General features: G+C 39.9%; 1 protein-coding gene and 1 long non-coding RNA gene across 4 annotated transcripts; one reads left to right on the forward strand and one right to left on the reverse strand.

Annotated features, from left to right (window-relative positions):
* Positions 1–5,716: 5,716 nt before the first annotated feature.
* Positions 5,717–50,164, forward strand: tek (TEK tyrosine kinase, endothelial). 3 transcript variants are annotated; one of them, XM_082171563.1, is made up of 23 exons: positions 5,718–5,979; positions 14,368–14,670; positions 14,789–14,899; positions 15,919–16,074; positions 16,492–16,623; positions 17,769–17,906; positions 18,216–18,338; positions 18,434–18,579; positions 18,680–18,824; positions 22,153–22,311; positions 23,211–23,345; positions 23,423–23,698; positions 25,346–25,657; positions 32,967–33,127; positions 33,317–33,527; positions 33,612–33,722; positions 33,805–33,995; positions 48,300–48,413; positions 48,482–48,552; positions 49,117–49,157; positions 49,538–49,634; positions 49,711–49,810; positions 49,901–50,164. In XM_082171563.1, exons 1-23 carry the CDS (start codon positions 5,928–5,930, stop codon positions 49,973–49,975), a joined length of 3,360 nt encoding a protein of 1,119 aa, XP_082027689.1. In that variant the 5' UTR covers positions 5,718–5,927; the 3' UTR covers positions 49,976–50,164. The 3 variants fall into 3 exon arrangements, with proteins under 3 accessions (XP_082027690.1, XP_082027691.1, XP_082027689.1); XM_082171564.1 differs by lacking the exon at positions 22,153–22,311 and having other exon boundaries at positions 5,717–5,979; XM_082171565.1 differs by lacking the exons at positions 22,153–22,311; positions 23,211–23,345 and having other exon boundaries at positions 5,717–5,979.
* On the reverse strand, positions 28,764–32,960 carry LOC309500044. The gene is made up of 2 exons (XR_014206454.1): positions 32,514–32,960; positions 28,764–31,627 (listed from the first exon to the last, which is right to left on the reverse strand). It is a non-coding gene; the product is annotated as an uncharacterized lncRNA (long non-coding RNA).
* Positions 50,165–61,915: the final 11,751 nt, after the last annotated feature.

Below are 61,915 nucleotides of genomic sequence, written 5' to 3' on the forward strand. Positions count from 1 at the left end.
TTGGAAAATGGCTAAAATTGTACCTTTACCAAAAAGCAGCACTGTACCATTCTGCGGTTCTAACAGTAGACCAATCAGTCTGTTGCCTGCTCTGAGCAAAATTTTGGAAAGGATTGTTTTTGAACAAATTCAAGAATATTTTTCTGATAATGACTTAAATACAGATTTCCAACATGCATACAGAGCAGGACACTCAACCACTACTGCTATGGCTCAGATGACAACTGATTGGTTGACAGCAATAGATAACAGAAGGTTTGCAGCAGCTGTTCTGTTAGATTTCAGCTCAGCTTTTGATCTTAATAGCCGCGTTTCCACTGTCGGGCCAGGGCCGGGCCGTGCTAGTGCGTGCCAGGGCCAGTCGGGTTTCCACTGTCACTTCCGGGGCTTGATCGGGGCTTACTCAGGGCCAACGGCCAGGATTTCTGGCCCGTCGAATACCTTGGGCCAGAGCGGGCCAGCTCGGGCTAGAGGAGTGGTTACGAACAGAGGCGGAGTATACCTGAGTCGAGAGACGGCAGCGCCGGATGATTCTGTCAGCATTAAAGACTTTTAAAATAATTTAACTCGCGTTCATGTTTGAATGCCTTGTGTTTGTGATGCAAAAGACTATGCGCGCTAACCGTTACCATAGTAAACATAGTAAACGCTTGAAGATACGCATAGTAAAAAAACATACGCTTGAAGAAATCCGACCAATCATAAAGGCTATCACAGTCATGTTTTTATTTTATCTGTCAGTAGCCCACGTCTCGTCTCTTTATACCGGACTATCATAAAATAAAGCAACTTTTTTTTCGGGAGCTTCCTCTGTGCAGAAACGAGGACGTTATAAAATACATCGTTGCTGAACTTGCTAAGCTAAGCATTCAGTGAAAAACGCTTCAAGTTCGGGAAAAAATTAAAAAGTTGTGGGCGCAGTACAAGGCGATTAAAACGCACAATGGACAAAGCGGTGCCCAGAGAAGGAACTTTCCATGGTTCGACTTGATGGACGGTGTGCTGGGTCACCGTCCATCTGTTAGTGGAGAGACAAGTCGGGACACTATGGCAGCCGCGGACGGTGAGTTAATACATGCTATCTTCTTAAAATCTAAGTTTTCTAACTTCCTGCCTGAATGAACATCATAATTCCCGCTGAAATGGATGGGGTTGTATGACGTTTGATCCAGGAAGGCGTGCTAAGGGCGGGGTTTAGGGCAGCGCTGCAGGGCTAATGGCCCGGCAGTGGAAACGCAAGCCCGGTGCTTGAGGCCCGAGGCCACTGGCCCGGCTCGGCTCGCTGTTAGCCCTAGCCCGGCCCTGGCCCGACAGTGGAAACGCGGCTATTGATCACAACCTTCTGTTAAGAAAGATGCAATGTTATGGGTTTAGTTCGGCAGCATCAATTTGCCTTCAGAATTATTTAATAAACAGGAGACAAACAGTTTTTTTTAATGGAAGTTTATCGGAGGAAAAAACTGTTTGCTGTGGCATACCACAGGGAAGTTGTCTAGGACCACTTCTCTTTTCTATATATATAAATGACTTGCCATTGGTTTTAAGAAAGGCAAAGATCGCAATGTATGCTGATGACTCAACTATTTATTCTTCACAAAGTACAGTGCAAGAACTGGAAATTGTTTTAATGGAGGAATTAAAATCTGTAATTGAGTGGGTCACAAATAACAAGTTAGTTCTAAATATTAGTAAAACAAAAAGTATAATTTTTGGAACCAGATACATGCTGTTGAATGAACCCAGACTGAATATTGTGGTCAAGGATATAAATGTTGCACAAGTACGAAAGACCAAACTACTTGGTATAGAAGTGGACAATAAATTATTATGGTCTGGTCACATAAAAGCAGTAGAACGCAGGATGGGTAGAGGTCTCTCGATGGTTAGAAGGTGTTCCAACATGTTGCCTTTTAACATGACTGCAGATGTTATAAAAACTGTTGTACTGTCACAATTAGATTACTGTTCCGAGATTTGGTCCTGTGCTGCAGCAGCACATATAAAGGCCATACAAACAGTTCAAAACAGAGCAGCTCGGTGTGCACTTTGATGCCCACTAAGAACTAATGTGAACATGATGCATAATGTCTTGTCATGGTTAAAAGTAAAGGAGAGATTATTAGCCTCATTGCTAAATTTGACAAGAAACATTGTCATTACCAAAATTCCAAATGTGCTTCAGCAAAAGCTATGCTTTAGCTCTGATGAACACAGCTATGAAACCAGGCATGCCACGGAGGGTAGATTCAAACTACCCAAAGTGAAAACCAACTGTGGAAAAAGTACAGTAATGTATAGAGCAATGTATAACTGGAACACTTTGCCAAGTGATATTATTACAGCAAATAGCAAATACCAATTTAAAGTCCTTGTGAAAAAGCATCTTTCGTGTTAGTTGAATGTAAACTTAAGGTTGCAGTCAGTCACAATGATGTCTAATGTTTAAGTCTAAATGATGAATTTTTGCTACTGTAAGAGCTATGATATGATAGTACTAATTAACTATGAGTCAAGTAATCTCTCTTTTACTGCTGAAATAATTGTAGAAATCAGGTCCTATGTATATGTATTGTATATACTGTGAGTATATGTGTGTGGGAGTGCATGAGTGAGTGTGTGTGTGTGTGTGTGTGTGTGTGTGTGTGTGTGTGTGTGTGTGTGGGTGGGTGGGTGGGTGGGGGGTTTGTGGTGTTTAGACATGCCAATGTTTTTAAACATTGTTAAGGTGTGTGGTGTTGTGAAAAACTGGTGTAAAACTGTCTGAAGAGAAGCATGTTAGTTTGACTCCAGGAAGAATAGCTGTACTTGTTACAGCTAATGGAGATCAAAATAAATACAATACAATAAAACACTGAAAGAGTTGTTACCTGTAGCAGAAGAGCCTCTTCTAAATATTATTACCCTCTTTATCTCTAGGTCATGTTCCAAAATTGTTCAAGCTGGCAGTTATTAATCCTCTCATTAAGAAATCACAATCAGATCCAAATAAATTATCAAATTACAGACCCATTTCAAATCTTCCATTTGTATCTAAGACACTAGAAAAAGACGCGTCCGCTCAATTCTGCTCTTTATTGCAAAATAATGATATTTATGAAAAATGCCAGTCTGGATTCAGGCTCCATCATAGCACAGTAACTGTACTTGTTAAAATGATAAATTACTTACTTCTAGCTTCTGACCAAGGCTGTATCTCAATAGTAGTTTTACTTGCTGCGTTCGTCACAATAGATCATAAAATACTCTTAAATCGACTACAAAATGACACTGGTATTCAGGAACAGGCATTAATGTGGTTTAGATCGTACCTATCTGACATTTGCCATTTTGTCTAAATGGGGGAAAATCTGTGTTTGGCCCGCTGCTATTCTCAGTTTATATGCTGCCACTTGGTAATATTATAAGAAAACATGAAATTAGTTTCCACTGTTTTGCCGATGATACTCTTATTATTTTATACTTAATTATATATTTCATCAGGACCAGATGAAATCTCTAAATTATCCAAGTGTGTTTAGGATATAAAATATTGGATGACCTGTAATTTTCTTCTGTTAAATTCAGGCAGCTAAGACTGAGGTATTACTTATTGGACCATAACTAGCTGTTGTCCTTCATCCTCAATAAACAAGCTACAATTAGTCCAAAATGCAGCCGCTAGAGTTCTTACTGGGTCAAGAATTATGTAAGGAATAATGTACATCCAGCCAGTTGTTCTCTGTCAGACTGTCTTTATCAGCCTGACGGGAGTTATTTTGAGAGAACAACTGGCTGGATGTACTTTATCCCGCTTATTACACGGCTTTTTGCCACATAAGTAAATAATTAGACATCAAATATTGATCTGAGTTGAAATATTTTATTAGGTCTTTAAACACAAAGCTTCCGTGGATAGAGCAGTTGCTATCATAGCAAGTTCAAATTAGATTAGACATTTAAGAGATACGGTATACAGTCATACCATTTATTATACAACATTTCGCCACATAAATAATTATGGAGATAAGAGATACTGATTTGAGATTAAACTGTTTTAAAATCGTACCTGTTTGTATCTTATAATCCAACAGTAAAACAATAGTCACAAATGGCCGCCGCCGCGTTTGTATGAAACGAGAGAGAGCGAGTCCAGGATACTGGATGGCATAATTAAATAACTGTACACGAAATATTGCTTTGACTGAGTTTTAATAATTTATTAGCTCACCAAATGCAAAACTTCCACGAAGAATAAATGTTCCTAGCAATGTATAGTGCTGCTGACTTCAGTGACCCGGATGAGCCTGTGTTATCTGCTTTGAGTGGTTGTTATCTGGGAATAACATAACGCTGGATGGCACGATTGACCAATCAGAATCAAGTATTCCACAGATCCGTGTAATAAGATTATATAACACCAATTTTATCATCTCTACACTGGTTACCTATTAAGTTCCGTATCAGTTACAGAAGTGTTGCTACTGACCTATTGGGCCCTGAATGGTTTAGCTCATGTGTGTTTAACTGATCTTCTATCGCCTTACAATCCATCATGCTCTTTAAGCTCACACAACTGTCACACAACTCTGGGCTTCTGGTAATACCTAGAATATCTAAGTCCTCTAAAGGAGGGAGAGCGTTTCCACATTTGGCTCCTAAACTTTGGAATAGCCTTCCTGATAATATCCGGGACTCAGACTCACTCTCCCAGTTTAAATCTAGATTACAGACGCATCTTAAAGGTGCATTAAGCAACTTTTCATGTTAAAAAATACCCGTTTTCTAACCCATACATGCTTAAACAATTGCCTGATGGGCTGAATGAGCCCTTCTCTGATCACTGAGATTGTCTCTATAATCCTGTAAAGTAAAATAAATAAGAGGGATTCGGGCCGGAATTTTAGACTGGGCGTGACGTCATGCGCGTTCACGGCACGCTCACCTGGCTGTCTGGCAGGTTTGTGTATTCGCCGCCATTCTCCGTAGAAGATGGATTCTAAGAGACCGGCTTGTAGTTCATTTCAAACACCAACGCAAACTCCACGTAAGATAAAAAAAAGAAAACTTTTGTCCGTGAGCGTGCACACTTCTGGCTGCAGTTTCGCTTGCCGCCAGAGGGGGCATAGTTCTGCAAAAACTCAGAGACTTGCGCAATGCACCTTTAAGCATTCACATAATTCATCTTATTACCTCATACTCAAGCTATATCAGATCAAACGCACATGATTATCTTTGCTTAATGTGAGTGAGGGAGTGCAAGCAGTGAGCGAGGACCGGTGCTCTTGTGACAACTTCTCACCAGCAAAATGTAAATTTGAACTGAGATTTGGCTGAGATTTTCTTCTACAGCATATGAGTGGAAACCCAAGCACAACATCGACACAATTCATGCAGTTCATATATAATAAAAAAATAAGGCATTGCTGCTATTCTGATGTCAGCAATTTTTATTATGGCGATAGTGGAGGAGAATAGAAGCTCTTTCAATGGAAGTAAATTTCATCAAACGTTCAAATAAAACACACATGTGCTCAACAGCGAGACTTGGACGTTTAGTTGGTCGTGAACAAAATCAGCACAATGAAAAAGTGTATGAAATGCCAGATTAGGAGGTTTGATTTATTCTCTCAGGAAGGGCTGCTGGCGGAATATCTCTCTTGTCTCAAAGTGGGAGCCTCCCTTCAGGAGCCGCAATTAATGACACGCGATTGTTTAAGCTGTGGCCTTTCCCATCCTCAGCACACAGAGAGGAAACAGGAAAAGGAACTCCAACTCCCTGTGCCTGAACAGAGAGAGGGGTGGAGACGCTGGAGGAAAAGAAAGGGAGAGTTCATTTGAGTCAGTATCGAGAGATGTGTGCGGACGGGAGTTTCTGACAGACGTCTCTGGGACTGAACGTTCTTCTCTGTGGATGTGCACGAACTGGTTGGCTGTGTCTCGCGGGGACCATGAGTCACATGTCCTCCGTCACGCTGTGTCTGATTGGCTGCTTGCTCACAGGTAACACTGGGCTTCATTCACTATGTCTCTCTGGTTTCGGCTCTATGGGACTCCAGGGGTTTGTGGTTTGTCTGTATTTGTTGGATTGGTGGCTCTGATCATTAAGATGAAAGAAAGATCCCATGTAACAATAGCCAAAACTTCTAATCTCATGTTTTCAAAAGATGAAAAATTATTTTGCAGGAATATTGCAGTACACTTTGCCTTAATTAAACATGTAAATAACAGAAGGTTAGACAGGTAATATTTTGTTTAAATGTAGATCATTGATGTATTGTTTTGGTTGATTGAGTTTCTGTATCATGATACTATGGAAGTGGAAAGGGGACAGTACAATGATTTAATACTCTGCTGGCTCCAGCTTAAATAAATAAATAAGAATAATGTAAGTTTCATTCAGTGATCCCCACCAGATCTTCCTCCTTTCTCCACAACCCACCATTACACTGACAAATCTTCACTGTCTTGGGCAAAAATATTCCCATCAACAGTAATATGAACACATGAAGTAGTGCAAGAGAGTGAGCCTGACCGACACATGAGACATTTATGATGAACATGCTTTGAAAATGAACATGAAAAGAGCTGAAAATTGCCAGATTTATGAAGATTGTTTCAGCTGATGGTGGCAGAGAAAGAAGTAATACGAAAATGATCAAACAGAATTTGAGCTAAACGCCATCGCTGCTCAATCCTTAAATATCACACAGTGATGTAAAGTGCAAGGCATATATATAATAAAGTTGTCACCTTTATTTATTTAGCTCTTTATACAATAACGATTGTTTCAAAGCAGCTTTACAGTGATAAACAGGGACATTTTGGATTTCATCTGTTGTTCAGCTGAAGGCAGTTCAGTGTTGATTCAGTTCTGTTGTAAAGATCATCAATTATTAAATTAGTTAATTTCATCTATAAAGCAGGTCTGGAGAAAACAGTGATGTCATCATCAGCTCAGTTCAGTTCTCGTACAGCAGCGTCAGTGCAGTCAGATCAATTATACTGTTGAATATTAAATGTCCACAATAGGGGTGGAACGGTACACAGAAGTCACGGTTCGGTACGAGTTCGGTACAATGGAGGGAAAAGCAAAACAAAAATGCAGAAGGTTTGTGCATGTCTCAGGCTGGACCACCAAAGGGAAATAAATGACTTAAGCCTTGTATTTGTTTCAATTTATTTGTGGTGCATTGACAGTAGTTTTATATAATTAGTTTATTAATTAAATTACTAAAAAGACAAAAAGACCTTGAGATATGTTTGGTAATTGTGCCTGAATGAATTGAAAATGAATTTGCTATATTTCAGATCAATATGTTTGTTTTCCTTAAAGGTGCCCTAGAATGGATTATTTTATTATTTTATAATGTTTCCTAGTGTGCCCTTATAATGTTAGTATGTTTTTTAGATCAAAATTTGTTATAATTTAGAAATAAAAGGCATATTTCCTAGCCTGATTTTATCCTTTGATTTGAACACTCAGTTTGAAGGGGCGTGTCTGCTGTGAGACTTCAGTGTAAACGCCCTCTGCTGTGATTGGCTGACATGCTTGCATATGAAATATCTGGCATTAAATGTAGAGCTATCAGGAAAACTTTTACTATTACAGCTTTTATACGTTTTTACTATTACAGCTATCGGGATTAATAAATCGTGAGAAGTTTTTTAAGTATTTAGATCTATTCCCATCACATAAAAGGTTGCAGTGAGCATTGAGCAGATGACAGTCTGTTGATCGCGTGAATGAAGATCTTATCACTGCAACGCGATTTACTGATGCATAAATAGTGTTGAACGACTTTGAGAGAAAGATTATCGGTCTGAATTTGAACAATTACACATCAGAAATTCACATAACCCACTGGTTCTCCAGAGGCTCGGATGAAGGAGCTAAAAAATATATGTTTGTGTTCATTTGTACATCCAAACACTGAGCAACTGCCATGCTTCGCTCGTTTGCAAGCCACAATGTCTCTCGAGTAAAAAAACAATATCGCGCTGGATCTAAATAACACAGTGTAAATTACCGTTAGTAAAATCACTACTTACCGCTTGCGGGAATATAACGTTAGTTGAAATCGCCCCCTTCGTCAGTATGAGACGCCGAGAGAAGCCTGGCTGCTTGATATTGTTCCAGGTTAGAAAAAAAGTCCGCGGTGAAATGGGCAGAGCAACTTCGAATTAAACTGTAGCGGTATCCGATTATAGATAGATAGATTATAGATAGATCTGCCATTTTCCCTATGATCCTCCTCCTGCTTGTTTCTTCACCTGCAGAACTTCTGATGATTCGGCTGTGCAGTTTCGCCTGGCCTTGAACATGGGCTAACATATGCACATTTTTGGAGGCGTACATATTAATGATCCCGACTGTTGCGTCACAGTTGGTGTTATGTGGAGATTCGCCTGTTTTTCAGGGGTGTTTTTCAAAAACGAGATTTAAATAAGAAAGAGAAAACTATGGTGTTTGAGACTCACTGTATGTCATGTCCATGTACTGAACTCTTGTTATTTAACTATGCCAAGATAAATTCAATTCCACATTCTAGGGCACCTTTAAAATTTAAATGAACAGTAACTTAAACACTTTGCAGTTTGAATGATGTCCTGCATAAACAAAATGACGGAGTATGTTTTTATGTTTACACTGTTCGATCGCGCGCCACACACACACACACACACACACACACACACACACACACACACACACACACACAAATATAAGTAAGCACTTTGTGACTTTTCGATAACGACCGCGCCTCTCTCTCTCTATCTCTCTCTCTCACACACACACACAAACAACATATTCCAGCATTGCAAATTGCAATCTTTACATCGCAGTCTGCTTCAGAGCTAAGGCGGGGCTACAGATTAGGTGTCCCTAAAGGACCTGCGTATCTAACAATAGTTCCCCATTACATTAATTAATTTGCATGCGAGTTTTATTTATTTTTATACCGTGTATTCTCCGTGTAAATTTATGCACCGAATCGTGATGCCCGTACCGTTTCGGTTCAATACGAATACATGTACCGTTCCACCCCTAGTCCACAACTAATGAAGCCAGAGGCGACAGCGGCACGAACACAGACATCAGTGACAGAATAGAGGAAAACCCTTGAAACCAGATTCAGTCGCTCAGTTCTCCTCTGGACTGAAGAACCAACATGATGTGGTTTCATTCCTGGCTGTATCACTAGTCAAATTGTAGATTGATGACATTCAGAATATTTTACTCAGTTCTTTCTGCGTGAAGATTGGGATACAGTACGCCAGCATGTGGTGGGGGAGTTGAGGCTGGCCATCGGGTCTGTGTAGAGGATAAAGTGATATCAGACGTGAAGAGAGATGCGTATGTTCATGTTCCCTCACTAATCAGAAAAGCAGAACAATAATATCAAGCTAGTGTTGTACTACTACACTCAAAGATAAGAAAAGTCATTATTCATCTTGACAGCCTTGTTTGGCTGCCTGTTTAAAGAGTTGGTTTAAAAGCTCAACACCCTTTACACTCACACACTCACACAGATTCTTTTCCCGCCCTAATTAGTTTCAGTCTTATTTATTGCCCATCAATCCAGATACAATATCTCAACTGCACACACAGTGATTTAAGGTGTACAGTAACAATCGCAGGGTGAAGTTTTCAAAACCCATCGATTTCCAACACCATGAGTAACACCGTCACCAGTGAGTTTAGCTGACCTTGACTTCTGTATGTCTGTAATGTTTTCAACTGTGAAGATGAGTGTGAGAGAAGTGAGAAGGTTTCTCGAGAAGCTTCAGTGAGCCCTGATCGAGCCCTGGACGAGAAAGTGGAAACGCGTTGGGCCCTGGCAGCATTAGCACTCGCTTCTGCCCGACAGTGCAAACACGGCTAGTGATTAAAACACACCTTATGTGTGTTTCTGAGCCTTAAGTCGGTTGTGTCTCTGTCATGGACCAGTAGTTGTATGGCTGTATTTCAGAGTGTTGTAACATACAATGTTTTATGTGGTCAGAGCTGAATTGCTGAAGTGTTTGAGTCGTGGAGTGTTACACACAGAGAGTTTATGCAACAGGAAGTTAGAGTCGGTTTGAGTCTCATAATGTTCATGCCACACCTAACCCTAACCCTAACCCTAACCCAAACAGGCACACAACCCTGTACGCACTGAATGACCGTGATATGAATGATGTAAACTGTGAGTGAGTGAGTGAGTGATAGATTCCTGAAGTGGAGAGTGTTTTTATGATGTGAGTGAAGTAATGCTTCCATGTATTATTCTATATTTTATGAACTTTTGTAAGTATGATATCAACCTGTCCAGAGACTGCGGGTGGAAATTAGCATTTTTTGCTATAACCTGGCACATGACATCTCTTCTTTCTTAGACTAATGTTTTTTGTGCATTGTCCCTGATTAAATAAAAAATTAAATTCAAAATTCAAATTCACAATCTCCTCGTTTTAATGGGATAATGAATTGTTTGCACATTACCTGAAAAAATTATTGAGAACTGTTGTTGATGTTGATTTGTTTGATTCAGAATCGCATCAGCTGTGTTACTAAATTAGAAAGAGTTTTATTGACGAAGGAAGATGGCGTTGTGGAGTATACACATCTTTTGACAAGCTCCCGTAACATTAGTTCAAATATTCGCATAATTTATATTTTCACTCAGTGAAATCATTCTACTTGGTTAGATGGTTATTGTGCCATGTCTTTAGATCAATATTTTTTAAAAGGATCTGACAGAATTCCCAAAGGAAAGAAGATTGTGCAGAAAAGTTCTACAATCAGCGGCGACGAGCACAATGTTATGGACGACATGAGCATGAAGAGTCGTGAGGAGGAAAGTTCCAAATCCAACTTTGCTCAAGCTTTAGACAAACTAACTGATAACATTACGAAGGTAATAGAGGAGAAAGTGAATACTGTGCTAGCCGCGATAAACGATCAAACAGTTCAGTTCCAGGCCTTAGTGGAGTGGGTGGGCCAGGCGGAGGAGCGAACTGCTGGAGATTCAGCGGGATCCCTGCCGGCTACGGTGGCTGATCTTCACAAAAAAGTGGACGAAATTTCAGCACACACCGCCGATCTGGAGAATCGCGGGCACAGGTGTAATTTGCATCTAGTCGGTTTGCCTGAGGGAACGGAAGGGAGTGATCCGGTCCAGTTCTTTGAGAAGTAGCTGCCTGATTTTTTTAAAGATGGCAACGAAAGCAGGACGGATCAAGCTTGATTGTGCTCATCACTCTTTGGCACCATCACCAGGTCCTAAGCAATGACCCAGGCCTGTCATCATAAACTTCCATAACTTTACAGACAAGCAGCGTGTGTTGAACGCAGCTCGCCGTGTTGGCACGGATCCCGAAAGGAGCGCTGACGCAGGTCCGAGGATTTCATTCTTCAATGATTATTCTGAGATGGTGATTAAGAAACATACAGTAAGGCGTTCAGAGTCTGACGAAGAGCCTACATGCTCGAAACGTTACCACCTGTGTGTGAGCCTGTTATTACATTTTTCACATTTTTGGAGCCATGGTGTGCCGACTTTTTTTCCTTTTTTATTAAAATAGTTACAAGCAATTAGGTCGGCTCTAGCCTGTCCCCTTACTGTGGATGCAGAGAACAATATAAGATACACAAAACAAAGATTTTATGAGCATGGAGATAAACCTTGGAAATTTCTAGAATATATTGCAAAACAATGTGCAGCATCTCAGTTTATTGCTACTATTGATGACTCAGATGATAATATTTTCTATGATAATAAGAACATTAATAACTGTTTTAGCGATTTTTATATGTATATTCTTCTGAGAAGAACCATCTCAAACAAACGGTTGACTTTTTTTCTGAGATTAATCTTCCAACAATTTCAGTTACACAAAAATAATCTCTCAATGGCCCTATTACTAGACAGGAGGTTATTAATGCTATTAATGCTCTGAAGAACAGTAAATCACATGGGCCAGATGGGTTTTGCGGAGAGTTCTTTAAGGAGTTTCAAGAGTTGCTTGTAGACCCATTACTTAATATGTTTAACTATTCGTTTGTGGTTAAAGAATTACCAAAGACCCTTAGAAAAGCTAATATCTCTCTTATTTTAAAGAAAGATAAAAGCCCGGATTTATGTTGTTCTTACAGGCCAATTGCATTACTGAATGTAGACCGGAAATTGCTTTCTAAAGTTTTAGCAATGCACCTTGAAATAAAAAAAAAAATTCTGCCTACGATAATTTGGATTGATCAAACAGGATTTATAAAGGGTAGGAATTCTTCTGATAATATTAGACGCCTTTTAAATGTTATGTAGGCCTTTTAAAGGGAAATCCATAGATGGGCTAGTGCTGTCTTTTGATGCACACAGCTTTTATTTGCGATGGCTATAGAACCTCTGGCTGAAGCAATCAGATCGGCAACATCTATTTCAGGTTTACTGATGGGACATATACATCATTAGATTGCACTTTATGCTGATGATGTATTGCTTTTTTTAATCTGAGCCCGAGAGGTCAGTTCACGCTCTGATTGAGTTGATTAACTGGTTCAGTACCTTCTCTGGTTATTAAATTAATTTAGCTAAATCTGAAGCAATGCCTTTAGGTAATCTTATTTCCAAACCTAATATTGTGCCCTGTTTTCCTTTTAAGTGGTCACCTCTGGGTTTCATCTATTTAGGTATCTCAATTTCTACATTTATGAAGCAAATGTGTGAATCTTATTTTGTTCCTTTATTTGAGAAAATACGGCAGGATTTAGAATGCTGGAATTCCTTGCCAGTATCTTTGCTTGGTCGGATAGCACTTATTATATCCAATATAACAATTATTATATCCTATTCGAATGGTTCCTATACTATTCTCAAATAAGGCATTAAAGGGCATAAATAGCTGACTTCCTCCTTTTCACAATTTCCTTTAAGAGCTCTTCTTTTTGTTAAGAGTTTAAAAACTAAAAAAAAGGAATTTGAAGGTAGATCTAAATTGACTTCTTTCTTTACCCCAATATTAAATAACCCTGATTTCACCTTAGGAATATTGGATGATGGTTTTAAACGTTGGTGTAACTTGGGACTTATTAGGCTTGGGGATATTTATGGACTTAGCTCAGAAGTATCAATTATTCAAACAAGGTTTTTTTCGTTTCCTCCAATTGAGACATTATATTATTAATAACACAACACTTGTTAGGAATTGTGAAATATCTTCAATTGAGAGGTTATTTTTATCATCAGGAAAAATTGTCTCTGGGTACGTTTTATGGTTCTTTGTGTTCAATCTCTTCTGCTGATACACAGAGTATTGAAACTAAATGGGAAGAAGAGTTAGCTACTGACATTGATGATGAAACATGGGATGAAATTTGGTCTTATGCAAAGAAAATATCTGTTTGTACACGTACGAGACAAATGCGATTTAAAATCATACATTTGAACCCTTCTGTATCGTCTATGTGTTTAAAATGTAAAACTGAAATAGGTACTTTAACAGATTGTCTGTGGTCATGTTACAGACTGCAACGGTATTGGTGTTTGGTTCTGGGGGAAATGGAAAAGATCTTTAATATTTAGTTGGATTTTGACCCAGTGGCACGGATGTTGGGTATACCTAATGGACACATTGTTTCATCTGCTAATAAGAAATTGTACAATATTCTATCCTTTGCTGCCAGAAAAAATATTTTACTTAATGGGATCAGTGATAAATCTCCATCTCTTAAAGGTTGCAGGAGGTTATTTTTGAGCTGATTCCCCTGGAGCGTCTTACCTATGCATTACATAAAAAACATGCCAGTTTTATAAAGTCTGGACCCCATATCTGGACTATTTGGAAACTTATCTTCACCCTATTATATTACAAGGAATTTTGTAATTGTATAACTCTTTGGGCATTGAACCTTTGTCCTCTTCTACATCTTTTTGAAATATGTTATTGTTTTGTTTTTATTCTCTAACCTGTTTTATAATGGTGTAGTCCTGTTTTATATATAAATCTGAGCTATTGGTGTTCCTTTATTTATTTATTTCTAGGTTTTTGCGGTCTTGTTATATTTGTATTGTAATGAAAAATTCAATAAACATAGGGTTAGTATAAATTACTAAAAAAGTATAAATACATTTAAAAAAGAGTTTTATTGGCTTATTTTATTAATCTATCTAGACAAAGAATTACAGCAGAAGATAACATTTACAGAATAAAACAAATACAATAATATGAGGACTAAATGTAGAGATGAGTTAATATGCAGGGATATGCAGACAAAACAAACTGAAACGTAACATCAAGGGGTTTGTAAAGGTAACATATATTTGAATGTACATATACTATAGCAGTCAGCAGACCTCATTCATGAGTTTTCCTTTCAGATCAAATAAAATCATTCCTGTCCTGTTTCTGCAGGCAGCGCTCTTGACATCTCAGACGTGTCTCTGATAAATCCAGACCCGGTTGTGTCTTCGGCGAACCTGCCGTCACTCCTGTGTGTGAGCAGTGACTGGACCGCTTCTGGCACCAGTTCGCTGAGTTTGGGCCACGAGTATCCTGATGTGGACGCTCATGTTTTGAGCACTGAACCGGACCGAAGCCGCCACTCTGCCGCAAAAGTCATGTGGATTTCCCGCAATCACACCTTTGGAGCTTTTTACTGCCAAGTCAAAAACTCTAACGGGAGTAAAATCTACACCTACAAGATGCTCCATGAAGGTAGTGAATCTTCTTTGAAAGGAAATACTTATTTGTAATGGCACAGGCCAGAATAAAGACACACACTGCACTTGTAAACTGATCATATGTCGTTTTTAACTGTGTCCTTTTTCTTCAGCTGACTTCTACCCTGAATCTCTGACAATCACTGTTAACAAAGGTGAAGACGTTAAACTCTCTTTCACGACAAAGAAATATTTACAAGAGGACATAGTCATCTATAAAAACGGTAGGAACTCTGAACACTCAAAAAAACTCAAAACTCAAAAAAATAAACATCTGTGCATTGTTTTATTGTGACGTGCCTTGAGAAATTACATTTACATTTAATCATTTAGCAGAGGTTTTTATCCAAAGTTACTTACAAACGAGGAGAGCAATAAAAGCAATCAAACCAACAGTAGGGCAGCAATATGCAAGTGTTGTGACGAGTCCCAGTTAGTCCAGTCCCCTGTATTTCTATGGTGCTTTTTACAATACAGATTTTTTCAAAGCAGTACAAAGATAACAGCGAACAGGACAGCACAGGACACATAGCAAGTTTTAAAAAAATGTTTTAGTAGATATATTGAATAGTAAGTGTTAGTCTTATTAGGTCAAATGTTGACAAAAAGATGCGGGGAACAGCAGCACACAAGCATACCAAATATTTAAAATAAAAGTATTACAATGTAAAAGATTATTATTGTGTACAGGAAGATATGGTGACTCCGGCTTGTCCCGTAGATGTTCTGCTAGCGCACTTTGACCTCGCGCACGAGCAGATCCGTTAGCGCTCTGCAGACGCGTTCGGTCTATAAACTCCATCATGTAAATAGCGAATCTGCCATGCGAGTGCAACTGGCATTTAAAGGGAATGGGAGATGAGACTCTGATTGGTTTAACGCACGTAAATCCCAAAACACACCCATTACTCATAAAGAGAATAGGGACGACCCTTTTAGACCAGCGCCGGGAGCGCCGACCATTTGTCCCGTCGTTACACTATCAAAAGTGGATTCGGACGCTCTAAGTGAACTTGCGCCCTGCACCATGCGCTCAGATCGTTAAAACAGGGCCCTGTGTGTCTTTGCTGTTAAGATGTGTGTGTCAGTTTGTGGTCTGAAATATATGCAGATGATCGTTGTTTTATGAAGAATGTGTCGCCAGCTGTTAGGGCTGATGGAGGAGGAGGAAGATTAAGATGAGAGAAGGTTTTGAAAAGCATGTTTTTGTGGTTCTAGCTGTTGTTGTTTTTTTTTTTTTCAGGCGGTTTTGAAAGCTCATTACCCAAAGAAGACATTATGGACATAATTCATTTCCCAATAACCAATGCAAAAGCTCAAAGTCATGCTGGATTATATTCTGTCCGTTACATTTCTAAAGCTCCGTTCAGCTCAGCAATAACCCGACTGATTGTCAGGAGTAAGTCCTTCAGTTCATGCTTTCTTACCAAACGCCACAATAATTGAACACACTCTCTAGTAATGGTGCAAAAAGTACACACTTGACATTTAATTTACAAGCGATGACTGTGAAATATTTGAGATTGAATGTGTCATGATCATAAAGATTCATAATACTGCTCCTCACTGTAAGATGCACTATAAAATGTCTTTATTGGCCATCCAATTGGTTAAGTATTTCTTTAGGAGTTTGTGGGAGGAGCCCTAATACATTTGTCTGGACACTCCAGCGCAATTAGGTTGCTTTAAAGTTTAAATCATTGGCTGAATGTGCAGAAAAGTATCATGTTTATATTAGCTTCCCCTTTCAACTGAAGTTCCTGTTACATCCCAGCAGAATGTAAGCTTATGTAACAGTCAGTTGTTATGCTAACAGGTTGTGAGGCCGGTTTATGGGGCGTGAATTGTACGAAACCGTGTCTGCCCTGCGCTAATGGAGGCGTGTGTCACGACGGGACGGGAGAATGCATCTGCCCTCCAGGCTTTAAAGGACCCACCTGTCGAACCGGTAACACTCATATTCTTTGCCAATATACCCCGAGAGAGACCGTTTATTACAAGGGACATATTTAGCTCTAATATTTACATGATCGGTCTATGTATCAGACCCTATTTTGACAGGTTTTTATGGCTAGGTTCTCAAATATCCCATGGTGTTTAGAGATAAAAAAAGAAACAAATTTTTATCTGGAACTTTATGTTGGAAAGCCTGACCAGAAAGTTTGAAATGGTTTAAAAAGCTTGAAGTTTAGCTTGAAGGGTGTTAGAGTTGTGTTCTCTCGTGTGGAGTGTGTGTGTGTGTCTGTGTGTGTGTGTTCTCTCGTGTGTGTGTGTGTGTGTGTGTGTGTGTGTGTGTGTGTGTGTGTGTGTGTGTGTGTGTGTGTGTGTTCTCTCATGTGCGGTGTGTGTGTTCTCTCATGTGTGTGTGTTCTCTCGTGTGTGTGTGTGTGTGTGTGTGTTCTCTTCGTGTCAGTGTGTGGTTAGGGCCGCTTTGGCCCCAGCTGTAAGGAGCTAAGGAGCGTTGTGTGTTCTCTCGTGTGTGTGTGTGTGTGTGTGTGTGTGTGTGTGTGTGTGTGTGTGTGTGTGTGTGTGTGTGTTCTCTTATGTGTGTGTGTATATATATGTGTGTGTGTGTTCTCTCGTGTCAGTGTGTGGTGAGGGCCGCTTTGGCCCCAGCTGTAAGGAGCGTTGTGTGTTCTCTCGTGTGTGTGTGTGTGTGTGTGTGTGTGTGTGTGTGTGTGTGTTCTCTTATGTGTGTGTGTGTGTGTGTGTGTGTGTGTGTGTGTGTGTGTGTGTGTGTGTGTGTGTGTGTGTGTGTGTGTGTGTTCTCTCGTGTCAGTGTGTGGCGAGGGCCGCTTTGGCCCCAGCTGTAAGGAACGTTGTGTGTTCTCTCATGTGTGTGTATGTGTGTGTTCTCTCGTGTCAGTGTGTGGTGAGGGCCGCTTCGACCCCAGCTGTAAGGAGCGTTGTGTGTTACTAATATGTGTGCGTGTGTTCTCTCATGTGTGTTTGTGTGTGTGTGTTCTCTCGTGTCAGTGTGTGGTGAGGGCCGCTTTGGCCCCAGCTGTAAGGAGCGTTGTGTGTTCTCTCATATGTGTGTGTGTGTTCTCTCGTGTGTGTGTGTGTGTGTGTGTGTGTGTTCTCTCGTGTCAGTGTGTGGTGAGGGCCGCTTTGGCCCCAGCTGTAAGGAGCGCTGTGTAGACGGTCTCTGCCGATCGCAGGTCTTCTGTCTCAGGGATCCGTACGGCTGCTCCTGTGCGTCTGGATGGAAGGGCCTGAACTGCAGCGAGGGTGAGTCTAACACACACCAGATGTTTAATATCCCTCATTTTACTGGATAAATGGTGTTAATAATGGTAGTACTGTGAACTAGTTTTGTTGAAGATGTTCCAAAGTGAAATGCCATGTGCAATGAAAATAAACACAGTTCAAATATATATACAGTGTATATATATATATTATTTATTTTATTTTAATGAAATAAAATGTGAATTGTATTTTATTACAACCCTAATCAGTTAAGAAGTGATATTTCTGTATTATTATGATGACTTAAAATATATATATCAGATATATTGAGGACACGTCTTCTGATTTCAGCTTGTCCGTCTGGTTATTACGGCGCCGACTGTAAACAGAAATGTGTGTGTGAACGGGGCGAATGCAATCGATTCCGAGGGTGTGTGTGTGCAGGCAGGCATGGAGCTCGCTGTGAGACACCAGGTGAAAATCATTTTAATTCAAAGCGAGTGAAACTGTCCTGTGTTTCTGGGAGATTTCCGGGCTCAATCCATGTCTGCATGTGGTTTCTTCAAAAGACACGAGACCTGTGATCACGAGCAGTCTGAGAGACATCGAGCTCAACTCTGGCATCACACACACGATCAACTGCTCTGCGTCAGGCCAGCCCGCTCCTTTACACGGGGAAATAACCCTGGTCAAACCCGACAAATCCACGCTATATGTGAGTTGGATCGCAGTGACATCATCATTACACCTGTTTCAGCACGAGTTTATGTCCTCTAATCTCTGAGAAATCTGATAGTCTCTTTTGTTTTTCTCAGGCAGTGGACACACAGACAGAAAATAATCAAACAACGTCCACATTCAGTTTGGAGAAAACCACTCAATCTTCTGCTGGCCGCTGGTTGTGTCAGGTGAAAACCAAAAGCTTTCAGGAGGAGAAGGAATTTATGGTGAATGTCAAAGGTGAGATTCTTCAACCTTCTCCATTTCTTTCCCAGCAAAGTTCCAAACAATCATAACAGAGTGTTTCAAAAGCCAAAATTTTGGCTTTGAAATTAACAATGTTAATAGTAACTATTTAATGTGGCAGGCAGCCATAATACCGTATTAAAGTAAATAACAATAAATAGTCAAGTCAAGTCAAGTCAAGTCACCTTTATTTATATAGCGCTTTTTACAATACAGATTGTATCAAAGCAGCTTCACAGTGATAACATGAAAATAATACAACAAAGTTTGTTTCTAGAAGAAAATTGCATCATCGTCCACCTTAAATAAGGCAGATCAATAATATTGTTGAATATTAAATGTCCCCAACTAAGCAAGCCAAAAGACCAAAACTCCATCAGGTGACAGAATGGAGAAAAAAAAACCTTGGGAGAACCCAGGCTCAGTCGGGGGCCAGTTCTCCTCTGGCCAACGCGAACAGTGTATGATTATGATCCAGGCAGCGTTACAGGTCAGAGGTCAGATTGGTTGTGTCGATGAGGCCTTCACAGGGCTGATGAGGCTGGCACTTCAGGGATGCGTCATGGTTGGGTCCAGGTGCAGATCCACCATCTGATCTGGATACGGCCGGGGTCCACCTCACTTCAGTAAACGGAGAGACTGGTTGACACTTCAGTACTGCGTTGTCGTCGCGTCCAGGCGCAGGTCCTTCATCGGATCTGGATACGGCCTGGATCCGGTGGAAGAGGAGAGACTAGTTGACACTTCAGGACTGCGCTGTCGTCGCGTCCAGGCGCAGGTCCTTCATCAGATCTGGATACGGCCTGGATCCGGCGGACTGCGGTAAACTTCGGTATAAACAGAGAGACTAATATTAGCGTAGACGCCATTCTTCTTATGATGTAACGAGTACATCAGGATTTATGGGAAGTCTTCCCGGTTCTGGCTGGCCTAATCTATGCAGCCTAACATGGAATTATAGAAGTCTATAATGTGTTATGTGTATGCTAGGTCAAAGCGATGTGTTTTTAACCTAGCTTTGAACTGACAGAGTGTGTCTGGTTCCCGGACAATGGTAGGAAGACTGTTCCAGAGTTTTGGTGCTAAATAGGAGAAGGATCTACCGCCAGCAGTCGATTTTGATATTCTAGGTATTATCAACTGGCCGGAATTTTGAGATCGCAATAGACGTGAAGGACTATAATGCGTTAAGAGCTCGCTCAAGCACTGCGGAGCTAAACCATTTAGTGCTTTGTAAGTAATCAGCAATATTTTAAAATGTATACGATGTTTAATAGGGAGCCAATGCAGTGTTGACAGAACCGGGCTAATATGGTCATACTTCCCGGTTCTGGTAAGAACTCGAGCTGCTGCGTTTTGGACCAGCTGTAGTTTGTTTATTAAGCGTGCAGGGCAACCACCCAGTAGACCATTACAATAATCTAGCCTTGAGGTCATGATCGCATGAACTAATTGTTCCGCATTTGTCAATGAGAGCATATGACGTAATTTATATATATTTTTAAGATGGAAAAATACGGTTTTACAGATACTAGACACGTGACTTTCAAATGAAAGATTGGTATCAAAGAGCACACCCAGGTTCCTAACCGACGACGAAGACTTAACAGAGCAGCCATCAAGTGTTAGACAGTATTCTAGATTATTACGTGAGGAAGTTTTTTGTCCAAAAATTAGAATCTCTGTTTTTTCAGAATTAAGTAGTAGGAAATTACTAGTCATCGAATTTTTTATATCAGCTATGCATTCCGTTAATTTTGTGAATTGGTAAGTTTTGTCTGGGCGTGAAGAAATATAGAGCTGAGTATCATCAGCAGAACAGTGAAAACTAATGCCATATTTCCTAATGATATCTCCTAATGGTAGCATGTACAGAGTGAACAGCAACGGTCCTAGTACTAAGCCTTGTGGTACGCCATACTGAACTTGTGATCGATAAGACATCTCTTAATTTACTGCCACAAACTGATAATGGTCAGATAAGTATGATTTAAACCATGCTAATGCAATTCCACTAATTCCAACATAATTTTCGAGTCTATTTAAAAGAATGTTGTGGTCTATAGTGTCAAATGCAGCACTAAGATCAAGTAACACTAATAGCGAGATACAACCACGATCGGATGATAGGAGCAAATCATTTGTGACTCTAATGAGAGCTGTCTCAGTACTATAGTACGGTCTAAATCCTGACTGGAAATCCTCACAGATATCATTTCTTTCTAAAAAGGAACATAGTTGTGAGGATACTGCCTTTTGTAGTATCTTTGGCAGAAAAGGTAGATTCGAGATCGGCATATAATTGACTAATTCTGTAGGATCAAGTTGCGTTTTTTTAACAAGCGGTGTAATCATAGCCAGCTTCAAAAGTTTTCGGTTCATATCCTAATGACAAAGATGAAATAATGATATTAAGAAGAGGATCTGTGACCTCTGGAAACATCTCTTTCGGTAGCTTGGTATAGGGTCTAACATACATGTTGTCGATTTAGATGATTTAATGAGTTCTAAATTCTTCCTCTCCTATAGCAATGAATGAATCAAATTTTTCTTCAAGGAGACTACAATGCTGTCAAAACAGTCTCCCCAAGATTGCTGGGTTTCCTTTTACAGTTTGCATGTAGAACATAAAAAAATACTAAACTGAGAGAGGGAATTAGGTTATAATAATGAGTATGTGTGCTTTCACACTGGTGTTAAAAATCAGGTTCTGACTAGCTCAGAACCTGAGCAATTGGACGGACAGAAATCAATGTTTTCCTAAGGCTTCTCTTCACACTAATACTGTAAAACACAAAATGCTCTGACGTTATGTAAATCTGTTCCTGCTCCAGTTCTACTGTGTCTGAGATGCTGTTAACAAACACAGTCACATAGAGCGCATAGAGAACTGCATACTGTGCAAATACAATATTTTCATGGCATTTAGACTGATTGTTATTAAAATAATGTTTGCCGTCTCTGTCCCACAATAAAAAGTCTTTGTAAACACACTTTGTCATGAAAAATGTGACTTCTGGGTCCTTCATTATGTTAAGATGGCTTAGCTATTAGTACCCAAAGTTTTTTAATTCTGTGAATTTATAAATATATGAATTGCAGCCCGGACTTTGGGACTGGATCTGCGGTCTGATAATTAGTGACCTCTAATGTAGAATGTTTGTGCAGTCTAAAGCAGGAGATCACTGGCATAAAACAAGCAATATCAAGAGAGAGGAAAATATATTAATTTTACTTCTGCAATAGTTAATGCATTAATTTCCAGAACAAGCCAACGAACAGGCCATTTCATATGTAAATCATAAGTCTTGTCCTGTGTCAGTTCCACCGCAGGCTCAGAATCAGCCCGCCCTGAGCGGCAGGGGTCCACATCACCTGATTCTTCTGGTCAATAAAGATCCCTTCACTGGAGATGGACCGATCACCTCGGTCAAGCTCGTCTACCGGCGGGGCAGCGAGTCCACACGGAGAAGCGTTGAGGGTAACAGAGCTTAATGTGCTCGGAGTTTCTCAATGTGTGGGTTTTTGTGTGGTCTGTTTCTGTGTAAAACAGCTGGAAAGTTTCATATCCGAGGTTATAGGTGACTGTGTTGCTCTTGGCAAACTGTCTAGTGTAATAAATATTTCCATTGTGCAATAGATTACAAAAAGATGATGGAAATCTGATGAGTTGTCATATACAGAACTTATTATGACTAGTCAGAAGAATGAGGGTGAAGTCATTGCTCCGGAAAGACCCTTTCATTTCAGAGTGGAGGAAAAGGCCAGAATCACTGACCACATCTGATGTTTGTGTTTCACTACATGTAGGGGGATTTTCTCTTATTAGCTAAACGTGTTTATTGGTGTTGGCACAAACAGAAGGACAGTGCAACTAGTGTTTTATAAGTTTGTCATTTCCAAATGTGAAAAGAGTGCAAATAGAAGGGACTGGAAAATAATCTTTGCAGATATGAATTGAATACAGATACAGTATACAAAGTGTGTGTGTGTGTGTGTGTGTGTGTGTGTGTGTGTGTGTGTGTGTGTGTGTGTGTGAGAGAGAGAGAGAGAGAGAGAGAGAGAGAGAGAGAGAGAGAGAGAGAGAGAGAGAGAGAGAGAGAGAGAGACAGAGTGTGTGTGTGTGTGTGAGAGAGAGAGTGATACTACCTAAAGAAAAAAACAAAACCCCTCAAAGATCATTGGGAAGAGTGTTGTTTAGTTCTTCTGAATAAGAAAACAATCTAAACGTCACTGTCATGAACACATTTGTGTCTTTCCTCAATATTCTTGCTGCGTGGAATCGATACCCAATATGTGGAAAGTCTGTGAATCTGTTGCTGGATATTTGAGTCGATCCCAGATATGAATTAAAAAGAGACACATTTGTCTGTTGTACAGTGAGCGGCTCTCAGGTAAAGCTGGATAATCTTTCTCCCATGATGAACTACACTACACTGGTGCAGCTCAGTCGCCGCGGACCAGGAGGAGCTGGCCAACACGGGCCCGAATCCACTTTCTCCACACAGATGCTCGGTAAGAACTCTTCCTTAACCCTAACCCTAACCCTCACCAAATGATGAGATATTAAAGTGTGTGTGTTCTGTCCTCAGAGCCACTTGTGGGTGTGAAACTGACGCCTGTCAATCAGACCTCACTGGTCCTGTCGTGGGACCCGGTTCCTCCCGACGACACCTGGAGTTACGAGGTCACGTGTCAGCAGGTCGGAACTTCAGGAACTGTGAGGAGATTCCAGCTCATGTCCAACTCCTCCAGTCTCCATCTGAGCGAGCTGAAACCCAGACACAAATACCAGTGCAGGGTGACGACGACCAGCAGCGCCACAGATCTGCCCTGTGCCACCGCCAGCGCCTGGACGCTCAGCGACCGTAAGCATGTCAAGTCAAGTCATCTTCATTTATATAGCACTTTTGACAATGTAGATTGTTCCAAAGCGGCTTTACAGAGATACAAGGATAGTTTAAAGTAACAGAGATTGTTTTGGCTTTATAGCAGTTCTAGAATAAAGTTATTTTCCAGCTAAAGTTAATTTGATTGATACACTTCCGTCGCAACGATCATTAGTTATTAACTTAGGGGCTGCTAACACGACACCGTTTTAACAGGAAACTCTACACAGACTTTAAACGCGAAACCTGTGAGAACGCTGATGGCGTGCACATGCGTATTACGAGTTCAGTCTATTGGTATGCGCATAACAAGATGTTATATCTCCTCATGTATATGGATTCCTGTTGTTACTGTTACAGAAGATTACCTAGATATTTCCTAAACTTTTATATCTACACTACTGGTCAAAAGTTTTAGATCGGTAAGATTTTTTGTTTTTAAATTAAGTCTCTTCTGCTCACCAAGGCTGCATTTATTTGATAAAAAACTATTTAAAAAAAACATTAATATTGTGAAATATTATGATAATTTAAAATGACTGTTTTCTATTTTAATATATTTTAAAATGTAATTTATTCCTCAGATGAAAGCTGAATTTTCAGCATCATTACTCCAGTCTTCAGTGTCACATGATCCTTCAGAAATCATTCTAATATGATGATTTGATGCTAAATAAACATTATTATTATTTTCAGTGTTGAAAACAGTTGTGTACAATTTTTTTTTTCAAAATTCTTTGAAAAATAGAAAGTTCAAAAGAACAGCATTTGTTTAAAATAGAAAATTTTCTAACATTATAAATGTCTTTACTGTAACTTTTGATCAGCTGAACTCATCCTTGATGAATAAAAGTATTGATTTATTTTATTTCTTTCCCCCAAAAATAAAATTAAAATTCTTACTGACCCCAAACTTTTGAACGGTAGTGTTTAATGTTACAAAAGCTTTAGATTTCAGATAAATGCTATTCTTTTTAACTTTCTATTCATCATAGCATCATGAAATAAAAATGTAAATAACTGTTTTCAACATTGATAATAATCATAAATGTTTATTGAGCATCAAATCATCATATTAGAATGATTTGTGAAGGATCATGTGACACTGAAGACTGGAGTAATGATGCTGAAAATTCAGCTTTGATCACAGGAATAAATTACACTTTACTATATATTCACATAGAAAACAGCTGATTTACATTGTAATAATATTTCACAATATGACTGTTTTTGTTTGTATTTTTAATCAAATGCATTAAATGCAGCCTTGGTGAGCAGATGATACTTCTTTTAAAAACATTAAAAATCTTACCGATCTAAAACTTTTGACCGGTAATGTATAATTCCTCTGAAAGCTCTCTTGATGTCTCTCATCCACCCGGGTCTCGCCAATTGATTTCTACAGTTCTGTTCACTGTTTGATAGAGACTTCACAGAAATTCATGAAGTTGATGCCTCATTGAGCACAATGACCAGTTTAGAGTTGCACAATAGGATAGTTTACACTTACAGGCGATCAAACAATGAAGCATACAGTATATAGCATTGTATGTATGTGCACAAGTAGCACTTGTACTAGTGGCGAGTTGGTCGGAGTGATTCATTGGTTATGCGTTGATCCTTCAGAGCTTCCTCCTCCTCCTGCCAACATCTCCACCAGTAACATCAGTGACAGCTCAGCCTTCATCACCTGGTGTGTGTCTGAGGGTCACTCCGTCTCCAGCGCCATCATCCGCTACCAGCGGACAGAGCAGAAGGACTACAGCCAGCAGGTGGAGCTTGGTGTGCAGCCGGACCAGACTAGCATGAGCTTCCAGCTCCGGGGCCTGAGGGCCGACAGCACCTACCGGCTAGAGCTCTGGACACTCAACAACATGGGAGAGAGTCTGGATCGGCCACATGTCATCCTCCAGACGTTGACCCCGCAGGAGAGTAAACGTGAGTCTGAGATCCAACCTTCCTATGTGTCTTCATCCAGTGCATCTCAAAAAGCTTCCACTACTGGAGTCAGAATCTGGTATTCAAGTGAATCAGTGTATTTATGCGTGAAAATATTCTGGAAACTCACAACCGTTTACCATTTTGGGGGCCCTAAGCAAAGTTAGGACGTTACATTCTGCTCAAAGGTACAGTTTTGGATTCATCAGAAATCATTATTTTGGCAATTATCAATTAACACTATTGGCTTTAGCTTGAGTAAAAGTCTTCTTAAAAAAGGCAAACATTTAGATATCAAACATACCGTCTTTCTGCAAAACATTTCAGCTAAATGAACAAAAATCAGCAGCCTAAAGAACAGTTACTCAAGGAACTTGCCAATGTTTTTGACAAAAATCTCAGCAAAAAATACTTAATATATATTCAAACAAACACTAACCCTATAGACAAGTAAACAGTCAGTAATAAAATAAGAACCAGTAAAGAAATGAGAAAAACCACAAATAAATACAACTGATCAGTTAAAGAAATGAAATGTAAAATAATACCAGTTTTCTTTTTATAAATAAAATATAGCCTAGATTAATCCTTATTGAAGTCACAAAAGTTATTCAGTCAAGATCAATATCTATATGAGGATATTTTGACATAATTTTGTGTTTATTTGTCCCTTCAACTTAATTGAATTCGTATTTGCACACTAGGCCTATATGAATCAATATAGGCCTAACCCTAACCCTATTTCTGAACAAGTATCCGATTCCTGATCTTAAGTATCTGATTCCAGAATTGTAATCAATTTCTGATTCACAAACCAGTTGTCCGGCACAGCTTATCCTGTGTGCGGTCTTCCACCTCAACAGATGTTTCATTTTCGATTTGTCTGCAAAAGAAATTGTAAGCATGGGCAAACTTTGAGTCCTGGACTTCTTGTCTTTTGTTTCCTTTCTTTTTTGAGTAATGTGTGGATATATGTGCCTAGTAATTGTTTCTTTCTACTAATCAGGTTCGCCCGGTAATAAATCATGTCAAAAGGAGTCATGGATTGAGTTAACTGCTTTTGGCCAGCAGGGGTTGTCCAAGCCTGCATTAGCGTGGTTAGCGTGGTGGTTAACAGCTACGTTCTGTTCGGACTGCTGCCGAGTGGGAACTTAAAGTGATCGATCACTCCGGCGGGATTCACTCGTCCTCATGTCTTTCAAACCTTACTTTTATTTGACTGTGAAAAAATTTAATATTTAGAGAAATGCTTTCTTAAGTTTTTGTTTGTTTGTTTGCTCCAGAGAAAGAAAGTCATGAGGGGAAGTAAATGGCAGAATGATCATTTCTGGGTCTTCCTTTAAGTCTGTAGGTTGACTAAAGTGAGCAGCCTTCTGAACCACAGAATGGCAGATGAGATTGGCTGTACACACTGAGAGAGTAACACTGCCCTCTACAGGCACGGATCACTTAATGTTTATAAATCAGAATCAGAAAGAGCTTTATTGCACACAAAAGGAATTTACCTTGGTATTGTAGCTTCCAGTCTACACATATAAATATAACAAGGCACATAATGAACATATTTACAGTATTTGTTATTAATATTTATTATAGCTGGACTGTGACGCTATTTTCTTCTAGAAACAAACTTTGTTGCATTATTTTCCTGTTATCTCTGTAAAGCTGCTTTGGAACAATCTGTATTGTAAAAAACGCTATATAAATAAAGGTGACTGTTTTAAATAATAATATTAATAAATAGGACTAAATTAATTTACAATGATATTGCACTATACAGTGGAGTATTGCACTTGGAAGGCATTTAACTGTTGAAGAGGGAAATACATTCACATTTACATTTATTCATTTAGCTGACGCTTTTATCCGAAGCGACTTACAATTGCTATATATGTTAAAGGTCGCACGCCTCTGGAGCAACTAGGGGTTAAGTGTCTTGCTCAGGGACACATTGGTGTCTCACAGTGGATTCGAACCCGGGTCTCTCACACCAAAGGCATATGTCTTATCCATTGCGCCACTCCCACTCCTGTGGTATATATAATAGCCTGTGGTAAGAAGCTTGCTCTGAGCTGAGATGTTCTAGTGATCTTCCTCACTCTGGAAGAGTACAGGTCCTGGAGGGTGAGCAGATACCAATAATCCTCTCTGCAGGCCTGTCCTTTGTTAAGTCACCTTTGTTTATATAGTACTTTTTTACAATATACAGATTGTTTCAAAGCCACTTTACAGCTTTGTATTCTCCTGATGTCTGACTTGGTGGCTGAACCACACCAGTTATAGAAGTGCACAAGATAGACTCAATGACAGCTGAGTAGAGGGATGTCAGCTGGCGGAGGAAGTATAACCTCTGCTTGGCCGAGTCAATGTGATTGTCCCACTTCAGGTCCGGAGAGATGGTGGTGCGCAGGAACCTGAATGGCTTCTGGCCAGCTGACAGTCTTGCCTGGGCCCGGGACGAGATAATCTTAGATGGCCCCCCCCCATTTTTTTTAGCACAATTCACACCCCACGCGTGCGGCCGGGGCTCTCTCTCTCTCTCTCTATTCGTTATGCGCCCAGTCAGGCAATCAGCACTCATTCTATTCTACATCACTTGCCGATCAAATAAGGCTTTGACGGGACAAAAATTTGCTTTGGCGGCCACCAAAAAAATGCCAATACAGGAAAACCGCTGACAAGGCTTGTGAACATTGGCTGCGCTGTTTTTTTTACCTTGCCCTACGTTGACTTTACTAGTTCCAGCTTCACCGTCACCACCTTTTTAAAAATATTTGTTTAGAAAATCTCCCAGGCTTCCATTTTCTTCTTCTCTTTTCTTTCCTTTTCTGAGCACCGGACTTGTGCTGACCGGATATTTTGAGCGTACTGAACTTCAAATCAAATGACAACATCAAATTTTGATCAGTGGCCAAACCAATTTTGTGTTGGGGGTGTTTTTTTGTTTTGTTTTTTTTTACCACTATTTCAAGGACAATTAGGAAGAAACAAATAAAAAGCTTTTATGTAACTCAAATATTACTTTTTTTTTTTCACAAATAGGCCTATTTTAAAATGTTTAAAAAAATTATTCCATAATTTAATGAGGGCCCAGTCCTGGGCCCCCCCTCTACCCTGGGCCCGGGACAACAGACCCGTTTGTACCCCACTGTCGGCGGGCGTGGCTCCACTGCTCCACAGTGCTGTTCATGATGCTGAGAGGAGGAGAGCAGGGGCTCCACTAGGGGTGTGCGATATGACGATTTTTGATCGTGGACGATTAAAATGTCTCCACGATCTGCTTTTGAAGAAATATCGTAGTATCGCGCATTCTCAGTTGCTGTTCTGGCGCCTCTGTCCCAACATACTGAACAACGCGACGTTTATTCAGATCAAATGTTAACACAGCGGAACGGGACACTACAGTTCACAAAAGTTCATAATTTGCATGTGCTTTAATGCCTTGTCGGTTAAACATTTAATTTGCGTGCTGATGCGCTGTTCTAACGTGAGCGTTTCTCAGCGCCTACATGCGAAGCTCACATGCACTAAAAGCCTGTCTACCAGTGCCTGGATACTGGTCTAAGTTATCTTTCGAGTCTTATTGTGCTAATACTGTCAAATACACACAAGGTTTACATAAACAAAGTCGGTGATGTCTAAAGTGAAAGCAAACTTGAGAAAATTGAGAGAAAATCTGCTTGTCAAATGCGTGTATAAAAGACGCGTCGAGTGCAGCTCTTAAAGAGACAGTAGTAATAGTAAACACGCTGCCGTTTGTCCTTAAAGGGATAATTCACCCAAAAATTTAAATGATCTCATTATTTACGCACTATAATGTTGTTCCAAGCCTGTATTAATTTCCTTGTAATATTTTCTAATATTTTTCTAATATTAATATTTTGAAGAATGTGGCTATACAAACAGTAGCTGGTCCCCATTGACTTCCATAGGAGAAACATATACTATAGAAGTCACATTCTTCCAAATAACAGAAGAAAGAGACTTATTCGAGTTTAAAACAACTTGAGAGTAAATTATGACAATTTGAATTTTTAGGAGAACTATCCCTTTATTGTTAACAAAACAACAAAATGCAAAGAGAAAATCACTCACTGCTCTTGACTGATAACTTTAATAGTAGCTTTAATAAGTATCAATTTATAATTTATACAGTGAAGTCTATGTTTTGTTTTATTTTCATATTTGTTCATTTAATTACTTTCTTCAATGCTACTGTTAAATACACCTGTAGCTGAAAACAAAGCACTGTTTATTTAATTTGTATATTAAGTTGTGTGTGTAATGTGTATCTTTGATCTTAATATTTAATAACAAAGAAAATAATGACAAACATTTTTTATCTTCACCCCGTCTGCCATTCTTTTTTATTTTATATTTTGTAACCTAAGGCTTTGTTTTTAAAATATGGACATTAGTTTGGCTGTAATGCTCAGTCACAAAATAGTAAAACCAACATAAAAAAGAATCGTGATAAAATCGTTAATCGTGATTTTCCTGAAAAAAATCGTAATATGATATTTTTACCATATCGCCCACCCCTACGCTCCACCATCATCTCCACTGTTCTGAGCTTGTTCAGATTCAGGTTGTTTTGACTGCACCAGAAAGCCAGTTGTTCAAACTCTTGTCTAAATGCAGACTGGTGCAGTCATGTGTGTAGAGTGAGAAGAGCAGGAGAGAGAATAACACACACCTGAGGAGCACCAGCGCTGATAGTGAGGATCCTGGATGTGCGTTTCCCCAGTAGCTGCTGCCTCTCTGTCAGAAAACTGATGATCCACTGACAGACTGGGGTGGGCAGGCAAAACTGGGTCAGTTTGATGATAGAAGATGGCGGTTGAAAGACAAGCTGAAGTCCACAAATAAGATCCTTGCGTAAGTCCCAGGTCTGTCCAGATATTGCAGGATATAATGTTGACTGCATTATCCACAGACCTGCTTAATCTGTAGACAACTGAAGAGGATCCAGCAAGAGTCCAGTGATGTTCCTCTGGTGGGCCAACACCAGTCATTCAAACGACTTAAGGAACACAGACATGAGAGCGACAGGTCGGTTATTAAGTCCAGTGATTTGGGGGGTTTTGGGGATCAGGATGATAGTGAAGCGTTTGAAGCAGCAGGGAACTTCACACTGCTCCAGTGATCTATTGAAGATCTGTGTGAAGATTGGGGTCAGTTGGTCAGCGCAGGCTTTTAAACAAGCAGCTGAGACGCCGTCTGGGCCTGAAGCTTTCCTAGTCTTCTATTTTCTGAAGGCCTGGCTCATGTCCTCCACACACACCTGAAGCGCAGGTTGGCAGGAGGAGGAGGAGGAGGGTTGCAGGAGGTGCTGGTGAGTGTGTGAAGTGAAGATCAAAGCGGGTGTGAGTCTAGGATTCTCAAACCTACAGTAAAACACATTCAGATCCTCAGCAAGTAGTTGATTCTCCTGTCTTGTAATTGGTGATGTTCATCATACTCTTCTAGACTGATGCTGGGTCATTGGCTGAGAACTGGATTTTCAGCTTCTCAGATTAGCTTCTTTTAGCCACACTGATCTCCTTCGTTAGTCTGTTTCTGGCCTGGTTAGGTTAGCTGATTTAAGTTTCTGACTGTAAGTCGGTATAAGATGAACTAGACAATAATCAGAGAGCCCCCAATCTGAACATGGGACAGAGTGATATGAAGAGTTTGAAAAGTCTTTGTTTGTGCGCGTCAGGAGAAGTAGTTCACCCGTTTTGTTAGGAAGGCATCAGAGATTTGCTGGATGGATACTTATAGTTAGAAAGCCATGTTCAAAGACCTTAACAAGCGTGCCTTTTCCGTCTGACCACGTGGTTGAACAGAACCGCTGCTCCTCAGATTAAAACGTTCAACAAAACGTCTGAATAATCAAAGACTGGAAAAATGTTGTCTGGTGTGTGTTGCCTTATGTCCAGTAGTTTGTCTCTTGTGAAACTGATAAGAAAAGAATGACTTAAAGGAGAACTCCGGTGAATTTTTAAGTTAATCTTGATCGTTTTACCTTTGTGAGTACTTTCTATAGAAAAAAAAACGAACCGGATCGGTGCTTGCAATGCGGAGCTGTTACAGTTAATGCCCAGAGCTCCCATTCAGCTAAAACGGCAGTTTTGGGGGCATCAACCTAAAGAGTGTCTTTGTGCCTCTTAACAGACACAAAATGCAATTAAAATATCTGTCCAACATGAACATGACAACAAGATGCGTTTAGCAACTTAGCCATTGTTTATACTCACCTAAATAGTGTTTTAGACGGCTAGCTGTAGTCTCGCGCTGAAGTCCCGTGGGAACTCAGTTGTAGCCGGAAAAAGTGCGCGTGATTTTTTTTTTCCCCCAAACCACTTCAGCGGAAATCCCGCCCTGCAGCTGATTCTAAGGTTTTCATTGGTCATGTCAATCGTCACTGTAACCTAAACCAATTAAATCAGCTGCAGGGCGGGATTTCCGCTGAAGTGGTTTGAAAAAAAAAAAAAAAAAAATCGCGCACATAGTGCAGGTGGGAGGAGCGGGACTTCAGCGCGAGACTACAGCTAGCCGTCTAAAACACTATTTAGGTGAGTTTAAACAATGGCTAAGTTGCTAAACGCATCTTGTTGTCATGTAAGGGCCCTGTTCATGTTGGACAGACATTTTAATTGCATTTTGTGTCTGTTAAGAGGCACAAAGACACTCTTTAGGTCGATGCCCCCAAAACTGCCGTTTTAGCTGAATGGGAGCTCTGGGCATTAACTGTAACAGCTCCGCATTGCAAGCACCGATCCGGTTCGTTTTTTTTTCTATAGAAAGTACTCACAAAGGTAAAACGATCAAGATTAACTTAAAAATTCACCGGAGTTCTCCTTTAACACAGAACAAACAAACAAAAACAGCAAAAGAACTGGGGAGCTCCACACGAGGCAGCCATCTTATCCTTAACTATGATGAACATAAGCCTCAAAACTGTGGTAATTTCTCTTCTGCATGACACAAAAACAATGAAATACAGCGTTTGTTGTACCAGACAAATACTTTAACGCCATGTGATCCAGGCACAAATTATAAATTTTTACCATTTTAACAATAAATCAATTCAAACGAATTAACAAAATATAATGAAAGTAAATGTATATTATTGAGCAAAATGGGTACAAATGTGCAAAAAACAAAAATACTGATACTGTTTAATTCACAATATGTTACTTAATGTAACATTATTAACATTTATTTAACATGTTACATTATTTAACACTTGACAGGTAACGTTCTGCAATATAGAATGTGATTTACAGCCGTATTCTAGACTGTAATTCTGTCTGTTGTGTTTCAGAGCTGCACGGACTCACGGCTCATGGAAACATGCTCTTCTACGCCATACTGGGCTCCGCTGGCATGACGTGCATTACCATCCTGCTAGCCTTCTGCATCGTATTGCAGCTTAAGAGAGCCACCTTCCAGAGACGCATGGTGCAGGCCTTTCACAACATAGTGGTGAGATCACAATAGAAAACAACTGAATTCAACTGAATTCAGTCACAGCTTACACTGTATAGCAGGGCTGTTCAATCCCGCTCCTTACAGCCGGGTTTCCAGTGATCCTGAAGACCTTCATTAGCTGTTTCAGGTCTGCTGGACCGGACCTACAGAGTCTGTAAACATCTGTCTTTCCCGTGCGCACAGAGAGAGGAGCCTGTGGTCCAGTTTAGCTCCGTGCCTCTAAACATGCCAAAGAAAGTTCCCAACTCCAGCCAGTCTGTGGCCTATCCGGCCCTGGATTGGAGCGACATAAAGTTCCAGGACGTGATCGGAGAGGGAAACTTTGGACAGGTGTTGAAAGCTCGCATTAAGAAAGACGGGCTAAGGATGGATGCGGCCATCAAGAGAATGAAAGGCGAGAGGAATTCGTCATTAGTCATTATGTCTGCTAGCGATTGCAGTTTTTCTCATGACGTCTTATTCTCTGTCTTCTCAATAGAATATGCATCTAAGGATGACCACAGAGACTTTGCGGGCGAACTGGAGGTCTTGTGTAAGCTGGGTCACCATCCGAACATCATTAACCTCCTGGGAGCGTGTGAACACAGAGGTGTGCGGCTCAAACGCATGATCTTCTCGATAGGGCACTACTGCATAGCAGAGCTCATTTGCACTGTTTGCTTGTGCTGCAGGTTACCTGTATCTGGCCATTGAATACGCTCCTCACGGAAACCTACTGGACTTCCTGCGTAAGAGCCGCGTGTTAGAGACGGACCCGGCCTTTGCCATCGCTAACAGCACCGCGTCCACGCTCTCCTCGCAGCAGCTCCTGCACTTCGCTGCGGACGTGGCGCGAGGCATGGACTACCTGAGCCAGAAACAGGTGAGTGCAAGAAACACGCTGTCCTAATAGTGTCTCTGCAATAGGATTATTTCCAGGATTATTTCCTTAGAAACATTCCATGATTTTTCTCCATATAGTGACTTCAATGGGGTCCAACGGGTTGAAGGTCCAAATTGCTGTTTCAGTGCAGCTTCAAAGTCTCGACACGATCTCAGCCGAGGAATAAGAGTCTTATCTAGACAAAACATCAGCCATTTTATAACAAAATTAACATTTATTTACTTTTTAACCACAAATGCTCATCTTGTACCACCACGACTTCACGCATTACGTAATCACGTTGAAAGGACACGCGTACAGACCTAGTGTTTACAAAGCGAACGTGCAAAGACAGTCAAATGCCCTTTACAAAAAATAAATAAATAAATAAAAGGTTAAACACCGCTGTGGGCGATTTTGAAGTTGGAGGTGAAAATGAGTTGGAGGAGTTTTTCGCCCTACCCTGTATTTTCCGCCTACGTCACGCGTGACCTTTCCAACGTGATTACGTGGCGCCTCACAGAGGTAGTGCAACTGCCTTATTCCTCGGCAGCTGCAATTTAGATCTTCAGCCTGTTGGACCCCATTGAAGTCAAGTCAAGTCACATTTATTTATATTGCGCTTTTTACAATACAGATTGTTTCAAAGCAGCTTTACAGAGATAACAAGAAAATAATGCAACAAAGTTTGTTTCCAGAAGAAAATAGCATCACAGTCCAGCTTAAGGAAGTTCAGTGATGTTTCATTTTTGTTTAAAAAAAGTTATTAATTTAGTTAATTTACATCAGGGGTGCTCAATCCTGCTCCTGCCGATCGACTGTCCTGCACAGTTCATCTCCAACCCTAATCAAACACACCTGCCTTTAATTTTCAAGTGTTCCTGAAGACCTTAATTGGTTGCGTCAGGTGTGTTTGATTAGGGTTGGAGATGAACTGTGCAGGACAGTCGATAGGCAGGAGCAGGATTGGGCACCCCTGATTTACATATAGCCACTCTGGAGTAAACCGTGATGTCATCGTCCAGCTCTGTTCAGTTCTTGTATAATAGTGTCAATGCAGGCATATCAATATTATTGTTGAATATTAAATTAAATGTTAAATTTAATGTCCCCAACTAAGCAAGCCAAGCCAGTGGCAACAAAGGTGGAAAAGGCGACAGTGGCAAGGAACCAAAACTCCATCAGAGCAGAATGGAGAAAAAAGCCTTGGGAGAAGGCAGGCATAGTCAGGGGGCCAGTTCTTCTCTGGCCAATGAACAAACAGAGTATGACTATGATTCAGGCAGCATTATAGGTCAGAAGTTAGATTGGTTTGGAACAATCAGAATATTATCCAGTTCCATCTGGTTTAAGATCAGAGTCATCACACTGGGATGGAGACGGGTTTGTTGAGGATCAGTGCTGATGGCTGTCGTGTCGATGAGGCCTTCGATGAGAGTCTAGTTGACACAATCTCTGCTGACACTTCAGGGATGCGTTGTGGTCGTGTCTAGGTGGAGGTCCTCCATCTGGTCTGGATACGGCCCGGATCCTGCTGACTACATCATGCGTTGTGGTCATGTCTAGGCACAGGTCCTCCATCTGATCTGGATACAGTCTGGATCCAGCTGATTACAGTAAACCTCGGAATAAGCAGAAAGACTAACATTAGCGTAGATGCCATTCTTCTTATGATGTGATGAATACATTGGGTGTTACAGGAATTGTTCCCGGTACCGGCTGACCTAATTTATGCAGCCTAATAATCATTTAACTGTTTTGAATAATAGGAATGTATAATTTTCTATTTGTATGCCAGGTTGAAGAGATGTTTTTTTTTTAGTCTAGCTTTGAACTGACAGAGTGTGTCTGCTTCCCGGACAATGTTAGGAAGACAAGGAGTTTTGGTGCTAAATAGGAGAAGGATCTACCGCCAGCAGTCGATTTTGATATTCTAGGTATTATCAACTGGCCAGAGTTTTGAGATCACAATAGACGTGAAGGACTATAATGCGTTAAGAGCTCGCTCAAGCACTGCGTAGCTAAACCATTTAGTGCTTTGTAAGTAATCAGCAATATTTTAAAATGTATACAATGTTTAATAGGGAGCCAGTGCAGTGTTGACAGAACCGGGCTAATATGGTCATACTTCCTGGTTCTGGTAAGAACTCGAGCTGCTGCGTTTTGGACCAGCTGTAGATTGTTTATTAAGAGTGCAGGGCAACCACCCAGTAGAGCACTACAATAATCTAGTCTTGAAGTCCATAATATGGAGAGAAATCCTGGAATGTTTTCCTCAAAAACCTACATTTCTTTTCGACTGAAGAAAGAAAGACATGAACATCTTGGATGATGTGGGGTTTGTAAATTATCAGGAAGTTTTAATTCTGAAGTGAACTAATCCTTTAATTGTGCTCAGCAAACTCATATTTCTGTTTACTGATGCTAAACTATATAATTGATAATTTTCTCATACTGTATCTATGCTTGTTTCATGTCTCACATCAGGACACACTCTTTCTTCTCACAGAATCAAGTTGTTTACATTCTAGTCAATGTCTTTTTTTTGTACTTTGAAACCTACTTCAAAGTTTGCGGTCTAAAGCCATAAAAACACTGTTGTCATTAAATGAACAGCCAGAATGCATTAAATGTTTTCTTTTGAAGACGGTGTTGTGTAAGTGGCCCCTAAGTTAATATATAATGATTTTACAATGGAAATGAATAAATTAAAAACTTACTTAAACTGGACAATGACTTTCTTGTAGATCTGCTGTACAGCCAAAACAATCATTGTTGGATTAATTTCCTATTATCACTGTAAAGCTGCCAGGCACGTGCACAGGTAGGGCTCAACATGTGTAGAACACATGCTCTTTTGCCCTTATACTCCGAAGTGCCCTTTTTATTTGGTGGTGTGTTTTTTCTTTTCTTCAATAAATCAATGCTATTGGTCACCCTTTACGTCTGTCTGTCTGTCTGCTAACCCTAACCCTAACCCTAACAAATATTAAGCCAATGAAATCTGATAACTCCGCCCCCTCTATCTTCTTGACTAAATGACTAAATTGAAGTTCCGCAACAGCCGTACAGCAGACAGCAGCTGAACGAAGTTTTGCAAGGGTAAACAAAGATCTTGTTGTTTGAATAAGTACTAAACAATATGTCTATAAAGGTTCATATTTTATTTATTTGATGTCTGACTGAGACATGTGGGACCTGAGAGAGAGGTGTAGCATTTGCCATCTAGTCATAGCAAATATACAGCCTACACTTAAATAATCTGTTCATTAGCATTTCATCTTTTATAAAATGAGATTTGGGCCAAATGTATTTTACAACAGGAAAAACTGAGCGCCCATATAGCTACAACAAACTAATTTGTAACCTGTTGATGAAAATGTAATGTCATACCGCCAGCAATGTGATTACATTTGCTGGTCAAAAACCCCATAATTGCATTTGAGTTTGACTTTTGTACAATGTTAACAATATATAAGTAATACAACAACATAGCCTATAATTTGTTTTTACCATCGGAAAATCATCAGGTGCGCCCCCAAACTGTTTTGTACTGGAACTTACACAAAGCGACTGAGTGATCTTCGTCACCTAAGTGCACCATAAAGATAAAGATTTTATCAAAGAATTTGCTGACTTTCTATCAGAGTTAGTATTGGCTGCAGATAAAGTACTAATTGTTGGTGATTTTAATATACATGTAGATAATGAAAAAGATGCATTGGGATTAATACATTCTGAACTCTATTGGAGTTAGACAACACGTGTCAGGACCTACTCATTGTCGTAATCATACTCTAGAACTAATATTAATCACACGGAATAAATGTTGATGCTGTTGAAATTCTGCAGCAGAGCGATGACATCTCAGATCATTATCTAGTCTCGTGTAAACTTCATTTAGCCAAGGCTGCAAAGTCGTCTCAGTGTTATAAATATGTTAGACCTATCACTTCTGCCACTAGAGATTGCTTTATTAATAATCTTCCTGATCAGTTTCATCATCTCAGCGTCCCAGATAGCTTAGAAGAACTCGATATTGCAACAGAAACTTTTAACTCTCTCTTTTCCAGCACTTTAGACACAGTTGCTCCGATGTGCTTAAATAAGATTAAAGAAAATAGTCCAACGCCGTGGTACAACAAGCACACTCGGGCCCTTAAGACAGCAGCCAGAAAAATGGAGCGCAACTGGAAGAAAACAAAACTAGAGGTATTTCGCATCTCATGGAAAGAGAGTTCGATTGCATACAGATAGGCCTTGAAAGCTGCTAGATCTGCTTTTTTCAACCCTATTAGAAGAAAAGAAACAAAATCCTAGGTGTTTATTTGAAACAGTGGCTAAACTAACGAAAAAGAAAGCTTCAAGCCCAGATATTTCCAAGCAGCACAGCAGTAATGACTTTATGAACTTCTTCACTTATAAGATTGATAACATCAGGGAGAAAATGATAACTATGCAACCATCTACTACAGTATTGCATCAGGGAGTGCATTGTAGTCTCCCTAAGGAAAAATTCGATTCATTCATTGCTATAGAAGAGGAAGAATTTGCTAAACTCATTAAATCATCTAACCGATGTAAGATAATTTTGTGATTCTGACAGGTCAATTTAGCTCAAAGGAATTATTAATTAATTTATAGGGAATTCGAAAGAATCACTTATTACAACCGAGCAAATGACTCTTTTGAACTGGCTGTAACTATTAGCTCTGCAGTGGATATAAATATCCAAACTATAGTGAAACACTTTAGTTAGCAAGGTAACTTAGATCAGCAGTTTAAGACATTAAATTCGTAAGCACATAACACAAGTAACACTTCCCTTTGAAATACAAACAAGACTTTATTGATTATTCTAACACATAAAACTAATATATAACAAACACACGCACACACACATTCATACGAGTTGCATAAAGAAAGAGAGTGAGGAAAGAATGAGTTTTAAGAGATGATGAAATCCCACGTTTCTATGCACTTATAAGACCTGACCTGAACGAACCATCAAGCATTAATTTAACCCTTCTATCATTTCTTAGGCGGGTTATTAAATCTATATCAAATACACCAGTTCAGCTTAAAAGTCTGGAGGCTACTTGCTTGTTTGCATTCCTTGTTGGGGATTCCCTTTTCGGAGTAAAAGGGGTTTCCCGAGTTCGTTCATTGGCTGGTGTCCTCGTGCTGGGATAGATGTCTGGGGCGGCCAATCACGTGGTGTGCTGGCAGATGAATGGAAATTCTTTGAAGCTGGAAAGCAGGCTTTGCAGTCGAATCGTGGACCGAAACTTTGTTGCAAAACTTAACTTAAAACTCACAGGATCTCACAAGGTCTCAAAACTCACAATGATCACACAGAGGTAAGGATCACAATGAACCGACACAAGACAGCAAACGCAAGGAGACCAAATAGGAGAACCAATAAGGGGAACAGGTGATGCTAACTAGACAATCATGACAAACGAGGATAACAAGGGGGCGGGGTAAAGTAACGAGACACACAAGCACATGGCCCAAACCAAAGACCATGTGTTGTACACAACCATGGGTCTGCCATGATCCTGTCTCAGAACTAGAAAACTCAAGGACTAGAGGACAGAATCATGACAGAACCCCCCCCCTTAAAAAGCGGCTACCAGACGCTTCTCAAGAGGACACAAAACTCGAGACATAGACATGAACCAACACAACATAACCAATAATAACAAAGGCATACATGAAAACACAATGACAGGATTAGGGTGAAAAATTAGGAACAGTAAACAAGGAAGGGGAGGCGGAGGCACAACAAAGTTCACGGGAGACTGTCCAGGGTGGGTGAGTGGGACGGTGGTCTTGGGTCTACGGGATGTAGACCTCTGACGAGGGACCCGGGCGGGTTTGGGTGGGGAAATGGTAGACACAGTCCGGGGTTGAGCCTTAACAGGAAAGACCGGGGAACCATACAGAGGCTGGGTGACAGTGGGGACTGCTGCAACCGGCAACGGAAAGGAGACAAGAGGTGTAGCCGGTGGTAAGTAATCGGGAACAAGAGGCGCTGCGGTGGACGGTGACGCTGGGACAGGACCCACGGTCTCATCCACAGATTCGAAATCCTCCGAAACAGATTCGGAATCCACACACTCCATCATTGGCTCAGAAACAGACTTCTCTGTAGTAACCATGGAGACCGCTCTTTCTGCAGCTGACTTGAAACCCGCACTCTCCTCTGCGGTGGACGCAGGACTTGAGGGTAAAACAGGTCTGACAGGAACTTCCAGAATCTTTACAAGACTAGACAAGTAGTTAGATAAAGTCTTGGCCGTAACTGCAATCGGCATGTCCTGAGGAGCTGATACTGCCCGGAGGAGTGCTTCTGCAGCTGTGTCGGCCGCCGCCCTCTCTGAAACTGAATCTGAGATATCGTTAGTGGCAACAGACTCGAAAACCATCTTCACTGCTGCAGGATCCAGAATAATCCTCTCTGCAGCAGCAGCCTCAGGAACAACTCTCACCAGTGCTGACTGGGGACCTGCGCTCTCTGCAGCAGGTTCGAGAGTCCTCGTGGACTCAGGCGAAGACAGAGACGGAGAACAGAAAGTTCCTCTCCTCCTCCTTGAGACCGGTTGGAAAGACTCAGAGGGAACCACAGCAGGAACTGTCGTCTCTGTGTAGGATGACCCTGAAGCCGACTCCCACGACAGCCGTCTCTCTCGTTTTCCACGAAGACTTGTAGCTGTGGAGGATGCTTCAGAAGTCGCGCTGGGACAAATCTGGCTCACCAATGTGGCCACGGTGAGGACGCGACCCTCCAGAATCACGGCCAGCATACCAGGTGATGACGGTCTGATGGAAGTCCGTGATTCCTTCTGTGCCAAACAGGTAATCATCTCCTGGAACGGATGACGAACCAGTCTCTCCCGTTCAGCCAGAGGAGGCGGCTCATTTAGGCCCGCGATAAGATAGCGTTTTAGTAGGGCGTCAGGCAAGAAACCCCTCCTCTCGTCCACGACCCGGGCGTACTCTCTCAGGGACCACTCACCCTGGGGAGGGAAGGGAAGTTTGCCCCTCCTACTATCGGCAATCGTCTCCTGCCACCATTGTACCAGAGGGTCCGAATGCTGATCAAGACGTGGTGGCGTACTGTTTGCTGGGTTTTGGTAGGGTCGGTTCATTCTGTCACGATAAATACGGATGAACCCAAACGCAAACAGGATGTACAACAAATAGTTTAATTACTAACAAACAGGGAAAACAAAACCCACGAGGGGGCAAAACGTAGACAGAACACAAAGAGACTAAACTAGACTATAACTAACAATAACTAGACAATACTCTGGAACAGGAAACTCACATGATCTCACAAGGTCTCAAAACTCACAATGAACCGACACAAGACAGCAAACGCAAGGAGACTAAATAGGAGAACCAATAAGGGGAACAGGTGATGCTAACTAGACAATCATGACAAACGAGGATAACAAGGGGGCGGGGTAAAGTAACGAGACACACAAGCACATGGCCCAAACCAAAGACCATGTGTTGTACACAACCATGGGTCTGCCATGATCCTGTCTCAGAACTAGAAAACTCAAGGACTAGAGGACAGAATCATGACAAGAACCGAGACTCACAACGGAAAAGAAAGGAAAACTAAGAAAATAAAGAAAATTGAGACGAGAGTAGATGATGGCTTGAATGAAGCTTTTTAACCCATGTTCTTCTGACTCTGGCTAGTCACTCCGTCATGGCTTTTTCATGATCGTTTTCGAATCTACATTTCTTTTCATCTGCCCTTCTGCCCTTTTTCTAACCTTGTTGTTGTAACAAAGCTTTGTTCGGGTCTAAGCTTTTAAACTAAATGTGTCCAACCTCCTAGGAGAGATCTGACCAATTAGACACTGGCTTAATTTAGGAGGTGGCGTTCTTTTCACCTCTTATCGTAAATCATGCTTATCTGTGATCCCCTTATTCTCCAGCACTAGCAGAGAGAAAAGAGGCCACAGTTTAGACATTATTACTATTATAAGAATACGAAACATTTTACACAGATTTCAATCAAGCCATCTTTTGAATCAAGAACATACGATCATACTGATAGGAAGCACGACACACTTTCATTCAAACATCTAACAGTAATAACAAATCGTGACTTATATATGGGATCTAAGCATATTAGACACACACATAAGTGGTAGACACAATATTATTACATAGAATTATGTAGTTGCATGATGTTTGATTATAAGTCCATCGAAAATTGTTTTGGGATGATTTTATGTATTTTGAAGAGTCTCTGTCTCTTTGGTTTTAAGAGATTTCAATCTTGGGGTCATTGAGAGTTCATTAAGGAGATGGTAGTCTGTTTTGTATATCTGTTGTGGGCTCGAGCAACTTCTGCTGTTATCTTGATCGAGCACCAAGCTGTGGCATCTCTGAACCAATCAGTCTTTTCAAAACTATCTTACGTTGACAACGTTCTTCCTTTAGTTGGGCTCATCTCTTTGAAGCTTGCATGGCCATAAAGTTCTTAGCTGGGGGTTTTCGTTGGTTAGCGCAGACTGGCAGAAGCCTGATTTTATGGCTCTGGATTGGTGATTTGGGGTCTGGAATGTTGAGTTCTGTGTGGAATTATGTTTGAACAAATCACCTGGAAGATTCATTTGTGTTTGCTTCGCCCTCAAATCCTACACCGACAACATGTATGTTAGACCCTATACCAGGGGTCGGCAACCCAAAATGTTTAAAGAGCCATATTGGACCCGAAAAAAAATTAAAAAATCTTTCTGGAGCCGCAAAAAATTAAAAGCCTTATATAAGCCTTATAATGAAGGCAACACATGCTGTAAGTGTCTATATTAGCTTTATTAGCCCCCTAGTATCAAAATGATAAGTAGCCTACAAATACATAATGAGCATTCATGATTAAATGTTTATTTTCCCTGCAGCGCATCCTGGAGAGAATGACGCACCACGTGACTACTCTGCTGTACTATGGTGCTTTAAGTTTAACTTCCATTATAATTTTAATGTATTACGTTTTATTTATTTGTGTATTATTTTTTACAACGTGGAAAAACTTTAAACCTTTCACACGTAAGTTTAAAATATTTTTAAAAGTTTTTCAAGGCGACCGTTATTTAGAATGTGTCACTTTATGGTTTCCAAGGTGACGCGTCATTTCGTGTCACGTGACACACCGCAGCAACAACAGAGCTGAATGAATGATGATCTGCTTTTATGTCATTTTTCCTTCCTTATTCAAAATTTTCACAAATTTGTTAGATATGGCATGAAATATCTGATATTCCGATTGTCAAATATATGCAAGTGGAAGTGTTTTGTTGTTTAAACACCTTTATAACGATCGCGTTAGTTCAGCTGTATGCGCGATGGGCGCCGCCGTGTTAGTTTGTGCCGCAGACGCAGGTCAGAGAATCAGATCTGTTGGATTTACAACACGTGAATTCATCCACTTCTCCCGAAATACATAAAAGTAAGTGGCTGGTGAACTGGGAGAAGAATAGAGTAAACTTTAAAGTTACTTACACAATGTGTATCTGATATGAATAAAACGTGTCTTGGAAAGGATTATTGCCTCTTCCTTTAACATCAGTGTGTATTTTACAAACTCTAAATGTATTGTTTTTTTAGTACTTAACGTTATATGTCTGAAACCTAAAATAAACATTATGTGGTTGAAAACACTGAAAAGTTGTGATATATGACAGCTCTGAGCGCGCCTGTCTCTGGCTCAGCGCCAGCCAACGCGCGAGAGCACATTTGAATTTAGCAGTTGATCACGTCATGCACTGACTGTTCTGATCACACCGATGCGATCGTACGTGCGAAAGGGTTAAGAATGTTTGTCATGTTTTTCCTCCTACAGAAATTATATTAAAACAAAAAATATTTTTTCCATTTTCATATTTTTGAAAAAGCTCCAGGGAGCCACTAGGGCGGCGCTTAAGAGCCGCATGCGGCTCTAGAGCCGCGGGTTGCCGACCCCTGCCCTATACCGACTAAGCTACTAAAAGAGATGCTTCCAGAGGTCATAGATCCTCTTCTTACTATCATAAATTCATCTTTGTCTCTAGGATACGTACCAAAAACCTTTAAGCTGGCTATGATTAAACCGCTTGTTAAAAAAACGCAACTTGATCCCACAAAATTTGTCAATTACAGGCCGATCTCGAATCTACCTTTTCTGTCAAAGACACTAGAAAAGACAGGATCCTCACAACTGTGTTCCTTTTTAGAAAGAAATGATATCTGCGAGGATTCTGAACGGTCTATTCAGGATTTAGACCGTACCATAGTACTGAGACAGCTCTCAATAGAGTCACAAATGCTTTGCTCTTATCATCCGATCGTGGTTGTATCTCTCTATTGGTGTTACTCGAGCTTAGTGCTGCATTTGATACTATTGACCACAACATTCTTTTAAATAGACTTGAAAATGATGTTGGCATTAGTGGAATTGCATTAGCATGGTTTAAATCAAATATCTGACCTTTATCAGTTTATAGCAGTAAATTAAGAGATGTCTTATCGATCACAAGTTCAGTATGGCGTACCACAAGGCTCAGTACTAGGACCGCTGCTGTTCACTCTGTACATGCTACCATTAGGAGATATCATTAGGAAGCATGGAATTAGCTTTCACTGTTATGCCGATGATACTCAGCTCTATATTTCTTCACAACCTAACGAAAACTACCAATTCACAAAATTAACGGAATGCATAGCTGATATAAAAAATTGGATGACTAGTAATTTCCTACTTCTAAATTCTGAAAAAACAGAGATTCTAATTATTGGACAAAAAACTTCCTTACATAATAATCTAGAATACTGTCTAACACTTGATGGCTGCTCTGTCAAGTCTTCGTCGTCGGTTAGGAACCTGGGTGTGCTCTTTGATACCAATCTTTCATTTAAAAGTCACGTGTCTAGTATCTGTAAAACCGCATTTTTCCACCTTAAAAATATATCTAAATTACGCCATATGCTCTCATTGACAAATGCGGAACAATTAGTTCATGTGTTCATGACCTCAAGGCTAGATCATTGTAATGCTCTACTGGGTGGTTGCCCTGCACACTTAATAAACAAACTACAGCTGGTCCAAAACGCAGCAGCTCGAGTTCTTACTAGAACCAGGAAGCATGACCATGTTAGCCCGGTTCTGTCAACACTGCATTGGCTCCCTATTAAACATTGTATACATTTTTTAATATTGCTGATTACTTACAAAGCACTAAATGGTTTAGCTCCCCAGTACTTGAGCGAGCTCTTAACGCATTATAGTCCTTCACGTCTATTGCGATCTCAAAATTCCGGCCAGTTGATAATACCTAGAATATCAAAATCGACTGGTGGCGGCAGATCCTTCTCCTATTTAGCACCAAAACTTTGGAACAGTCTTCCTACCATTTTCCGGGAAGCAGACACACTCTGTCAGTTCAAAGCTAGACTAAAAACTAGGGGTGACCCCGAATAGTCGAAGATTCGATGCTTCGATTGGAGGAGCCTGATTCGACTACCGATCTCACAGTCGAATCTTCGCAGAGGCGTTATGAAACGAGGATCATGCCACTTTGGCTGTATGAGGGCGCTCAATGTCTGATTTCACATAGAACTACCGGTTTTCTGTCAATACGTTAATATTCAGCCTATTATGATAATGCTGTATATAAAAATGTGCAAAGAAAGAAGCTTTTAATAAATATTTTTTAACGTGCGTGAATAAATCCAAACACCCCGTGACAGATTTATGTTTCACTTTCAATCCGTGACCGACAGAGGAGCGTCTTGGCGGCAAGGATTTAAATCTTTAACAATGTCTGGGATAAGAAAATCTAAAGTGTGGATGTACACCATCAGAAAGGATATTCTCCAAGGCTGGATTTAGCATCAGGAAAACCAGTCTTTCACTCTGTCTGTATCCGTTGGAGTCTTTTGTGCGCGCGGATAAAATACATTCCAAAACACTTAACGTGAAAAACGTTTAACGACTCAATCTCCTAAAATAGTTAAATAAAAAATATAGGAGGAACGCATTGCGTTCATATTCTGGGTTCATCTGCTTATCTGCACATAAAGTGTGTAGGCTACTGTGTACATTAAGCCACGTTAAAGTGCCTTTTAAGCGTTTTAAAAGCTTTTTTCACGTTAAGCATTTTAGAATGTCCCGTGGAAAACCAACTTGTTAACGTTGGCCGGCAGAAGTGCGATCATGGTTTTCCTTAATTTAACTATTTTAGGAGATTGAGTCGTTAAACGTTTTTTTCACGTTACGTGTTTTAGAATGTATTTTATCCGCGCGCACAATTTGAAAAGACTCCAACGGATACAGACAGAGTGAAAGACTGGATTTTTTGTTCTCTCGATCAGGTAGGGTACAAGTGATTTCACAACTTTTCAGCCGGTTCGAATTTGATTTTTGGATGCTGTGAACATTTTTAGCTAAAAAGACTGCGACTCCAGTTTAGCATTATTGTTGTTTCTGCAGTTAAAAAGACAAAGTTGAAAATTCTGGCTACTATCGTTATTTTAATCATTTCTTTATTTTAATTTTATTTATTGATCTGTCAGGGTTATCTAATCTAACTATTTGTGGCTTGTGCTTTGAATATATGTTCCCCTGCACTTTAGGCATTTTGCACACATTTGCTCATCTTGTGACTTGATTCTGATTTATTTCGTTTTGTATTTTTATTTATTAGAAAGGTATATTCTGTTCATATTTAATTAATTGTTTATTTTTTCTGTGCATCGATGTTGTGCTGTACTTAGAGCCTGCTCGCACAGGTAATTTAGCCGATTTATTTATTAATTTTTTTGCATGTGAAATGCAAATCCTGTCTGCAGTGTGGACTTTCTGGAGTTATTAATGTTATTTCTTTGTTTTATTGATCCAAAATGTTTTTATACATTTTCTTCTATATCTTTGTATGATTTTCTGTACATAGCGGCTTTGAAATGTTAAAGCCCCGCCCCCATACACATGATTCGACTATTAGTCGACTATAGGCAAGACTTGACGATTCTGATTCGACTATGAAAATCCATAGTCGGGGACACCCCTACTAAAAACACATCTCTTTGACCTAGCATACACATAACACATTATAGACTTCTATAATTCAATGTTAGACTGCATAGATCAGGTCAGCCGGAACCGGGAACACTTCCCATAAATCCTGATGTACTCGTTATATCATAAGAAGAATGGCATCTACGCTAATTTTAGTGTTTTTGTTTATCCCGAGGTTTTTCTCGCAGCCTGCCAAATCCAGGCTGTATCCAGATCTGATGAAGGATCTGCGCCTGGACCCGATGTCATAGCGGGGTGCTAAAGTGCCAACTAGTTTCTCCTTATGGAGGATCCCTTTACCACTCTACAGATAAATTCGTAGATAAAAATGTATCAAAATGTTAAGGCCAGACAAGTAGTTTTTTAAGGCTTGGTTTGTAGGGAATTACAAACCTGCGCACATATATTCAAACGCGCATACCAATAGACTGAACACGTAATACGCATGTGCACGCCATCAGCGTTCTCACATGTTTCGCGTTTAAAGTCTGTGTAGAGTTTCCTGTTAAAACGGTGTCGTGTTAGCGGCCCCTAAGTTAATAACAAATGATCGTTGCAACGGAAGTGAATCAATCAAACTAACTTTAGCTGGAAAATAACTTTATTCAAGAACTGCTATAAAGCCAAAACAATCTCTGTTACTTTAAACTATCCTTGTATCTCTGTAAAGCCGCTTTGGAACAATCTACATTGTTAAAAGCGATATATAAATGAAGATGACTTGACTTGACTTGACTTGACCTATGTAACATATATTTCTAAGAAATTTCTTCTTTGATTTATGATTGCTGATACACTTAATTTATTAACATTTAATCATGTTATGGTAATATTAAATTATGGTTAATTTAAGACTGTTATTTTGCACGTATTCGCTTTCTAGCTAATTTTTGAATATATAGTATTCTATAGGCTACTCTCCGCTCGTCTTCACATGTATAAATGTAGTAAAACATGTTTTTTTGGGGCTTTAGTGCCTTAGCACTAAAAAAAAAAATTATAATAATTAAAAAAAAAAGGGAGGGGGTGCCCTTTTTCAGTTTCAACACATGCCCCTCAAAAGGTCTGTGCACGGCCCTGAAAGCTGCTTTGAGACAATCTGTACTGTAAAAAGCGCTATATTAATGTAGGTAACTTGACTATGTGCATTTATTTGGTTAGTTGCTGGTTCCAAGTTGGCACCGCTGCACATTTAATTAACATTTCTGAATATTTTTATTTTGCAGTTTATTCACAGAGATCTAGCAGCCAGAAACATCCTGGTAGGAGAAAACTTTATGGCAAAGATCGCTGATTTCGGCCTGTCCAGAGGTCAGGAGGTTTACGTGAAGAAGACAATGGTAAAGATCTGAAGGAGAACGTGTGAATGTGTAAATGAACGTGTGATTTAACGTGTGTTTCTCTGCAGGGCCGTCTGCCGGTGAGGTGGATGGCCATAGAATCTCTCAACTACAGTGTTTACACCACCAACAGTGACGTGTAAGAGTCTTCCAGTCTGTTGTGTTGTGTGGCGTGTGTCTGCGCTGAGAGACTGAGAGTAATGTGAGTTGTGTCTGCGCTCTGTGTGTCTGCGTGAGAGTAACGTGTGTTGTGTCTGCGTGAGAGTAACGTGTGTTGTGTCTGCGCTAAGAGTAACGTGTTGTGTCTGCGCTGAGAGTAACGTGTGTTGTGTCTGCGTGAGAGTAACGTGTGTTTTGTCTGTGCCGAGAGTAACATGTGTTGTGTCTGCGCTGAGAGTAACATGTGTTATGTCTGTGCTCTGTGTGTCTGCGTGAGAGTAACGTGTTTTGTGTCTGCGCTAAGAGTAACGTGTTGTGTCTGCGCTGAGAGTAACGTGTGTTGTGTCTGCGTGAGAGTAACGTGTGTTGTGTCTGCTCTGAGAGTAACGTGCGTGAGAGTAACGTGTGTTGTGTCTGCGCTGAGAGTAACATGTGTTGTGTCTGTGCTCTGTGTGTCTGCGTGAGAGTAACGTGTTTTGTGTCTGCGCTAAGAGTAACATGTGTTGTGTCTGCGCTGAGAGTAACGTGTGTTGTGTCTGTGCAGGTGGTCGTACGGCGTGCTGCTGTGGGAGGTGGTCAGCTTAGGTTTGTGTTCACTGGATATTTCTCAATATTCTCAATATTACAGTAGGTGCGTCCCAATTCATGTGATTATGCACTGGTTAGCATAAATAGTGTGAATAATGAGAAAATTCTAAAAAGCACTTCAAAAACCTGGATGATGAATCATCAAGTTAATTGGACACTTCATGCACTCACTGATCGCAGGTTTAATTAAACCTAGTGTATGAAGACATGCTATCAGACTCTGATACTGAATGACTAAATAACACTATAAAACTTGTACACTAGATGGGTTAGAGAACATTTAGTGCATCATTTGGGACACACCTACAGTATTGGAGGTCGGTTGCATGTCTGAGGTGTTCCTGCTGACATGTGATTGGTTGGCTCTTGATTGGCAGGAGGAACACCGTACTGCGGTCTGACGTGCGCTGAGCTCTACGAGAAACTCCCGCTGGGCTTCCGGCTGGAGAAGCCACTCAACTGTGATGACGAGGTGTAAGTGTGAAGCGCCGGTCAGCCACACATGTGCTAGAGCAGAAGGAATGAACTCTTTCTCTGTCTCGCTCTACAGGTATGAGCTGATGAAACAGTGCTGGAAGGAGAAGCCGTACGAGAGGCCGTCATTCGCTCAGATCCTGATGTCACTCAATCGTATGCTGGAGGAGAGGAAGGTATCATGGGCATTATTACTCTTCCAATTCTGATGAAGAGCATCATTACATGTTGTTTTGCTGATGACCTTCTCCTCTCATTCTGTCCAGACGTACGTCAACACGACGCTCTATGAGAAGTTCACCTACGCCGGCATTGACTGTTCTGCGGAGGAGGCTGGCTGATCTCAGAGCTTCATTACGCTTAATATCATCCTCTGATTCACAGACTAGAGGTTTACACACACTGTGTGTATCATATTTCTGTTTGTTGTGAAGTGTTTATTGGTGTGTGAGATGTTTGAGTGCAGATGCTGACAGATGTTTAACATTTGTATATTTCATTGTTTTTAATAAAAGCCCTGTTGTTAGATACTGGGAGCCCTTCTGTTTCTGAATGTACATAATGAAGACTTCAATCCGGCAGCTTTAAGACCAATAAACCTCTGGAAAAGCTTCTATTTTTGTGACCAAAATAAGTAATGTATAACCACTTTTTAGCACACAAAAGGCAATCCAGGATTACATATTCAGAACAATCAAGCATGATTTCAGTGTGTAATTTTGTGTATAGCTGCAGAAAGTGGTTGGATATAATTTTTAAATGGCTAAAGTTGTCATGGTAAAATTTCATGGTTACAAAACTCTTTAATTCACCTCTTTGATTTTATTTACATTCCACATCGCAATAATTATATACATTATATATTTATATATATATTAGGGATGTCAATTTGAACAAATTCCCATGATCAATCGTCGTTTAAATTAACGATCAATTAATCGATTAATCGTTAGCCGTAACACTGCATTATGAGTCTGCTGCTTATGGCCAACAGCATGACAGGGTGTGCAAATACTGCACAAAACGCTATGTTCCTCACCAAATGAATGAGAATGGTTTGTAATCTAAATAAAGGGCTAGTAGGATTGTAAAATGTTTCAATGTGATTGATCATTAAATTAAATTAATTATTTAATAATAAAATATAACGACTAATGAAAAGTGTCACCAATGCCTCAGATGCGTGCTTGGAATATGTGACTGTTGTGGACATGCTCTTCCTCGAACAATGTGCTGAAAATGGCAACTAAACCCAAATAATTCACAATATTTTATTACAATATTGTTCTCTTTATAATGTTATGTAATATGACAGTCCAATAGTCATTATTAGTTGTGCATTGCCGTTTGAACTGCGCGCGCTGAAACCGAAGAGGATCACCGTAAGCTTTACTACATTAATTCTTAACCAAATGCATCCTATATGAGATAAATCAGATATAGATAGGCCTACACAAATTAAACGCAACATTACAACTTACATTTGCACAAAACAAAAGGCTGCGAATGCACACGCAAACTTATAGTCATGATGTAGGCGTAAAATGGTCCCAAACATAACTCCGGCGCGCTCGCTATACATGTTTTGCGGTTGAGCAGCACGCATGCGCATGAACCTGCTTAATCGACGATCGATACGTTTTATCGATTAAATGTATTATCGACAATTAATCGATTGTGACATATTCGATATATATATATATATATATATATTTTTTTACCAAAGCCACTTTGTGTGTATTTTCTGACTGAAGACATGCAGACATAGAGTGCAAATCCGTGTCAGCTCACGTTTATTTGTAAAGTGCGTTTCACAATAAAGATCGTTTCAAAGCAGCTCTGGAGAAAAGACACGTCTTAATGATAATAAATCACTTAATAAATTACGTCATATGTTCTCAATGACAAATGCGGAACATTTAGTTCATGCGTTCATGAGCTCAAGGCTAGATTATTGTAATGCTCTACTGGGTGGTTGCCCTGCACGCTTAATAAACAAACTACAGCTACCGACACTGCATTGGCTCCCTATTAAACATCGTATACATTTTATTATATTGCTGATTACTTACAAAGCACTAAATGGTTTAGCTCCGCAGTACTTGAGTGAGCTCTTAACGCATTATAGTCCTTCATGTCTATTCCGATCTCAAAATTCCGGCCAGTTGATAATACCTAGAATATCAAAATCGACTGCTGGCGGTAGATCCTTCTCCTATTTAGCACCAAAACTCTGGAACAGTCTTCCTAACATTGTCCGGGAAGCAGACACACTCTGTCAGTTCAAAGCTAGACTAAAGACACATCTCTTTGACCTAGCATACAAATAACACATTATAGACTTCTATAATTCGGTTAGGCTGCATAGATCAGGTCAGCCGGAACCGGGAACACTTGCCATAAATCCTGATGTACTCGTTACATCATAAGAAGAATGGCATCTACGCTAATTTTAGTGTTTTTGTTTATCCCAAGGTTTTTCTTGCAGATGAAATGAACTGAATATATGTTTTGTTTGTAGGTTGGGAGTTTCAATAGAAATGTATGAAATTATACAATATGAACTTTAAAGGCCGTTTTCTCAAAATTATTTTTTTCTCACACTCAGAGTCAGAAATATCCACTTCAGTAGCACCGACAACCACTAACTTTTCCAGTCTTATACTTAACTATATTCTGAAGGTTTTACAGAGTGATTTGTTGATATATCATTCCTATCCTGAGTTATAGGTTCTTTTACTCCAAAAAATATGGCGAACATTGATTTTTTTAAGGCTATTGTCAGTATTCTCTAATTTACTAAAGCACAAAATAAGTTATCCAGAATCCAGAATTAGATTTCATCTAATATGTCAACAAATATAACCAAGAATTTTAAACCTGGTCCTTTCCAATTTCGAGATTTTGTTTTTGGAAATGTGTGCAAATAAGCATATATTTAATTATATAAGGCCTCATTTGCATATTTAAACATTAATTTACACAAAACTTGTAATACATTTTCTTATGTTTATGCCAGTAATAAACTGGAGAAGTTTCACAGTGATATCTTCTAATTTAAAAAAAAATCCTTATTCATCTGTAGTGTCTCGCCTTGAAACTTTATCATGAATCATGAAACTTTATTGAGTCTTTTTAATCCCAGTGAAGCGTTTCAATCTGACAACTACCATCCGATAAATCTGCCAGCTAGAACAAATATCATTCACATGTACGTTTTTTTCTTTCCTGAATTAATGATAAAAACAACACTGCGTTTTTTTGCAATAGTTTTGTTAAATCGTCTAAAAGGGAACATTTGTCTTTTTTTCATTTCAACACTTAAAATAGGCAAACAAACAACTTAATTGATTTTTTCATGTCATAGGTTTGTAAAATAAAAATTTTCTTAGACTTTTTGGTCGCTGATATTACCTAGATGTTTTGTGATTTAATAATGATTATGAGCGCTGTTCAATATGACACAGAATTGTCACTTGCTTTATTGTAAAATACACAAAGGTTGTTTTACATGCCATGAGCTTCATCAGAGTCATCTTCTCCTCACAGATGTGTTTCATTCGTCAGTTCTCCTCACAGATGTGTTCAGTCGTCAGTTCTCCTCACAGATGTGTTCAGTCGTCAGCTTCAGGCCTCAGGGCAGCGTCACACACGCGTCTCCCTCCGTCTCTCTCCGCGCCAGGATCACACACACCTCGTACACACGGAAGGCAGCGAATGCGGTGGCCAGCAGACACGCAGCTCCCAAGATGTACCACCAGTTGAAGAGGCCGAAGGAAACTCCTTTGCCGATGCAGTAGATGCCGAAACACACCAGCGCCAGCGCGGAGAAGAGCTGCACACACAGCGGTGGCCCGGAGGACGTGTGTTTCTCGCTCATGATGAGAAGCGGTCACTCACACTGTGGGACACACACCTTTTCTCTTGGATGGAGAAAACAACGCCACTGAGAATGGCTGAACAGTGAAATATGCACGAGTCTGCGTCATGACGAGAACATGAAGACCACAGAAGAGCGATGTGTGTTTGTCATGAGCTCTGAAAGCAGAGGCGATGGCTGGCTGTTATATATGCTTTAGCTTATCTTAGATTAAAGAAAGCAGAAAGAGATCTGCGCTCTAATCCTGCTGGGAATTAAGATGCGCAGCGTTTAAGGAACACTCGTTTCAATTACACTGACTTACAGCTTTCATGTAATTAAGGTAAGTGCGACTGATAAAGAGCTTATAGATTGTAAGTTAGTGTTTTTGAGGTCAACCAGAGATACTTCAATGCAAAGACAGGCAGAAGATTTACAAACCAACTTCAACGTCAATCAAAAACACAATTTGCAGTCAAACATTTCTGCTAAATATGGGGAGCGACACAGTTCAATACAATCAAAATATTCTTTATTACTTTAATTGTGGAATTAACAGGGTAGGATCAACAAGTTTCAAAGAAACAAGAAGGACGGGAGCTTGAAAATGGAACTCACAACATCAAATAAACTTAATTTGTATTAGTAGATTAGTAACTCTGATGCTTGAACAGAATCAGTGCTGGAGGAGCGTTAAAGGGATAGTTCACTTTGAAATTAAATTTTGGTATGTTTTAGCTTACCTCAAGGGCATTCAAGATGTAGGTGTCTTTTTGGTAACACTTTATTTTGATAGTCCGTTCGTTGAGACTTTACTAGTTATTAGTAGCCATTCAGTAGCTTGTCAACAGTTCATCAGTTGACATTCAACAACACTGTTTCAACAGACAAGTAACATACGTTCAACTGACTGCCTATAGACTATAAGGTACAATTCAAGTGTTAATCTACAGATTTTACGAAAAAGTGCCTGTTGACTATCAGTGTTATTTTGCAACAGGTTATTAACCAATTGCCAACTAACTTTCAATTGTCAACTAACTTTCTGTAGATTGAGTACCAACAACTCAAGATCAATCTGTCAGTTAAATGTCAACAGTAATGTCAGCATATGAAGTATATGATACTGTATATCCTACTCAAGGGGTCTCATGTGCATCAAATTAATAATTATTTTAGCTGATTTAAAACTTTTTTTAAAAATGTTTTAACCATTTGTAGATAATCTGTTGATAGTCAACTAAAGATTACATGTAGTTGCTTATTTGTTGCTTGTCAACAAAGAAATTGTTTATGATCAGTAGACTATTAATAGACATTCTCAACTAAGCGTTAGTACATATATTTTAGGACTATCTAATTAAAGTGAAAAAGAGTTTATATCAGTAGAAAGTCTATAACCTATCAACAGATTAATATATTGTTTATGATCAGTTGACTATTAATAGACATTATCCACTAAGTGTTAGTAGATATCTTTTAGGACTATCTAATTAAAGGGAAAGAGTTGATATCAGTAGAAAGTCTATAACCTATCAACAGATTGCATACCTGACCTGACTGAAGTAGAACAAACACTATGGCCAGCACATCAGAGAGAAAAAAAAATCACTTTTATTAAAAAATAATACAACCCATTATTTACTAGGATATCACGATCACATCTGAACCATCTGATTATGTGAAAAAAATTATATTGAGCATTCCAAATGAGAAAACTCTCAATAGTCTGCATCATTTCAAATGCCCGAGGCCAAGATCAAAAGTTATAAACAACAAATAACAATAATTATTAATTAATACATTTAGCCTTTCATGACAGTAAGTTTTACAGAAAATCGCATTTATTAAATGCAGTTTAACGTTATAACAGTTACTCATTTAAGAAATAATCTCTGTTCCTGCTGCAAACTCGCTTCGGAGGATTAACAGACAAGACTATAGTTTAAACCCTTAACAATACCTTCTTTAATCGTTTAACCATTTTGTAACATTTAGTTTATTTAACGTTACGGTGAGACACAAAAGGCGTTTTCTCCTATAGAACCATAATACACCAAAACACAATATAAATTAACAAAATACATAATTTTTATTAGCTAACGTAACGTTAGATGTAATCCAAATCTTTATAATCCATACGCAAGCAAGAAACATATCCAAATTCAGCTCTTCATCCACATCCAGCGATCTCCATCTCCATTCTCAGCAGCGACCGTAAATGTCAAATCCCGCGCTCGTGATGAATTTAAATTCAAAAATAGCGCCCTCAAGAAGCGTTACGACATGTTTTATGGCAGTGATATCAAACGCTCATTGGCTCTCGCCTGCTTCGTCACAGATTGCAGCATGCCGTGTTTCAGTGGAAACAACATTGAAACGCAGAAGCGCGCGCGCCGTCTTCACGCAGAGGGGGATATCAAAGGACCGAGACACCACCCTGAAGGATGCTTGCATGACCGAGCCAGAAGAGGAACAGCAGCACCTCAATGCCCCTTTCATGGTCGGAATCCAGCCTAATTGCAGCAGTGAGGAACATGATGGACTGACGAGAAAGAAGGAGGTCAGGTCATCTTCAGGATTGGCACAGCTCTGTTCAGATAGCAATAAGATGATGTGGGGGTCACCATCTGTTGATATGAACATATTTTGTTAGAACAGTACATTTGTGCAGTTTAAGTTTCGATTCATGTTGTGTTAAATTAATACTTGTGTATAACTGTATTTATTCATTGGAATATTTTCTTTTATTAATTTTTTTCTTTCATTTTATTCATATTCTGTTTTTGTTAGCAAAACAAAAGTCATCTTTATTCATCTTTCTTGAAAATATTTAATTTAACTTGTTCATTTACTCACATTGCCTATCATTAAGTATTGTCCATTCAACAATAAATTGCCATGATATTTTTCACAGAGTCAGCCACACCCTAAGCATCAGATTCCTACACACGCTCCCAATCACCTGATTACTGATCAGCACCTCCTGCATCCAATCATCACTGCTGCATATAAGCACACTCACCTCAGTTCACACTTGTCTGGTCTCGTCATTCTAACTTGAATACCAACCTGACTACCTATCTCTGGATACAAACCTGAATGTTCCAGTCCTGAACTACCCCATTTTCAGACTTCTTTAGTCCTCTGTCTGCTACTCATCTCCAGTCTTCCGGTTCACCTGCCAGCTATCCTCTGCAACCACAATCAAGATAAGAACTGTTCACATTCTGTAGCACCCTAAATATCTTCCAACCAGTTACTTGCCTGCCATCTTGCATCTTGTTTCTAAATAAACTAAGTTGGGATATTATCTGTGTTCTCCTTCTGTATCATGACAGATATGATATATCTGTCTAATTGGAAAACAAAAACCAAAAAAGTCTCCAAAGGTGTGCTCTTCAAGCAGAAGCCCGATGCCTCCTTTGTGCTGATGTTTGGAACTGCATAAAAAAAATGAAAACTGGAATCAAATCGGCAGGTAAGGCTGTCATGTAATTGATTAAGGTGTTTGCGTGAATCTAGCTTGGCCTCTTTAAATTTTGGACTTGTGATGATGCATAAGTCACGTGACAAAGCTTACATGGCTGATACAGGGAAAGAACACGGATACTTTCTTGGATTTATTTTCTTTTGTGTTATAATGTGACTTGCTTTTATATATTGATATTTTTGCATCTTTGGGAATTAAAATCACTCTGAACTTTTTTTTTTTTTTTTTTTTGCCCAGTCACGTAATTTACGCTGCTGGTACATCCTGACAGAAACACTTTATGAATCTTTTCTTTTGAATCAGTTGATCGGAGTACGTGTCAAACTGCCAAAGTCACGTGATTTCTGTGAACGAGGCTGTGATACGTCATAATTATTTCTAAACGTTTTGACATTTTAATGGTTCACAGCTGGTGGGCGATCACTGTGAACCCATGAATCATGTGGTTCTCTGAGTTTTATCTGATCTCTGATCAGTTTTATACATTTGTACACATTTAGATTAGGCATTAGTATAATTAAAATGGATAGTAGTAGTTAGTAGTCTGTAATCTGAGCAATCTATGGAACAAACCAAACAAGTCCTGAAACTTGATAAAAGAACACATATTACACAGACACTTATTAGATTAATTGCATTTGATATATTTTACTTTCAACAAAACATTTGCAGTGGGTTTGTAAAAGATGTTTTTATGCATGTTTGGCCTGAGTTTTTGTTGCTTTCCACTGTTCTGACCACTAAGTGACACCTTGGAGACGGGTGCCTCTACATAATAAGACGCATTAGCTTAAACTGTTTCTGTGTTCCACGAATCCTCGCTCTACCTACCACTAATCAAAATCAGTCTGTTTGAGAGCTCTGACAGCTTGCTGGTTTCCCTAATGGTCTTTTATATCTATGCTGTGGTGCATCATGGGAGGTGGGAGAAGACAAATTGGGGGTTGAAGGGGATTTAATTTTATTTATAATTTTGTTTAATTGAAAGGCTTCACAATGGTGAAATGTGATAAGTTTTATTTAAAAAAAAAAAAGTGTTATAGAACTTACAAAAAGCACATGATATTCAAGTTTGTTTATTTTGTGAATTTAATTTCTGGTGTCTGCATATTTGTCATTGGTTGTGTCCATGAGTATAAATGCCCTCTAGCTGAACATCCACAGTATTGTCACTCTGTGAAAAAGCTCTTGAAGGTAGGAATTATTGAGAGGGAGAAATGTTTTAATGTTTATTTTTCACTCGATATGCTACTGCTGCTTCATAATGTCATATACATTAGAAATATATATATATATATATATATATATATATATACACTGTTTATACTGTATATATGTGTACATATATACATGCAGTGGGTACGGAAAGTATTCAGACCCCCTTAAATTTTTCACTCTTTGTTATATTGCAGCCATTTGCTAAAATCATTTAAGTTCATTTTTTTCCTCATTATTGTACACACACCACCCCATATTGACAGAAAAACACAGAATTATTGACATTTTTGCACATTTATTAAAAAAGAAAAACTGAAATATCACATGGTCCTAAGTATTTAGACCCTTTGCTCAGTATTTAGTAGAAGCACCCTTTTGATCTAATACAGCCATGAGTCTTTTTGGGAAAGATGCAACAAGTTTTTCACACCTAGATTTGGGTATCCTGTGCCATTCCTCCTTGCAGTTCCTCTCCAGTTCTGTCAGGTTGGATGGTAAACGTTGGTGGACAGCCATTTTCAGGTCTCTCCAGAGATGCTCAATTGGGTTTAAGTCAGGGCTCTGGCTGGGCCATTCAAGAACAGTCACGGAGTTGTTGTGAAGCCACTCCTTTGTTATTTTAGCTGTGTGCTTAGGGTCATTGTCTTGTTGGAAGGTGAACCTTTGGCCCAGTCTGAGGTCCACAGCACTCTGGAGAAGGTTTTCGTCCAGGATATCCCTGTACTTGGCCGCATTCATCTTTCCCTCGATTGCAACCAGTCGTCCTGTCCCTGCAGCTGAAAAACACCCCCACAGCATGATACTGCCACCACCATGCTTCACTGTTGAGACTGTATTGGACAGGTGATGAGCAGTGCCTGGTTTTCTCCACACATACCGCTTAGAATTAAGGCCAAAAAGTTCTATCTTGGTCTCATCAGACCAGAGAATCTTATTTATCACCATCTTGGAGTCCTTCAGGTGTGCTTTCATGTGTCTTGCACTGAGGAGAGGCTTCCGTCGGGCCACTCTGCCATAAAGCCCCGACTGGTGGATGGCTGCAGTGATGGTTGACTTACTACAACTTTCTCCCATCTCCCGACTGCATCTCTGGAGCTCAGCCACAGTGATCTTTGGGTTCTTCTTTACCTCTCTCACCAAGGCTCTTCTCCCCCGATAGCTCAGTTTGGCCGGACGGCCAGTTCTAGGAAGGGTTCTGGTCGTCCCAAACGTCTTCCATTTAAGGATTATGGAGGCCACTGTGCTCTTAGGAACCTTAAGTGCAGCAGAATTTTTTTTTGTAACCTTGGCCAGATCTGTGCCTTGCCACAATTCTGTCTCTGAGCTCTTCAGGCAGTTCCTTTGACCTCATGATTCTCATTTGCTCTGACATGCACTGTGAGCTGTAAGCCTTCTATAGACAGGTGTGTGGCTTTCCTAATCAAGTCCAATCAGTATAATCAAACACAGCTGGACTCAAATGAAGGTGTAGAACCATCTCAAGGATGATCAGAAGAAATGGACAGCACCTGAGTTAAATATGAGTTGTCACAGCAAAGGGTCTGAATACTTAGGACCATGTGATATTTCAGTTTTTCTTTTTTAATAAATGTGCAAAAAATGTCAACAATTCTTTGTTTTTCTGTCAATATGGGGTGCTGTGTGTACAATAATGAGGAAAAAAATTACTTAAATGATTTTAGCAAATGGCTGCAATATAACAGAGTGAAAAATGTAAGGGGGTCTGAATACTTTCCGTACCTACTGTGTGTATGTATGTATGTCATTGAGAATGACATTATGAAGCAGCAGTAGCATAATGAGTGAAAAATAAACATTAAAACATTTTTATTTTTTTATTTGTTGTACCCCAAGTAGCATAAATTAGGGTGTTTAACAGTCTTTTAGCAGCTGGGCTCTGTCAAAGTATCGCCATTCTTTAAATGTTTTTCTTTTGTCTCTTGCTTCTTACACAGATTTTGGAAATTATATGGTTTAAAAAAAAGTTGTTAAACATTTATCCTTCATTTTCTCTATATAGGTCTGAGATCTAATGGGGTTTGATATGGTCTCTGGAAGTTCTGCCAAGAAAATGACAATGTCTGTCACTTGTGAAAATATCTCAAATGTCATGTGTTGTGGAAAATCCAGCGTTTCTTATAATCATTCGTTTCCAAACTGTTTAATCATATGTTTCTGTGAGGTTTTCTAGCAGCTGAAGGAGGACAGGGAAGCGAGGGCCAATTTAGGTCGTAGATGAAGGCCTTTGGGTGTCTCAGGGACATAGAACAGTGTGACCTGTACCAGGGGGGGTAGAAACCAGTCCGAACCAGCAGAAGATAGGGGGTATCTTTCTGGAAATTTACAAGAAACCTGGAAGGAGGAGTTTTTGCCAAGAAACTGTATAAAATGTCTATGTTTTATTATGTCTAATGGGTATTCTATTTCAAAGCTGGGTGGCTGCGGCTTTTGTGAAAAGAATCCTCATTGAAATAAACCTTTTCTCTTTATTACAGTTTTGTCTCTTGAAAGTTTTCTTACACCTCTGATGCTGTTTGATATTAACTTCTGAAAATTGCCATTACAACTTGGTGTCAGACGTGGGGTCCTGTGCGGATCTTCTTCTCCTGGTCCTGAAGAACGGATTTGGACGGAACTGCAAACCCGGCGGCATCAGGCGGCCGTCTTATACCCCGACGGTTTGAGATAGTGACTCAACAGGTTAAGGGAGAGAGAGCCAATTCCGCCGTTCAGGACCAGAAGGAGAAACTCCCACCAGGATCAGAAAGAATCCGCGGCAATTACAGAAAAGAGAAAGCATCTCTGGGTAAGAAACGGCAGAATTGTTTTATTGATGTTAAGTGTGATTTGATAATTGTGAGTGAACATGAACCATGTTGGCTGAGTTTGCTTTGGGTACGAGCGAGAGGTGATTGAGTAATCACAATTTTTGGGGAAGAAATTGAAGTAGCTTCGGATCGGTTTCTGCCACACTCAGCTCGTTAGTGGACGGAAGTACCACTGGTGATTCAGGTAGCCTAATCACAGGTGCTGGTTAATTAGTTTTGCTCAAAGTCTCTGTAACCCGAAGAAATCTTGCAAAGGTGGACGGAAGAGCCACGCCGGATTAATTAGGTGAATAGTAGATTTTGAGTAAAACATAATTACAAAAGCACGGCATATTTGCTGAAACCCGACCGGTTTTGGGTGAAATAAAATCGGGTCTGTCGAAGACGTTCGACAGATACTAAGACACGTGTCGAAAGAGTAAAATCCAGAAGGGAGATTCAGCCAAAATGGGGTCATCTAACACTAAATTAGATCATTTTTATACACCAATTTTCTGTCAAATGAGAAATAATTATGGTGGTAAATGTATGGTTGACATACAGAAACTGATCAAAGAACACGATTTTCCCGAAGCGGGGACCTTGAGTAAAATAAGACTAAATATAATAGAGTCAGTAGAAAAGAACGAGGGAAAACAGAGTAGCTGCTGTGTGTGTGTTAAACATGAGTGCAAAGAATGTGAACAGACAATAATGCGTTGGGTGGAAGAGGCTGACAGGTGAGAACGAGAGCAAATACAAAAAGAATTGGCATGTAATGTTGAGAATGTTGTGTGTGTAAAAACAGTTCCACTGGAACAGAATGCTACTAATGAACCGAATGTATGTGCTTTTCCACATGTGACTGAGGTGGCAACGGCTCCGCCGCCTGCCTACAATACAG

Source organism: Leuciscus leuciscus (assembly GCF_965113295.1).
Source record: "Leuciscus leuciscus genome assembly, chromosome: 5".
Lineage (NCBI taxonomy): Eukaryota > Metazoa > Chordata > Actinopteri > Cypriniformes > Leuciscidae > Leuciscus > Leuciscus leuciscus.

What these genes read in the sequence shown, in the direction of transcription:
- tek (XM_082171563.1), top strand. Translation starts at nt 5,928, where the DNA reads ATGAGTCACATGTCCTCCGTCACGCTGTGTCTGATTGGCTGCTTGCTC. An exon ending in GATTGGCTGCTTGCTCACAG is followed by an intron (nt 5,980 to 14,367) that starts GTAACACTGGGC and finishes CTGTTTCTGCAG; the next exon opens with GCAGCGCTCTTGACATCTCA. An exon ending in ATTTATGGTGAATGTCAAAG is followed by an intron (nt 18,825 to 22,152) that starts GTGAGATTCTTC and finishes GTCCTGTGTCAG; the next exon opens with TTCCACCGCAGGCTCAGAAT.